Below are 55,488 nucleotides of genomic sequence, written 5' to 3' on the forward strand. Positions count from 1 at the left end.
GATTCTGTGGAAAACAATGCTGGGAAGCATTTCAGAGCTAGAATGGAAGATGGACTCAAATCAAACTGAACTATTTAAAAAATAAGGTAATTTTTAACCTCAAGAGAAATAATTGTATAAAAAGACCCAGTATACTACTTGGCTCAGCAGTAAAAAAAAAGTCACATAGCAACAACAATGAATATGAACTGGCAAACTTTTGTGTGAAGTTAAACAGAATACAGCTATGCCCATCTCCTTACCCTGTTGATGGCTGCCTTTGCACTGTGACACCAGGGCTGAGTAGTCACCAGAATGCATGGCCCACAAAACTTAAAATATTTACTATCTGGCTACTTCACAGAAAGTTTGCCAATCCCTAGATTAAACTAAACTATTAACTATTTTTTGTCTTAAGCCTGTTTAAGAACCATTTGATTATTTAAACTACATACAGGTAATGCTTTAATAAAACAAAAAATGAATGTTAAAACAACTGAATGGCACTTACCTCGATTTAGAGCAGCAATCCCCAGGTTCTTCTGGAGGCCTGGGCTCATCTGCTGCTGTCCCAGAGCCACTTGGATAACTGCAGTCCATGGTATCAGGGGTCTAAGCTCATTGGCTTCCCTAGGGTTCCCATCCCCACTCCTCTTCCATCTTCACGCATCCTGGGATTCCCATCCTGGTGGCTTGGAGGGACAGTCCCCCAGTGAAACTGATCTATTGTCTCTGCCCTCAGACTGACTGTTCTCCCCTACATACCTGTCTCAATCCCTAGGCCACAGAGAAAGCAACAGAAAGAAGCAGTGGGCATGAGAGCTGCCTCTCTGCCCCAGCCCAACTCTGCTGCTCTAACAGGTGGTTCCAAGCACAAGCCCTATCTCCCTCATCCAGGTCACCAGGTCCACACCCCTATCTACATATCCCCTACTTCCTAAACTGCCTCAGCCAACTGAGACCAACACTGCCCAAGACAATGCCAACCCCCGAGTACTGGTTCCTGGACCCATGCCTCACCCCAGGATGCACACATCACAAAATAAGGTCCCACAGCCTGCCTCATCTGAAACTTGCCCTTAGGATGGTGGTGGGTACATGCCCGCCCCAGGTCCCACCCTCCTAGGTCTTGGAAGTGCTGGACAGAGAAAGGAAAGCAGTCTCTCATTTAGCAAAAAAGAACAGCCACAGAACAGAGACCCACAAAAAATAGTTTTCAATCAAGCTTTTAATGAAAAGATCATAAAATAACAGTTTCTCATCACTGTACATTAAGACTGCACGCTTTGAATGGAGAGATCAGTCGTCGGTGAATTGCTTTTCTATGACACTTGAGGGCTGCATACTTGCAGCTCTGACCTGAATTAATCCAAACTCTCAAGGAAAGTGAACTCAATGTGATGACTGACAGCGGCGGTGGCCAGTACAGGAGTGCGATCAGTGTCCCTCCCCCTTTCTGGGAAGGACATAAAGTAGGACATGATCCTCTTCCAGTTCCAATTAAACAAAACAGCTATAACCCCATCCCTCCCACTCCCCCTCGAGGTATTTACGAATGGGCCAGTGCCCAACCTGGGCTCCCCCAAGGGGATAGGGGGAAAGCAAGTGATGGGTAGGGTACAGAGAGGCTCCCCTCAGCACCTGGCCCCACAGGGCCCCACCAAGTGGAGGGGGGGAGACCTGGGGAACCTCCCTGCCCCAAGTGAGGTCTGTTATGCAGCATTTTTGAGGTCAATAAATTACAGCAATAAATAGCAAGGTGAGGTAGGGGGAGGGGTTCCCGGTAGAAAAACTAAAGTGGGGTGACTGAAGCTGGGGGGTACTGGGCAGCCTCAATTCCCACAGTGCACACCCACCCCCTGATTTGGAATGTCAGACTGAGGCTCTGGTTAGGTCCCTCTCCATCCCCTCACTCCGGGCATTGAATTCACAGGTTCAGTAACATCTGCCCCAACATGGCTCTGGGGAAGAGCAAGAGCCTTGGTCCCTTCAGGGGGCATGGCAGGGCTGAGATCCCTTATTTGTTCTCCTAAGGCCTGGTGCCTCTGCTTTTGTCCCCAAACTGGGGAGATAGGACGGATGCAGTGACCTCTTCCCTGAGCCCTGCCCTCCTGGCCGCCCAGGCCTCACCCCAACTCAGGACATCCACAAGAAGGGCAGCTGGGGTCTGCCTGCCCACCCAGCCAGCCCAGATCGCACTCCTGCACTCGGTCAAGTCCAGTGAATACTGATGGGGTGGGGGCAGGGGACAGCCCAGCACCCCAGAGTGGTGACTAACGGGGAACACACACATGGCTGTGTGAGGTTCTGAAAGTCAGTCTGGGTCCAGATAGTTTGTTTCCAGGCTGAGGTGTATGGCTATGCTGTGAGTCTCTGAGATTCTTATTTGCTTAAAGGTTCATCTTTTCTTTTTTGCAATCCTGGACGAGCCCTTGCATTGGCTCGTTCTGGTGGGAGCGTGCAGCGGCAGAGCCCGGCCTGCCCCTCGCTCGCCCCAAGTCTGAGAAATAAATACATTCATCACTGCACAAACATATTGATACAAAAACAACACTGTTCAGAGTGTTTGCACCGTCTGTGTTGGTAAGAACCAGCCCAGTAAGGCCCTCCTGTTGCTGGGGGGCAGGGGAGGTCCCCAGGGGTGGGGACCAGCCAGAATCAATGGACGTGCAAAGGTCCTGGCTTTTTGGCTTGAGAGGGACCCTCACATCAACCCACCCCAGGATCATGGGCAGAGCAGCAGGTGGGGGGGAGGGGCCTCACCTCTATCCCGGGCTTAAGCCCAGACTCAAGTCCTGTGGTCAGAGCCAACAGACACCCCCTGCTGTGCCAGCTGGCCAGGACAGCCAGGAGGCCTGGGGGCCAGTCAGCACTGGCCCAAGCTCTTTGGTGCTAACTGGGCTTCAAGAGGCCCGGGGCTGGGAAAAAAGGCTCAGGTGAATGTGGGGTCCCCACACCTGCCCCTCTACCTGGGAGTTCTAGCTGGGCCGACTTGAAGGGGCCTCCAGCAGAAGGTGGAGACTCACTGGGACTGGCCTTACAGCTGCTGAGGTCTGAAACTGTAAAAGTTTATGTAAACAATGAGATAAATATATTAGTATCTTTTTTCTGAGCCCGCTGAGGTTCCATACTCATTCAAAATGTGCTTTGGTTTAAAAAATAGGTTTTGTGAATTTGGGTATGAGCTTTTCTTTTTTCTTTTTGTTGTTATCCTCTTTCCTACATGACATCTGCTATTTTCTGTTTCCTGTTTCTCCGAAACATTCAGGAATTAAGTGACTAAAGCAGAGAACTATAAGCCGCCCTGGGCCTCCAACGGCCAAATTTCCTTGTGAGGCTCTTAACACATTTCACGCACACTCTCACAAGCATACTCCACATGAAATCAAAGGAAAAAGAAAACAAAACAAAGTGTGTCAATCCCACCCCACCCCAAAAACCCTTAAAATCTTAAATAGGAAACTAGTGTTTTGCTTTCTTGTTAAAATACAGAAAAGGCTCGATACAATACTCAGGTGGGTACAATACTATGTCGCACAAACGTCGTTGAGTGAGGGGCCTTTGCGCCCAGTCCCTGAAGCCCTGCAAATGAATCACCTACTTTCACAAGTCACCTCACGTTTGCGGCTGCCCACAGCCCGGGAGTGTGTACACCTCCCGTGCAGTACAGACTTTGTGTCGTGTGGCTTAAGTGCTGACGGAGTGGGGTGGGGGTAGGGAGAGCAAAGGGGCCTGTGTCAGGCCTTGCCTCCTCATTGACCGATGGTACAAGAAACCCTGGCTCAGTCCTGTTTCCCACCCAAAGGGAAGAGGAGCTGGCTCAGGGTTGGGGCACCATATGAGGACTCAACCAGGAGCCCTCACTCCCAAACATGCCATCACCACTCAGGTCCCTGAACTCAGGCTCTGTTTTCAGCTGGAGGGTCTCTGGAAAGGTGGAGGGGTAGGGGATGACTCCGGAATTTTTTTGGTCTGAACTTAAAGTAGAAAGAAAAAGAAGAAGAAGAAAAAAAGGCAAAAGCACGAAGCAAAATTAATCTAAAGCCGCTGGCCCCCTGTGGCTCCAGTCGGCCAAGGACAGTGGAACCGACTTCAGTCTGGCCTTGTGAGCTGGGCTCTGGGCCCATGGACATGTCTGAGGCTGGTGGAGAAAACCTAAGGTGAGGGGCAAGGGGTGGAACCCCAGATGGGGCTGAGCCAATGGGTGGCAGCCAGCCTCAAGACAGTGGGTCAGGACTGCCTAGAACAGTGCCCAAGCAGGGCAGGCCCCCTCCCTTTCCCCTGGGAGTACATATCACTTTGGTCAGCCCCTCTCCATGCCTCCATACTGGCTGGCACCTGCTAGCAATGGCTGGGTGGGGCTGCTGCTTTTCCAGGCTCAAGCTCTTGCAGGCCCAGGGGACAGAATGAGGGGGGGGCTCACTTCCACCTCATCCTGGTCCTGGCAGGGAGCTGCAAGGAGCTGGCTCCCAAGGGCTAGAGCATTTACACTTGCACCTGGGCCCAGAATGGGGTTGTGTGGGCTCCCTGGCTCTCAGCATACTCAGAACACCCTGAGGGTGGCCATGGCTAGCCCTGTGCTCAGGAGAAAACCCACACACGAGCACTGAGACTCTGAAGAGGCAAGAGCCTCACTAAGAGTGTGGTGTGTGTGGTGAGGCCTAGGGCTGGGCAGCCCAAGCCCAGATCACTTGAATGCCTGCGTGCACTAACGAGAGGAAAACAAAAGTGTCTCAGCCTCAACTGCCAGTCACCAACTTACTGTTCTTTGTGAATTTCAAGAGGTAGCAAAAGGTCAGAAGTCTCTCCACCTTGACAGGTAAGGAAGAAGGAAAGCGCAACATCTGTCCACACGCACTGTGCATATCACACACACAAAGAAAAGGAAAACAAGAGTACCGACGGCCCTGGCACCCAGTCCAGCCTCCCCCCTCCCCCCTCGACCCCAGACCTTCCAGTTCAAACATTCACATAAACGTTACACTGGTTCTTCTCTTAATAAAAAACAAGTACCTCTAAACAAAGAAGATTCCTCGGAAACTATAGGAAAAGCACTCTCTCTCCTGAGGCAGCCGAGGCGGGGCTCGGGCCCAGGGAAGCCTTTGGCCAAGAAGGGCTTCTGGGGCCTGGAGGGGTAGGCGCCCCGCAGCCTGCAGCCAGGCGGGAGGGGCGGCTGCCCCATACATTCAGTCTGCAGACCCAGGCTCAGCCCCGAGGGGCTGGGAGGAAAATAAAACTCTTGTTTGTTTTGGTTTAAAAAACAAAACTCAGTAAAGAAAAAAAGAACAGATCAGTAGGAATAACAGCAACACAGGCCCAGAGGGCTCTTTAGTTGTGGAGAGGTAGGCAGTGGGGGCCTCCCTGGGCGGGCTCAAGGAGGGAGGGTTCCATCCCCTCCCGTCCATCACTGCTCCCCTTAGAGCCAAAGTGGCCTGCACACAGACTAGCACTAGTGTGCTTAGGGGCACTGTCCCTGGCCACAGGCACCCCTGATCCTCCTAGCACAGAGGGAGGTCCCCACTACCCCTTGTTCAGACCTGACCTGTTATAAAAAGGCCGGGCCCCTGTAAAACTCATGACCCACTGCCCCAGGCCCTGGGGCGGCTCTTGGGGGTTTGGGGGGAGACGGGAGCTAGGCAGGATCCGGAGGTAGACTGAATACCCACAATACCTTCGGGGCTCGATACCTGGCTCTCCTCTGCTCTCTTCCCTTGGTACAGACTGGATTAAAGCTCTGGGTCAGGGGGAGCTGGCTGAAGGTGCCATCAGAAGCCACCCCCACTGGATTTGGGGTCTGGGTCTGCCTGCCCGGCCTCCTTGCTTTTTCCTTCCATTGTTCCTGAGGGCTAGACTGCAGAGGGCGCCCCGCAGGCCAGAGAAGGTCTTTGGCTTCTAGGAGGGGGAGGTGTGCATGCGCAGGTGGCTGATGAGGTTACGCTGCTGGGTGAACTTGCCCCCACAGAGCTGGCACTCATAGGGCTTCTCACCTGAGTGCACGCGCATGTGCTCTGTCAGGCGGTACTGGCGGGTGAAACGCATGCCACACTCATCACAGGCAAAGGGCTTTAGGCCCAGGTGGCTGCGCATGTGGCGTGTCATGGTGCCGCGCTGCGTGAACATCTTGCCACAGATGTTGCAGGGGAAGGGCCGTGTCAGCCAGTGCGTCTTCTCGTGCTGTCGCAGGGTAGCCGGGTCCTTGTAGGTCTTCTCACAGACCGAGCACTTGAAGGGCCGGGGCTCAGCTGCGTAGGATGCACTGGGCGCTGACAGGTCCTCAGCCTCCTCCTCCGCACCCCCACTGCCCGTCTCATAGGCACCCTCCTCCTTGATGAACAGCTCCTCCTCTGTGTGGGTCTCCACATGGGCATTGAGCTGCTCAGAGCTGGGGAAGCCTTTGGCGCACGGGATACACACATACAGATTGTCCCCATAGGACACTGTCTCGTAGCCCTCCTGCCGGTACATGTAATGGGCATTGGCGTGGCCACTGCCCCCCTCACTCCCGCTCTGCCCGCTGTCCTCACTCCCGTCCTTGCCATTCTCTTCCTCCTCCTTGCAGGGGTATGAGGGCTCCCCATAGGACCCACTGGGGCCGCCCCCTGCTACACTGCTGGCCAGGATGCCATTGGGAACCCTGTCCCCAAGCCCTTCGCTCTCTTCCCCTGGGCAGGAGCCCTTGGGCCCAGCTTCCCTCCGCTCAAAGGGGGAACTTGCAATAGGCTCCTTCTTGCTCCACTCCTTCTTGCGGGCTGAGTGGCGGAGGCTCTTCCGGGGCTGCCCGCCAGGCCCCTCCAGTAGGCTCAGATGGTTGTCCTCGGCTCCCTCCAGATCCATGGGCTCACTGGGGGTGCCCCCCAGCTCGGCATAAGAGGCACTGTTGGCAATGGGAGGGGCAGAGGCCGAGAGGGGTGAGCCGTGCTGACTGTCACTTAGCTGGGCCGGGTCATCAGGGGTGGGGGGGGGACCAGGGGTGGCGGGGGGCAAAGGGGGGCTCTTCTTGGACAGGTCCAGACCCAGCTCCTGCTCACAGCCCCCACTGCTCCCATTGGTGCTACAGCTGCCCAGGCCAGGCTCCCCACTAGCTGGACAGACAGCCCGGCCCAGGCTGTGTGTGCTGTCCTGGTTGGAGCTACCAAGGAAGAGCTCGTCATCTGAGCCTTTGGCCTGAGGAAGCTCCTGTGGAGTGGGAGCCCCCTTGCGCCCATCCATGAGCCCTGGATACCGAGCCTGGATGACAGAAGCTGTGGACAGTCGCTGGCTGCGGGGGGGCCGCCCCATGCCAGCAGCTCCCACCCGTCCAGAGCCGAAGGGTTTGCCAGCTCGCTTGAGCTTGCGGCGGCATAGGGCTGCCAACTCAGGCAGCTGGAGGTAGCTGGCGGCAGTGAGGAGAGTGCTGAAGTTGGGCTCAGCTGGCTGGTCGCTGGGCAGCAGCTTGCCCGTGTAGATAAAGTCCAGGATCTGCTGGAACACTGTGGAGCTGACCATGTCCGTGTCTAGGTTGATGAGGTTGTCGTGCAAAACCAGGGACTTGAAGTAGATGCTGCTGGCGGCCAGGACATTCTTGTGGGCCCGAAAGATGGAGTTCTCTACCATGATGATGACATCACACAGGAAGCCCTTTGTCCTCTGCTGGTTCAGCTGCAGCAGTAGCTGCTTTGAATGACTGGGCAGCTCCATGTCAGGCCCCATGTCCCCACGCCCTGCCCACGCGTACCACCTGAAAGCAAGAACAGGCATGCGAGTTAGCTGACCTGGCCCCTCATACAAGGAAGGGCTCCAGGTCCAGGAGGGCCACAGTGGCACTCAGAGAGACCTCTGAGCTGACCTGGCCACAGCCACCTCCTCAGGGACAGTACACAGGAAGGGAACTAATACTGGCCACCCAGGACCCAAACTGCAGAGAAGGGGCAGCAGCACTGGCCCCATTTGCACCAGTAAGAAAATGGAAACACGGCCTGACCGGGCAGTGACGCAGTGGATAGAGCATTGAACTGGGATGCAGAGGACCCAGGTTCGAGACCCTGAGGTCGCCAACTTGAGCCCAAGGTCGCTGGCTCCAGTAAGGGGTTACTCGGTCTGCTGAAGGCCCACAATCAAGGCATGTATGGGAGAACAATCAATGAACAATTAAGGTGTTGCAATACGCAACGAAAACTAATGATTGATGCCTCTCATCTCTCCGTTCCTGTCTGTCTGTCCCTGTCTATCCCTCTCTCTGACTCTCTCTCTCTCTGTCTCTGTAAAAAAAAGAAAAAGAAAAAGAAAATGGAAACAGGATAATAAAAGTCACTCAGTGCCAAGTAAAAAACCAGGACTGAATTTGACTTCACAGCTCAGGGACCATCTCCACACTAAAGGAAGTCAACCACATGCCCACAAGGGACCTAAAAATTACCAGCAGAGGACAATGAGGTGCTGAGAAGCAGAAGGGACAGAGGGGAGCAGGAGTCCTGTAGAGGGCTGACTTCCCATGCAAATATGTAGCTACACAGCTTTGAAGACAAGTTAGAAATCCAAGTTTTTACACAAAATATTTCAATGCTAAACCAAGGTTTTTTTTCTTAAATGTCACATGGGCCAAATCAAATATGCAGCCGCAGTCTGCAATCTCTGCTCTGTACTGGAGGCCTATTTGTTTGTTTTTTGTTTTTTTACAGGGACAGAGAGAGAGTCAGAGAGAGGGATAGATAGGGACAGACAGACAGGAGGAACAGAGAGAGATGAGAAGCATCAATCATCAAGTTTTTCGTTGCGACACTTTAGTTGTTCATTGATTGCTTTCTCATACGTGCCTTGACTGTGAGCCTTCAGCAGACCAAGTAACCCCTGCTGGAGCCAGCGACCTTGGGTCCAAGCTGGTGAGCTTTTTGCTCAAGCCAGATGAGCCCGCGCTCAAGCTGGTGACCTCGAGGTCTCGAACCTGGGTCCTCCGCATCCCAGTCCGACGCTCTATCCACTGCCTGGTCAGGCCTGGGGGCCTCTTTAAACAACCCCAGAGGCTTCCCAAGTTTTCAGATTTGCCAACATCACATTATTATCTCCCAGACACAGGCTATCTCTCACTTGCCCCCATCCCACAAGTGCTTTGCCCCTAGGAGGGCACAGAGAACTTCTTGGTTTGGGTTTCTGGGTGTTGAGCAGAAAATATGGCCTGGCCAACCCCCTGGCACCACATGAGCCCTGGGTCCTTTCTGGGCAGGGCAGCACTGTCTGGGCCTGGGAAAAACGACCAGCTGGCCTCAACAGACTGGCGCAGACACTAACTGATGTCACTAAGGGTGAAACATGGCTCTGGCCTCATCAGGAACCCTGCAGGCTGTGTGGCAGTGTGATCAGCATGTGCCCACCCACTGAGTGGCAGGGCCTGCAGCATAACACCATGGCTCCCAGCCCCTTCCAGCCTCTCAGGCAACTCTGTACCACACAGCTGACAAAGGCACCTTCACCTCCTTCTGTTTAGGGATCAGTTTCTGAAAGTAATTGAGTGCTCTGAGCCTCACCTCACCTGAGACTTCCGGATCCTACCAGCCTGCCGAGCCCTGCCTCCCTTGGGCAAAGCCTGGAGGGATCACGCCCACCATGCCTCCCTGTAACACAAATGTTTCCCCTTCACCACATGTGCCCTTGTTTGCAAAGGTTAAAAAAAAAACTAAACCTGTTGACTGGCCTGTTGTGGCACACTGGTGGATAAGGCTTCAGGCTTCAACCTAGAATGCTGAGGTCACTGGTTCAAAACCCTGGGCTTGCCTGACCAGGCGGTGGCGCAGTGGATAGAGCGTTGGACTGGGATGCGGAAGACCCAGGTTCGAGACCCCGAGGTCACCAGCTTGAACCCAAGGTCGCTGGCTCCAGCAAGGGGTTACTCGGTCTGCTGAAGGCCCGCGGTCAGGACACATATGGGAGGGCAATCAATGAACAACTAAGGTGTCGCAACGTGCAATGAAAAACTAATGATTGATGCTTCTCATCTCTCTTCGTTCCTGTCTGTCTGTCCCTGTCTATCCCTCTCTCTGACTCACTCTCTGTCTCTGTAAAAAAAAAAACCCCCCAAAAAAACCCTGGGCTTGCCCAGTCAAGGCACATAAAACAAGCAATCAATAAACAACTAAAGTGAAGCAACTCTGAGTTGATACTTCTTGCTCTCCACCTTTCTCTCTCTGTAAAAATCAATAAATTAAATCTTAAAAAAACAAACTATCAATTACTCACAACCCAAAGAAGGCTTTGGAGTTGAACCATGAACACACAAGGGGTGTCAGGCAGTACCCAGGGCTTGAGAGCAGGAGGCAGCAAACATTTGCTAGGCCAGCCTGGCCCTGCAAGGCTGTTCCACTGGAGCTCAAAGACTACAGAATCCAGACCCCGTAAGAACCAGCCCTTCCCTACCCCTGCCCCACAGCCAGCCAGGCAGGGACAAAGAGCCCAAGTCATGGCTTCTGCATTGGCCAGATACCTGGCCTCAGGGAAATGCAATGCCAAGCACCCAGGCACCTGGTGCTCTGGGCCTGTCAAAGGGACTGGTGAGGGCAGGAGGTCCTACTCCTTCCCAAATCAAGGACAATGGGCCCCAGCCTCCACTCCATGCTGCCAGTGCACACAAAGGACTGCAGGCCAAGATGTAGGCTGAGAGCGGTAGGGCTGTGGGGCCCCCAAAAAGGCCCCAGCAGAAGGAGCAGGTAAACAATGTCTTCCCTCCCCTACGCCTCCCTCCCCTTTCCCTGCCTACCGGAGTGCCAGGGGTCCAGAAACCATGTGAGCAGCAACCAGCAGGGGTGGCCTCCTTGAGCGGGTGGCCTCCTTGAGCACGTGGCCTCCCTTGGGGGTGCATCAATGCCTGGTCACCTGGGGAGGAAAAGATGGACATGGTTACCAAGACAGCCATCATCTAGGGAAGGAGGGAGGGAGGAAGGGAAGAACAGTGAAGTAGAAGGTGCCCAGCAGCCAAGAGCCCTTGTTTCCAGGAGTTTCTCTGGGATGCCAGGGGCAACTAGGTGGGGAGGAGACAGTGGCCATAGTGCCCTGCAGACGGGCCCAGTGGCAGGTAAGGTGACAGGTCTATGAAGCTCAAAGGCACTGCACCCAGGAGCTATAGGGTACTGCAAGGGCCACCTAGGCCTGGGGAGCTGGGGGCAGGAACACAATTCATGGAGGGCATGGTGGCAAGAGGCCTGGGCAAGGGCCTTCCCAGGTTGGCTACATTTGCATGACAAAAGGTCAAAATTGGAGGCATTGGTGCAATGAGCTATTTATAAGAACCAGTCTCAACCGCTTCTGGCTGTCCTGCCTCCTTCCTTTCCAGATCTGCTCTTGCCCCCTCCCTGCCCAGAGGGCTCAGCCTAACCACATGGCCTCCCCTTATAGGAGTTTTCGAAAGCATGGCCTTTCAATACTAGCCTGCCAAAGCAGCTGGCAGCTGCCACCAGATGCGGGTGGGCTCCCCCTGCCCCCAACCGCCCCCAAGTTCAGGTCCTGCAGGAAGGAGGGTTCTGAGGTTCTGGCTCCTTGTATATCACTTGGGCAGACCTAGGCTCCTTGGAATAGAGCCAGGGTGGGGGAGGAGGCCTGCAGCAGCCTGGAGCCCATCCCTGCCTGCCCTTTCCCCGCCCCCAGGGCCAGGGAGGCTCAGCAGGTCCCTCAGGAATGTGACCAGACCCGGGGGTGCGGATGGCTGGGAGGCCTCAACTCCAGCCTGCCAGCTGTCTTTCTGGCCCCTAGCACAACTCCCCTCTCACAGAGGTGGCCCAGCGGGTGGGGGACTAGGTTGGTTAGGGTGGTTGGTCTGAGATCCCACCAATGGCCCAGAGGGCAGCAGAACCAAGCTCTGTAGGTCCAGCTGTCTGAAGCATCCACGTTAGAGTGTAGTCCTTCTCTATGTGGGGCAGAGCCTGAGGCCAGAGACAACCAATGAGTCAGAGCTGAGCCCAGCCTTGGGAAGGAGAGCAGAGACCACTGCAACACTGGTGTCTATAAGAACAAACAGGAGCCTGACCAGGCGGTGGCGCAGTGAATAGAGCATCGGACTGGGATGTGAAGGACTCAGGTTCAAGACCCTAAGGTCGCCAGCTTGAGCGAACACTCATCTGGTTTGAACAAAGCTCACCAGCTTGGACCCAAGGTCGCTGGCTCGAGCAAGGGGTTACTCGGTCTGCTGAAGGCCTGTAGTCAAGGCACACATGAGAAAGCAATCAATGAACAACTAAGGTGTCGCAATGTGCAACAAAAAACTAATGACTGATGCTTCTCATCTCTCCATTCCTATCTGTCTATCCCTCTCTCTGTCTCTGTAAAAAAAAAAAAACACAAAAAAACAAAACCAAAAACGAACAGGAAGCCACAGCCGACCAAATGCCTGCCACACAAGCCTCTGTCACTCTGCCTGCTCCTCCCTGGACCTCTGCTCCTCTCTGGACCTCAAGACCTGCCTGGCAGGGCATCTACCCAGTGGCCTCTGCCTCAGTCTGTGCCAGACCCTGCAACTAGGGGGTACTCACCCTTGTCAGAATCATGCCAATAACTACTGGACAGGTCAGGGAATGCAGCAGAAGAGAACTCGGCTCTCTGTGGTTGCCCGTTGCCCAGCCCTGCCAGGGCGGCCAAGTGACTGATCCAGGTCTCCCGGGCTGGGTCTGATGTGACTCCTCTGGTGCCTGACCTCCCCACAGAGATGCTCAGCAGAAAATGGCAGAGCCAGCCTTGCTGTACCCTCCCCTAGGTGGGTCCCAAGCAGAGCTTCCTGCATGACACTGCCCTGCCAGCCATCCACCCCGGGTTGGGCCAGTGTGGGCCATGACTAGGTCTGTAAACAACAGAACAACACAATGCCCTCCTGCTGCAGGGCCAGGTCCCCTAGGAAGCACGGTTCTTCTCTTTCCAATGAAATAATGACAACCAGAGAATTCTGCCCTCCCACTTGCCACCAGGTGTGGGGACAGTAAGTAGCCATCCTGGAGAGGCCACAGTAGGGGTTTGAAGGTTGGGTTGCCAGGTTAGTAGAAACATCAATGTGGGGGCTGGACCAGCAAGCTGGCAGTGGAATGTCCCACTGGGCCAGGGGCTGGTGCCCAGCCCTGGCAGTAGCCCATTAGAGGCTAGAATGAGGATACTGTCTGGTACTGAGCAGCCGCCAGGCAGTGTGCCTATCAGCGCCAAGGACCCCATGCCCAGCTCTGGCCTGCTATCTATCCCGAGTATGGGTTCCAGAAAACCCAAGATCTGAGGCAGTGGGACAGTCAGGTTCTCCTCTAGGGCCAGCAGGTGGATGGGTAGGTGTCTCCAGGTGGGCTGACTCTGGCAGGGAAGGATAGGAACACAAATCCCTGGGGACCAGCTCTGCCCTCTCGTGAATACAAGGAGTGTCAGGGAATGAACAGAGACCTGGGGCCCTGGCCAGTTGGCTCAGTGGTAGAGCATCTATCTGGCCTGTGGAAGTCCCAGGTTCGATTCCCGGTCAGCACACACAAGAGAAGCGAACATCTGTTTCTCCTCCTTTACCCCTCCCCCTTCCCCCCCCCCCCAGCCAAGGTTCAACTGATTCGAGCACCAGACCCAGGCACTGAGGATAGTTTGGCTGATTTGAGCATCAGCCCCCAGCCAGGAGTTGCCGGTGGATGAAATACCTGGGTTTCACTCAGCGTATGGATGACACTGAATTATCCAGCTAAGAGTAGGGGGCCCACCCTCTGCCCTCCAAGAACTCCAATGCCAGGTGGAAGGCACAGGTATGCTAGGCAGAAGGGTGGTGCTTCGTGTGGCAGCTTCCACTTCCCCAGGGGTTTAAGCACATCAGACTGTGTCAGAGAGGACCCCAGATATGCTGGCTGCTACCTCCAAGCCTGAGTCCCAGGTCAGGATTGCCCCTCATTACAGCCAACCCCCACTGTGGTCAAATGGTGCTCCAGGTGTGGCCGTGACAGGTGTAGCAATGCCTCTGCCCTGAAGGCTGGCCCCTCCATATCCACAGGAAGGCAGCTGGAAGGCAGAGTGGACACTGCCTAGAAAGTATAAGCGGCCCAGGATCCAGAAGAGCCTACAGCCCAGCCTTCAACCCACCCACCAAGTCTACACACCCACAAACCCAGAATTCTGTTCATCCCATCCCTATGGTCTCTCCTCTAGGAAATCTTTCCCATCTACGAGTATTCCTCCTTTCCCATTCCAACAGGGCAGGGAACCCCTCTCCCCTTCACTACTGCGTAGGCTACACCTTGCCCTGCTCCAGCCTGCCCTATAAGAGGGCAGCCTTGCCTGACCTGTGGTGGTAGAGTGGATAAAGCGTCGACCTGGAAATGCTGAGGTCGCCAGTTCGAAACCCTGGGCTTGCCTGGTCAAGGCACATATGGGAATTGATGCTTCCTGCTCCTCCCCCCTTCTCTCTCTCTCTCTTCTTTCTAAAATGAATAAAAAATAAAATAAAAAAAAGAGGGCAGCCTACCTGCTGAGAAGACTCTGAGGCATTACCTAAAGCAGGGGTCTCAAACTCAACTCAGCATGTGGGCCGCAGAGCAAGATCACAGCCGTTCGGCGGGCCACACTAGGTCTACAAAAGGCAACTGTTATGCAACACTTTTCTCACTGCAGTTGAAAACAAAAAAAAATCAGTACAACAAGCACAATCGTACATGCAGTTTACTCAGTGTCACAAAACGACCAGAAACTGTAGTTCGCATCACAACTGCTGTTAACTAAGCTAATATCTAGCTAGGATGCTAGAGAAATGAAAAATACAAGTAGGCCCCTAGGCTTACTTAATTTTATCCAAAATATTTTGAACTTCGTGGATTAGTCTGCGGGCCACACAAAATTGTTCGGCGGGCCGCGAGTTTGAGACCCCTGACCTAAAGGTTCTGGGAGTAAGCAACTTGCCAAGGTCACAAGAACAAGTGAGAGGCAGAGTGAGGACTCAAAGTGTGACTCCAGAGGTATAGTCAGACTTCCCCTACCTCCAGGGACAGATTCAGCACTCCCTTTCCCAGGCAGGAGCAAGGGTGCCACTCACAGCAGCACTGCCCTCCACACAGAGCCACAGAGGGCAGCCTTGTTCCCTACCCCCACCCCTCACCTGTCACAGCAGGGGCTAACCTGGGCCATGTCTTTCTGACTCAGTGTGAGGGCCCAGGGGTGGCCCAGCTCCTCCACCAACCTGGGGCCATGAGGAGCTTCTGGCTAGCAGCCACAAGATGGGATCCATCATGCAGTCTGCTCTGGAGACCCAGGCTGCTCCTGCTGCTCCTCTGGATACATCACCAGCCTCCATGACCTCTCTGGCCCATCCCTCCAGGCCAGGAATGGGCTGGTAGTGGGTGGGACTCACCGCTCTGGGCAAGCCCAGCCGTGTAATCCAGCCCAGATCTGGATGCCCGCCAGCAGCTCCTGGCTCTTCTCCCAGACCATCCTCCTGGAAAGCAACAGGCTCCACAAATGCCAGGAGGCCAGCCCTCCCTCCGATGCAGCTTCTATGAAAGATATACTTGGGTTTCACTCAGAACATGAGTGATGTGGTGATGGGGCCTCCAGGCTGGCTTCCTTCTCTAGCCCTTGGGCCAGCCCTGTCGTCCACCCATTGGCTCTCCCTGATCAACGAGAGAAGCGGCATCCACCCCAAACTGACTACCCTGAGTCTGTCCTGAAATCCCCGCGGGCCCCCTGAAGACCTCATGCTGCACATGCTGGTCCAAGTCCTGCTTGGGTCTCAACCACTGACTTGTGCTACTCCATCTGAGAGGTGGGGATGCTCATGGGTACCTCAGCACAAGGAAAAAAATGAGAGAGTGCTGCTCTGAGGGAAGGCCTGGCAGGAGGCTGAACTGCACAGCACCAGGCCCTGTGACCTTCCCATCTCACTTTGCCACAGCAGATTTGGGTCCTCACCTCCTCCTACCAGGCCTACAACCTTCACCTGGCTTTGGTGCCAATAAAGAGACACGAGACCAAAACAACCTGGGGGAACTGCAGATGGATTTTCCCTGCTGGTACTGGCACAACAAACTAGCTGGCACCAGGAAAGGTGAAGGGCAGGTTCCTGCCAGGAGGAACCTAGGCTTGACACAGTCTGGTCAAGAGTTCTGAGCTGGGCCCAAAACCATGAGTACTACTGGGAAGAGGAAGGTGAACACTGCTCAAAGGGAAATAATTATTTAAGGCCTCAAAACCAGAACCCACAATTTAACCCCAAGGGACCCCCCCCATAACACACACACACACACACACACACACACACACACACACACACACACACTCAAACGTTCTAATGCCCAGAAGAGACAATGCTCCCGGTGAGTGTCAGGAGGAAGGAGAGATTCCTAAAAGGAAAGACACATTTCCCATGGAAACAATCCCAGAGAGTGACTAATAAAATTGGTGGTCCTGGCCTGACCAGGCGGTGGCACAGTGGATAGAACGTCGGACTGGGATGTGGAGGACCCAGGTTCGAGATCCTGAGGTCTCCAGCTTGAGCGCGGGCTCATCTGGTTTGAGCAAAAGCTCCCAGCTTGAGCCCAAGGTCACTGGCTCGAGCAAGGGGTTACTCGGTCTGCGAAGGCCCGTGGTCAAGGCACATATGAGAAAGCAATCAATGAACAACTAAGGTGTTGCAACGTGCATCAAAAAACTGATTGAGCCTGACCTGTGGTGGCGCAGTGGATAAAGCATCGACCTGGAAATGCTGAGGTCGCTGGTTCGAAACCCTGGGCTTGCCTGGTCAAGGCACATATGGGAGTTGATGCTTCCAGCTCCTCCCCATCTTCTCTCTCTCCCTCTGTCTCTCTCTCTTCCTTTCTCTCTCCTCTCTAAAATGAATAGATAAAATAAAACTAAAAAAACAAAACAAAACAAAAAAAAAAAAACAACTGATTGATGCCCTGGCCGGTTGGCTCAGCGGTAGAGCGTCGGCCTGGCGTGCAGAAGTCCCGGGTTCGATTCCTGGCCAGGGCACACAGGAGAAGCGCCCATCTGCTTCCCCCCCCCCTCCTTCCTCTCTGTCTCTCTCTTCCCCTCCCGCAGCCAAGGCTCCATTGGAGCAAAGATGGCCCAGGCGCTGCGGATGGCTCCTTGGCCTTTGCCCCAGGCACTAGAGTAGCTCTGGTCGCAACAGAGCAACGCCCTGGAGGGGCAGAGCGTCGCCCCCTGGTGGGCATGCCGGGTGGATCCCGGTCGGGCGCATGCGGGAGTCTGTCTGACTGTCTCTCCCCGTTTCCAGCTTCAGAAAAATACAAAAAAAAAACAAAAAACACACACAAAAAACTGATTGATGCTTCTCATCTTTCCGTTCCTGTCTGTCTATCCCTCTCTCTGACTCTGTAAAAATAAAAAATAAAAAAAATTGGTGGTCCTGGGTCCCAGGTAGCTCAGTTAGTTAGCGTGTCGTTCCAATACACCAAGGTTGCGGGTTCAATTCTCGGTCAGGGGGCATCCAAGAATCAACAACAAATGCATGAATAAGTGGAACAACAAATCGATGTTTCTCTCTCTCCTTCCTCTCTCTGACTCTTCCCTATCCTCTATTTAAAAAAACAAAATAAAAATGCAGTGGACCTGGAATGTGAGACAGAAAGGCTAAGCCTGGTTACCACAGCCAGGATGGTGCACAGGGGGGGTTCTGGGTGTGGGTAGCAGGCAGAGGAATCAAGGAAGTGATGAAGGACAAGCAGGGTCAGCAGAATGGTTAAGTAGGTGGAAATTCCTTAGGTAGGATAGGTGGAAATTCCTTAGGTAGGACACTGAGCTAAAAGGGCACTGGTGAAACGTGGTCTCCCCACTGGAAGAGACAGGACTATCCTGATTATCTCACCTGCCCCAGGACATCCTTGAGATAACTGATCCCCAGAGGGAGATACAGTCACTGCTGAGTCACAGAACTGCCCAGCCCAAGGATCTAGGAAGAGACTCTCCAACTTCATAATTTTAAAAACAATTCTAGTAGCTAAAAATTCCTTACACAAACTGCAGGGAGAACCACCTCTCAATGTGGATTAGTCCTTCCCGAGAAAGGTGGTTGACGACCCTCAGCCACATCACCGTCCTGGCAGGCTGAGGCAGTGAGGAATCTCTGCCCTGCCTCACAGCACGCACCAACTGTCCAGGATAAGACCAAGATGGTATATGCTAAAGCGGAATTAGAAAAGGTAAAACAAAACTGATGTCAGACAGTAATGACAGGTTTTACTTAGCTGAACAAAAACTAAAAGAATGATCTCCCAGAGAGGAAAGAGAAAGATTACATTTTAAAATAAGACTAAGACTGAAAACACATAAACTTAGTAGGACAGAAAGCACATTTCAAGGTGCTCACCACCAGAAACCCACTCAGGCAAGCACTTGCATGGCAGTCTGCTCCTAGAGGGGAAGCAGCTGAAGGTGTGAGGACTATTACCCACCCATCAGTGAGCAGGACTGAATGTGGAGGTTGAAACATGAAATTGGCCTGACCTGTGGTGGCGCAGTGGATAAAGCATCGACCTGGAAATGCTGAGGTCGCCGGTTCGAAACCCTGGGCTTGCCTGGTCAAGGCACATATGGGAGTTGATGCTTCCTGCTCCTCCCCCCCCTTCTCTCTCTCCTCTCTCTCTCTCCTTTCTAAAATGAATAAAAAAGAAAAAAGAAAAAAAAAAAAGAAACATGAAATTGCCTTTAATATGAATTTGCCATTTATAGGTCAAAATTAGTTGATTATTGGCAATGTCACAAAGTTGACTTGTATACACATACATGAGTCTCTCAAGCTCACTTTGACCAAAGAAGCTAGACCCAAGAGATTATGCAGTACAATTCCGTTCTTGTAAGTTCAAGTTGGAAAGCAAGGACCCAAGGGCAAGGGGTGAGGGAAGGCAGTGGGGTACAGGGAGAAGGGGGACTCAAAGGACACACAAGGGACTTCTGGGCTTGTTTACCTGTCTGGATGCTGGTTACACAAGCATGTCCATTTGTGAAGAATCCTTGTGGCTGTCACTTGTGACTCTGCACACTTCTTATGGGATTTTATACAGTGCATATTTAGGAGGGGAAGCAGGGTCTAGTCTCAGAGCTGATTAGCAAGTAGATTAGAGCCAAGCAGTAACCTCCCTGAACCCATGACTAATAACAATCACAAGACCAAAAAAAGGAGAGGTGGCCAAATCCAGGATGGAGTACCCATCTTGGAAGAAGGAACTCTACAGACAGGCTAGGAACCCACAGGAAACCTAGAGATCACCTTAAAATCTCTTTTTTTTTTTTTTTCCAATTTTATTTATTCATTTTTAGAGAGGAGAGAGACAAGGGGGGAGGAGCTGGAAGCATCAACTCCCACATGTGCCCTGACCAGGCAAGCCCAGGGTTTTGAACCGGCGGCCTCAGCATTTCCAGGTCGACGCTTTATCCACTGCGCCACCACAGGTCAGGCCCTTAAAATCTCTTAGTAGGGGAAGACCAATGTCTGCAATTCAAAGGAAAACAACAACCCAATGATGTTTTTTTAATCATCCTAGTGGCTGATACTTCTCAAGAAAGAAAAGCTTTTCAGATCCTGGCATGCAAGCCCAGGAGAGAAGAGGAAACTTGGAGAACAATAAGCTAGGTACAAATACCACCAAAGAGCTCCCAGCTGTGCACATCAAAGGGAGAAAGCCAGGGAGAAAATGGATGAGGCTAGGCCTGACCAGTGCTGGTGCAGTGGATAAAACGTCAACCAGGAACACTGAGGTCGCCGGTTTGAAACCCTGGGCTTGCCTGATCAAGACACATATAGGAGTTGATGCTTCCTGCTCCTCCCCCCTTCTCTCTCTCTCTCCTCTGTAAAAGGAATAAGTTAAAATTAAAATTAAAAAAAAAAAAAGAAAAAGAAAGGAAATGGATAAGGCTCTCAAAGACTGGGGTCAAAGGACACCACTGCTGGGCAAGACAAAGGAAAGCCCCCTTGCTACCATGTGGAGGACCAACTCCCCAAGCCCCCAGAGCCTCAAACAAAGGGTTTAAGGAGCTAAAGCCAATGGCAAGAATCAGGTTGTTTTAATCCAAAAAAATGGGACATCCACTAGTTTTTATTTATTGACTTTTTAGAGAAAGAGGAAGGGGAATGGGGGAGAGAGAAACATCAATTTGTTGTTCCACTTATTTATGCACTCATTGGTTCATTTTTTTAAAGTGAGAGAAGGGGAGATAGACAGACTCCTATATGCACCCCAACCAGGATCCACCCAGCAACCCCCGTCTGGGGCCGATGCTCAAATCAACTGAGCTACCCCCAGTCCTTGAAGCCAAAGCTCAAACCAACCAGGGCTGATGCTCAAACCAATCGAGCCACTGGCCACAAGAAGGAAAGACAGAGAGAAGGAGGAGAGGGAGGGAAAGAGAAGCAGATGGTCATTTCTCCTGTGTGCCCTGACTGGGGGTCAAACCTGGGACGTCCTGACACTGAGCTGACACTCTACCCACTGAGCAAACCAGCCAAGGCCCTTTGGTTGATTCTTACATGTGCCCTGAGCGGGTATTGAACCCACAACCTTGGTATATTGGGGGGACGCTCCACCTGAGCTGGCCAGCCAGGGTTCCACTGGAGTTTTTTTTTTTTCTATTTTTTTTTAAACTTTATTCAATTTTCAGAGAGGAGAGAGAGGGGGAGGGAGAGAGAGAGAGAGAGAGAGAGAGAGAGAGAGAGATAGAGAGAGAGAGAGAGAAAGGGGGGAGGAGCAGGAAGCATCAACTCCCATATGTGCCTTGACCAGGTAAGCCCAGGGTTTCAAACCAGCGACCTGTGTTCCAGGTTGACACTTTATTTCACTGTGCCACCACGGGTCAGGCTCCACTGGAGTTTTTTTTTTTTTTTTTTAATTTTTTTACAGAGACAGAGAGAGTCAGAGAGAAGGATAGACAGGGATGAAGAGATGAGAAGCACCAATCATTAGTTTTTCGTTGCGCATTGCAACCCGAGTTGTTCATTGATTGCTTTCTCATATGTGCATTGACCGCGGGCCTTCAGCAGACCGAGTAACCCCAGCGACCTTGGGCACAAGCTGGCAACCTCAGGGTCTTGAACCTGGTTCTTCCGCATCCCAGTTCGATGCTCTATCCACTGCGCCACCGCCTGGTCAGGCACCACTGGAGTTTTTAAAAAGCTATTTTTAAGGATAAAATTAAGGAACTGCTATGGAAAATATTATGATCTGTGGCACTGTGCCTGCAAAGCCTCTGGTGCAAGAGTTGACAGAAGAGAAGAGGTCTCACCTGTCCAGCAGGTAAATTAAAGGTTTAAACAGAGGAGAGGCCAAGAGCTCAGAAAGGGAATCCCACAGAGGGCTCCACTCAGACTTGGGGGGGAAAAATTACTCATAGGTTTCACTCTGCTTTTTACATGGAGTCTTGGAGATGCGGGAAGAATTGTTTAGCATTAAGGAACTGGGTTTAGAGACAAAATAAAATAAACAGAGAACTGCCTGAAGTAGTAGAGTTAGGGGGTATGAAAACTGAGCTACAGAGGAGGCAAAAAACAAACAAACAAAAATAAAAACCCAGACAGACACTCCTCTCCTGCCACCCACTCCTCTTCTGCCAGTCATCTGATGAAAGTGTGGGGACAGTGCAACCTCAGAACACTCCAAGTGGGAAACAGGAACACAGGAACAGCAGCAATAGCACTTCAGTGAATCAAAAATAGAGACTAGCGCCCAGTTCTGTGCAAGCAAAGAGGGAAACCCAGCCAAAAGCAGTCACCCAAGTGCAGGGAATCACAAAGTAAAGCTAAAGAACGCTCAATCCAAAATTCAGAAGTGGTGACTTCGGAGGGAGGCCAGGATGTGCCCAGGTGGGTGTCCAGGGATGGGAGGCTGTTTCCTACATGAGGTAGGAGAGCCAAGGGGTGTGTTATGCCTATGTATGTTTGCATATAATTTATACCCTCTGGTTAACACTGCTGTACATAACCTGGAGCACAATCTCCAAATCTACTGAGGAAGCCAGAATGTCTGTGCACAAGTCCCACCAGAAAGGGGAGAGGGACACAAACCCCTCCAGATCCAGGGAGGAGCTGAGGGGCTAAAGCTGGGTGACACTTGCTGAGCATCCTCTCACATCACCTGATTCAGGCACCCCATAAAACCAGCAGAGTCCCAGATCTGGGCAAAAATGCAACAATGTATAAAGAGCTTCAGAAAGCCAGTACCACAGGAGATACCCAGAAAATATCACTGTCCTAATGAATAGAAAACAACAGAAGTTAGGGCAAGGCCTCTGTACCTGGAAGGGAGGGCATGCCTCATCCATCAAGACAGAAAGCCCAGGGCTCTTCCCAAGGCTTGGAGGTGGGTAAAGGGCAGTTAAAGCCATTACAAGTGAAAATATCAAAGTCTAACACAAATCTCCCCTCTGCTGCCCCTACCCCCTTCAATTCAGAGTCCAATCAACCCTGAGTTATCTTTCTCAAACACCAGTCTCATCAAGTAATTCCCCTGCTTAAAGCTTTCAATGGATTCCTAATACCTGAATAAAGTCCACTCTGGCCTGCCTGCATAGTGCTTCCCAGAGGGGTCCCAAGCCCACCTCTCAGCTGGGCCCCTTCCAGTCACGCCTCAGTGCCCCCTCCTCCATGAAGACTGCTCTGCATTTCCCCCTCCCCAAACGATGTCAGCACTAGCTACCCAGCTGCTTCCCTATGCACCTCCCCCCTCACCCCAAACCAGGTTCCCAAGGTTAGAGACCCTGAGTCCCACTAGCCCAGGAGCCACAGCTGCACCTGGCATGCAGCAGGCCCTCATAAACGTTTATTAGGTGAGCAAATGCTGGTCAGGAAGAAGCAATGCTGAGAAGAGATAGGGTGAATAATACAGGAGAGAAGATAAGGTGGAGGTGGTGAGGGGGAAATGATCAAGAGAAGGTTGCCCAGAGTCCTCCCTTGTCCCAAAACTGGTGTTCACAGTCTTAAAAATTAGTAAGGAGCCCCAAAGAACTTTTATGGGACTTATACATTACTACAGTAGGTGTTACTGTGTGAGTCTATTTATTATTTTATTTACTGATTTAAAAAAACCAGTCATATAAAAAATTTTAAGTGACCTAAAATACCAACAATAAACTCACTTTATGTTAACATAAATAGCATTAAAAATATTCCAAAGAAAAAAATATTAGTGAGAAGAGTAGCATTGTTTTACTTTTTTTTTCTTTCTTTCTTTTTTTTTTTTTTTTTTTTTGTATTTTTCTGAAGTTGGAAACAGGGAAGACAGTCAGACTCCCGCATGCGCCCGACCGGGATCCACCCGGCATGCCCACCAGGGGGTGATGCTCTGCCGCAATCAGAGCCATTCTAGCGCCTGAGGCAGAGGCCACAGAGCCATCTTCAGCACGGGGCCAACTTTGCTCCAATGGAGCCTTGGCTTCGGGAGGGGAAGAGAGAGACAGAGAGGAAGGAGAGGGGGAGGGGTGGAGAAGCAGATGGGCGCCTCTCCTGTGTGCCCTGGCCAGAAATCGAACCCGGGACTCCTGCACGCCAGGCCGACGCTCTACCACTGAGCCAACCGGCCAGGGTTTGTTTTACATTTTTACAAATCTCTTTAATGTATGGCTTAATAGAACTAACTGGATTCCCATATCGGCTTTTGAATTCAGTCTTTTGGACTATGCAGTTCCTATTAAAGTCTATGAAGAAATTTGATCTTATAAAGATACTATATAGAAGGGAGGAATATATGTATGTGTGTGTGTGTACTTTCTTTCTAAAAAAAAAAAAAAAAAAAAAAAGTACAAGGCAGGCAGAGAGAGAAACAGGAACATTGCGCTATTCTTGTATGTGCCCTGACCAGGGATTGAACCAGCAACCTCTGCACTTTGGGACAATGCTCCAACCAACCAAGCAATCCAGCCAGGGCTTAGAAGGGAGGAATATTTTAATAACCTTTTCATATATGTGGCTATTCTTCACCAATATACATGGAAACTTGACAAAGGGTACTTTCTCAGAAGTTGCAATGTAGAACCCGAAATTGTGTGACTTAATTCATATCTGGTTATAACATAAAAATCCATTGGTCCAGCCTGTCCAGGCGGTGGCGCAGTGGATAGAGCGTCAGACTGGAATGCCGAGAACCCAGGTTCGAGACCCTGAGGTCGCCAGCTTGAGCGTGGGCTCATCTGGTTTCAGCAAAAGCTCACCAGCTTGGACCCAAGGTCACTGGCTCTAGCAAGGTGTTCTTCGGTCTGCTGAAGGCCCGGCCCACGGTCAAGGCACATATGAGAAAGCAATCAATGAACAACTAAGGTGTCCCAACGAAAAGCTGATGATTGATGCTTCTCATCTCTCTTCGTTCCTATCTGTCTATCCCTATGTATCCCTCTCTCTGACTCACTCTCTGTTAAAAATAAATAAATAAATAAATAAATAAATATCCATTGGTCTACCCTGCACTTATATCCATCCACCCAGGATTTTGTAACATCAAGCACTGGCCGCCTGACCAGGCGGTGGTGCAGTGAATATAGTGTCGGACTGAGATGCAGAGGACCCAGGTTTGAGATCCCGAGGTCACCAGCTTGAGTGCAGGCTCATCTAGTTTGAGCAAAAGCTCACCAGCTTGGACCCAAGGTCTCTGGCTCGAGCAAGGGGTTACTCCATCTGCTGAAGGCCCACGGTCAAGGCACATATGAGAAAGCAATCAATGAACAACTAAGGTGTCGCAACGAAAAACTGATGATTGATGTTTCTCATCTCTCCATTCCTGTCTGTCTGTCCCTATCTGTCCCTCTCTCTGACTCCCTCTCTGTCCCTGTAAAAATAAATAAATAAATAAATAAATAAGCAAGCACTGGCCATTTGGAAAATATTGGTTCACTGAATTAACCACATCTTCTAAATATTGTCACATTTCATTACATAACACTTAAAAATATCCATGTTAAGATCACCACTGGCTCTAGCTGGTTAGCTCAGTTTGTTAGAGCATTGTCCCGATTCACCACGGTTATCTCAGGCTAAAATTGAATTATCCAGTCACGGCACATATAAGAATCAATAAATGAATGCATAACAAAAAAAATAAATAAATGAATGCATAAATGAGTGGAATAACAAATTGATATTTCTCTCTCTCTCTCAAATCAATACTTTTTTTTAATCATCACTAATTTTAGAGAAGTCTTTAAGTGAGGCTCCTGTTACAGATACGTTTCCCCAAATTCTCATTTCTCCCAGACAGCTCTTTCACTAGCAACAAATGCTGTCAGTTTTTTTCCTAAAAGTGACAAGGCTCACTTTGTTCATTTGAGAACATGTCTGATAAATTCTCAAAGTCTAAATAACCACACCTTGTCTGCCAGTCATTCATTCAAGTAAAAATAATGTTCCAGAAGGAAAAGCAGATAGTTTGGCACACAGTCCAAACAAATGTGAAATGCTTTTCATGGAGACATCATATTCAGTCTAAGGCAGGAAAGCCTCGTGTGCACTCCCATTTTACTACACAGAATACTAAAAGAGATGTATTCTCCAGGGTCTAGATTTACTACTCAATCATCTGTGGTGCATCCCCACAACACACAGGAGTAAGACTGGCAGTCTTGGTCAAGAACACTGGGGGACAGGGACGCACACAGATACACACACAACTCCAGGTGGTGTATACCATCAGCAAGAACACTCACCATGACTTTATACCACTGGTGCAAGTATCAACATGAAACAAAGACCAATAACTTCTAAATATTATTTAAAGGATCTTGGAGACTCCCAAGGGTCAGCAAAACACTCTGAAAACAGCTGACAACCATTATTGGAAATATTTCTATCAACCCATTTTACAGGGAAGGAAAATGAGGCACAGCAGTCTGTCATGTGCAGGAAGAAAGGTTTTATACCAGAGTCTTCTTTCCACAAAACCATAGTTGTTCATCAAAAGTGTAATCCTGGGTAAGGGGTCTCCTAACAAACCTAAGAGCAACAAATTTCAAACAAATAAAAGGAAGTGCCATTTTAAATGACATCCACAAATACTCTTAGGGGCAGGACTGACACAGACTATTAAGGGACTCCCAAAGACCTGTTAATTAACAGAGCAGGTAATACTTCAAGAGGAAAGCCGGGCCTCTGTAAGCTGTGGGACCTGGGCTGGGCGCTGCAGAGGCAGAGGCAGAGGTGGTCAGAGGGGAGGTTTGGGAGGGGTGCTACAGGAAGCAGGATGTGCATGCTGCCTGCTGGGGGCATGAAGTCAAAGTCCCCTCCTGCCCAAAGCGGCCAGCCCTGCTGCCCTTATCAGCGTCAACACATGCATGGAATGTAGGACTTTGGAAACAATTCTCTCCACTAGGCCTGTACCCTTCTGGGGCTCAGGATGACCTACCACCACTAAAGGACGACCCAAGCCCAAGCACTCAAGCCACCCACTCCTGGAGAAAGGCACCTGCTGGCAGTGGCACAGGGCACCTATGGACACTGATCCTTGGCCCCTGCCCTTGTTGCCTAGATCACGAACCCCCTGGACCCATCTACCAAGAGACAGCCTAACAAGGCCGAGAGGCCACCTTGCATGCGACCCCAACATCACCACCAGCAATGCCTGAGCACCTCTCACTTGCCCACACTGAGAATCCCAAGAGAAGAAAAGGAGCCAGCTCTGAGTTTCCAGGGACATTGCCCCCCAAATGGCTCTCCTGGAGTGAGTTTCCAGAGGTAGAGGATCTAAGATGCCATAAGGAAAGGAGTTGTTTAACTAAAAGGATAAGAAGGCCCAGACAGTGGTAAAGCGTTGGCCTGGCGTGCAGGAGTCCCGGGTTCGATTCCCGGCCAGGGCACACAGGAGAGGCGCCCATCTGCTTCTCCACCCCTCCCCCTCTCCTTCCTCTCTGTCTCTCTCTTCCCCTCCTGCAGCCAAGGCTCCATTGGAGCAAAGTTGGCCTGGGTGCTGAGGATGGCTCTGTGGCCTCTGCCTCAGGCACTAGAATGGCTCTGTGGCCTCTGCCTCAGGCACTAGAATGGCTCTGGTTGCAACAGAGCAATGCCCCAGATGGGCAGAGCATTGCCCCCTGGTGGGCATGCCGGGTGGATCCCGGTCGGGTGCATGCGAGAGTCTGTCTGACTGCCTTCCCCGTTTCCAACTTCAGAAAAATACAAAAACAAAAACAAACAAACAAAAAAACACCCCAAAAAAATAATGGCCCAGAGAGTCCTCTCTGTCCCCCAGGACCTGGGAGAAGGGGGAGGATACTGCTCAAAAGGCTAGGAATGATCGTTCCCCAGCTTACAAGGGACTACCCTCCAGCTCCAGCTCCAGGAACGAGACTCCCTGGATTTGTCCAAAGCAGCCATCTCACCACCCCACGCAGAATGAAAACCTTGGCTGTCCTCTGGCCCAATCACTGCCCAGAGGAAGGAGCCCACATATACGTGTTCAAGGCTTCCACTGAGTGGTGTTTCTCACACTCTTAGAACTTCTCTAGCCAATTCCTAGCTGTGAGACTTGAGATTAATTACTTAACCTCTCTGAGCCACTTGTACAGCAGGGATTGAGAAAATGATTGGGGCCATAAGATATATTCTGAAAATTAAATTCAGCATTCTACACCTCCCATAAGGCCTAGCATGGGGTAAGAGGCCAAAAGTGAGCGCCAAGCCCTCTTTTGCCACTATGCTCCTAGTATTCTGTCAAGGACTCCGCAAAAACCATCCTCCCCCCAATATTCTTTTCTTTTCTTAATTTTTTTGTATTGATTTTAGCCAGAGAGGACGGGGAGGGGAGAGAGAGAGAGGAACATCAATCTGTTCCTGCATGTGCCCTGACCAGGGATGGAACCAGCAACCTCTGCACTTCAGGCTAATGCTCTAACAAATGGAGATATCCGGCCAGAGCTTCCCCTAGTTTTCAAGCAGAGTTGTCTTTGGTACCTGCAAACAGAAATCATCAGCTGCCTCCTACCAAAGGGGAGGGCAATGAGGTCCTGGGGAGGGGCGAAGTAAGGAGGCAAAAACACTGAGGCAAGAATCCATATCCAGGACCACTTGTTCTCAACAGAGCCCCCTAGCTCCACCTACCAAGATGCATGCAGGCAGAAAAGGAACTGAAAGAGGACATTCTGACTAGACCCCACATCACCCCCTTCCTCCTGACCACCAGCCAAGATCACTCTCAAACCTGTGTCCTTCATGCCCCAGCCCAGGCTGCTCTTTCTTTCTTTTTTTTTTTTTTTTCTGAAGCTGGAAACAGGGAGAGACAGTCAGACAGACTCCCGCATGCGCCCGACCGGGATCCACCCGGCACGCCCACCATGGGGCGACACTCTGCCCACCAGGGGGCGATGCTCTGCCCATCCTGGGCGTCGCCATATTGCGACCAGAGCCACTCTAGCGCCTGAGGCAGAGGCCACAGAGCCATGCCCAGCGCCCGGGCCATCTTTGCTCCAATGGAGCCTTGGCTGCGGGAGGGGAAGAGAGAGACAGAGAGGAAAGCGTGGCGGAGGGGTGGAGAAGCAAATGGGCGCTTCTCCTGTGTGCCCTGGCCGGGAATCGAACCCGGGTCCTCCGCACGCTAGGCCGACGCTCTACCGTTGAGCCAACCGGCCAGGGCCGGCTGCTCTTTCTTCTCTACAGGACACTTCCTTCCCAGGACACCAACCAGGGCCACAGCAGACCACACCACATCCAGGGGCCTTGCCACTCACCTCACCATGGTAAGCTGCTGGGAACAGGCAGGAGCTGTCCTGTATCCTGTCAGCCCACAGATAGGAACTAAATCCCAGGATAGCCCATAGTTTGTCCCAACAAAGGGGGCTGGGCTGGGCAAGCAGGCCTTACCTGGAGCTCTGCCTTCTATGCCCCTCCCACTCTGCTTCCTGGCTCCTCGTTAGTGCCCATTCATACACCTTACCCAGATAACAAGACCAGGAAACCAACCCCAAGGACCAATCTCTCTCTCTCCCAGGGAACTTAAGGTCAAAGAGAAAAAGGGGTACAGGTCCCAGGGGTCCCCAGCTGTGGCCACAGTGGGCTTGTTAGGAAGCCACAAGGAACCCAAATGTCACCATGTCAAGCCCTGCCAGAGCACATAGAGGACAATCAGGGCCCAAGAATGCAACCAGGAAACCAGGACAGGCAGACTCTGAAGGCCTAGCAAGACCAGGAGTCCTGGAGTCCCTCACACTGCTGCTCAGGTAAGAGGGACCATGAAGAGTGCGCCTGCTCCCTCATACCTGGTGCTTCTCCAAGATCCTGGAAACAGAATCAGCCTGTCTTGTTATGTGAATCCGATCCCACTAGGCCATCAGAATAAATCAGTTTGTGACCACCCCAGGTCACATGCACTGGTCTATTTGGACTCACCACTTGCTTGATTCTATTATTGACAAAGACTTATCACCTGCTAAAGCAGTGGTTCTCAAATTTGGCTGCACACCAGATTCATTTCAAAAGCTTTAAGATATGAGCATGCCTGGGCCCACCCCAGAGATGGGCTGGGCTGGGCTGGGCTGTTCCAGCTCCCAGGTGATCCTGATATGTACTGCTGAGAACCAGGGCATCAGCAGGCAGGCCTTACCAAGGTAGCACAGGTGATGGCTCAATGTGTAGCCCATATTCATCACCAAGAAAAGTTCCACTGTGTCCACACAGGGGCAGGCCACAGAGGCCCCAGCCCCTCTTTTCCCAGCCATCAGCCCTATGCTCCCTTCTCATTCATTTTGTGAACAAGAATTCACCAAGAGTTTAGTATCTTGCAAAGTAGCAAAGGTGGGGGACTACAAAGGTCATGGGACAGTCCTGTCCCTTAAAGCAGTGGCCCCCAACCTTTTTTGGGCCACAGACCGGTTTAATGTCAGAAAATATTTTCACAGACAGGCCTTTAGAGTGGGACGGATAAATGTATCATGTGACCGAGACAAGTGTCAAGAGTGAGTCTTAAGACAGATGTAACAGAGGGAATCTGGTCATTTTTAAAAAAATAAAACATCGTTCAGACTTAAATATAAATAAAACGGAAATAACGTAAGTTATTTATTCTTTCTCTGTGGACCGGTACCAAATGGCCCACGGACCAGTACCGGTTTGTGGCCTGGGGGTTGGAGACCACTGCCTTAAAGGGCCTGCAACCAAGCTGATTAAGAGGCCAAGGGGCTCAGACTCCAGTGTGGTAGTGGGAGCAGCACCTCCACCCATGTGTGTGAGGGATGGTGGTGCTACTCTCAAGGCACCGAGTGGCCCCACGCTCGGCTGAGAGAACCCACCCACCCACACCCACCCAGAGGTGCTGCCACAGAAAGCAACCCGAGGTCTTGGGAGCAGCTTGGAAGGCATGGGAGGAGTCTACACAGCAGTCACACCATGCCGGAGCCAGCAACCCTTCCATCTCCACAATAGGCCAACTCCCCAAACTAGAAACACCTCCTAAGCCAAGCCCAAGCTCTGCCTTTCCTTAGACGCCTGTGGAACTGCTATGGAATGGATGAAAAGACTGGGCCACCTGCCTTTCCAAAGCCCATTCTCCCTTCTCACCCATACCCCAAGCACTCCAGTAGATGGATTACCCTCAACCAGGAATGCACTACAAATCAGCAGCAAGGCCCTTTGGCCAAGAAGCAGGTGGCTGTACCTTCTAGCAGAAGGACCTGCTCTAATCCCAGGGCAACACTCCCCCTCTCCCCTTCACCCACAAGGACATTACCATGAAAAACATGAAAACTGAACAATCAGAAGGGGGCTCTGAACTCCTTTCCAACTGTCCCAAGAATTTCTTGGGGCGACTCTCTCCACTAAGTCCATGTGGCCCAGCCCTGGCCCTTTCCTCCTGGACTGTGGTAAAGCCTGGAGTGTTAGCTCCTGGCTTTCCCTCCCTTATCAAATTCACAAGGGGCCCACACACAACCCCCACCTGCTTTTCTTGCTTTGCCACTCCTGGCTTAAACTGGGCTCCAGGCTGAGCCTGCAGTCCCTCTCAAGAGCCCTCCCCCAGCCCAGGTCCCTAACCCTTAGGGCAAGGCCCCTCCCAGCAGGAAGCACAGCCTGGTGGTGCCAGGCAGAGTCAAACTGGCTGGGCTTGTTTACAAGCCCCTAACCAAGCCCCTAACTGGGAGACAGGATCATCATCTTGGGGAGGGGCTCTCTGCCCTGCCCCTCCCTGCTGGGATCTCAGATCTCTCCAGATTCCACACATGTATACATGGCCCTCACAGGCTCTGGAGTCAAAGGCATTTACCCTCCAGCCCCAGCTTGACCAGTTGCTAACTTGCAACTCCAGCAAGTTATTTAACCCCTGAGTCCCATTTCCCCCTCTATAAGAGGAGCCTATCTGGCAATTCAGGTGGGAGCCGACCACTTGTTGGCGAGTCTGAGCACCAGAGGGCAGAGACAATCATGATCGGTTTAGCCACAGGGGCTGGGCACTTCATTTGTTCTCAGAAATTTTTCTTGCATGAATAAAAAGCTTGTAAAAAAAAAAAAGCCTCAAGGTGCCTGGCACACAGTGAGTGTTCCTGTGCTAGCTTCTCTAAACAGCACCTGCAGGGTCATGCTCTTGTCACTGCTCTCCTGTCTCTCCAGCCACACTCCACACTGCCACTGCCTTACTAAAACTGAATGCATTCCCATTAAAACCCCGCTCTGACAGCCAACATAAACTCAGCATGGCATCCACAGCTCTCCTGAAGCCTAGGCTGGCCCCTCCTTCCATGCCTCAGTCACTATACCTGTGGTGCCCTCTGAGCTCCATTTGACATTGTGCCAGTCCTAATCCCATCTTACAAATCATTTGTTTGCTTGTCTGTGTTCCCAGGCTGAGCTCTGGAGGGCAGCAATATGTAAATGTAAACTCAAGTTCTGTTTCCATTTTAGAAACAGGGACACCAAGGCCCACAGAGTTAATCACTATCCAAGGTCACAGGGAGAATAAACGGCAGAGCCAGCATCGCCCTCCAGACTTTCTGACTAAATCCAGTTTCCCTCTCTCTCCACAGCCAGGCTCCAAGAGCCAGGATGGGAGGAACCTGACTGTCAGATGAAAGCTGCCTATCAGGGTGCAGGAGCAGCCAGGAAGAAGAGCCCCAACCTTCCTAGTGATCACCTCCCAGGGGCAGTAGCCCTCAAACCCAGTGGGCAAGACAAGCAAGCTACGGGGTGGGGCTGACTGCTAGAGGCCAACAGGCCAAGCAAAAGGGCAGAGCCACAGGTCCCCTGGGTAAACTGAACTTTATTCCTTCCTCACTCCTCTCACTCTCCAGAACTGCCCCTTCTCTAGGGGGCTAGCTGCTGATTAAAAGGCATTGAACCCACCCCCTGATCTGACCCTGGCAGACAATAAGGACTCCAGGAAGGCAGCAGGCCTGTCAGCTCAATAATGCAAAACCCTGTTGCTTCTAGTCCACAACAGCTGACTTCAAGTGGATCGGAGACTGTGCTTATTAACAAAATGAGAAATCTGATCTATGGAAAGAAAACACTTCGTGAGGATTAATCCAGGACTGCAGCTTATGGAGAAGGCTGAGCTGCTGGCCAAGACGAAGGAGCAAGGATGGAATTATGCCTATCCGTCCCCAGAGCAGGTACCAAGCAGCAGGAGAAAATGCATCACCTCTGCCCCACCTGCACCTCCTTCTACTGTCAGCAATAGCAGCAATCATTTTGGTTTTGCTTTAATTAAAGGCCTGGCTCCCTCAGGCAGCTTCTTTCTCTACACAGAGACAGCAACCAGAGGGAGATTTTTCTTTTCAGGAATAGCTTGTAAAAGCTGAGTGACTAATCTACAAGTCCCAACAACTGGCAGGAAAACACTGCAGGGAGAAATTCTGGGCACACACCAGCACTCAAGTCAAACAGCCAGAGAAGCTGGGCAACAGGCACTCAGCAACACCCAAAAACAGGCTCGCAGGAAGCCAGAAGCCAAAGGAAAGCAAACCAACCTGGGAGCTCTGAGACCCATGGCAGGCAGGCTGGTGGGAAGCCTCCTCCCAGCCTTTCAAATCCATGGTCTCTCCACAATACATACACATTTTCATAATAAGCCCAACTGCAAAGGATCAAAGGTTCACAGGAAGGCATAGTGACCTACTCCAGGGCCAAAGCAGCACTCAAGTATCAGCCTCCCATTCACCCCCACCCCACCGCCAAGCTAAGAGCCCACTAAACCAGCAATCTCACCACACAGCTTTGTCTCTAGAGGCCAGCCTGAGGCTGCCCATCTGCTTTTTTTCAGACCACTCCAACAACCCTGCTCTGCTGAGAGTACACTCTCTCCTTGAGCCAGAGCTACAGACTGGCCACATGGCCTGTGCTCCTGAAAAATGCCTGCTGAAAGGCCCAGGGAGTCCAGACACGGGCAGATGGGAATGGAGAGGAAGAAGTAGAGCCAGAAGCCAGGAAGCAATAAATGCTGGCTCCAGAAAAGTGCTGGTTTTGGGTGACCCAACTCCATCCTTCCATTCAGGGGGCCCTGGAGAACAGCCCCCAAAATCAGCCTAGTATCTCTGGAGTCCCCTCCACTACCTGCCAGCTCCTCCCTCCCCCCTCAGTATAAGAGGCACAGCAATCCCCCACATCAGTCAACAACCCCTGCCACAGGATTCCTATGGGCAAGGCGCTGCCCCTCCCCCACCACATATGTCAGAGGGGTGGCCTCTCTGGGTTACACCCCTACTGCTGTTGGGGGGGGGGGGGCGGGAACCTAGCTTTCCAGATGTGCTTGGCAACTCATACCAAAAAAAACACTGGAGGTAGAGAGGATAGGAAACGGCATGGATAAATAACTTCAAAACCTTTCCAGCCCCTCCGGATCCACACTGGGCCCCGTTCCCCAGGCAGTCCCACGCTGTTCTGGGTGGGGCCGCTGGGAGCATTATCAGGCCTGGTTCCCTCCTCTCCATAAGTCGCTGCCCCCCACACACACCCAAGGAGAGGCATCGCCGCCTCCACCCCCCACCAGCGAGGCCCGTGTGAATATGAACAATCTTGGTAGATAAACAGAGAGTGACAAGCTGGGGCCCTTCAGCCCCCTCCCTCTGCCAGCCGACCCCCTCCCCCAAGCCCATCTCTCTTCCTGCCAAGCGGCTGCCTACAGGAGAGATCTGGGGGCAGGGCAGCGAACCTACCAGCCGCAGGACCTAGCGTTCTGGGAACGGCCCCTCCAGGCCTGCCCCTGCCCTTGCCAGTCTTTCTGTGGGAGGGGGCAAAGGAAGAGATCCTAGCTATGCAAGGCCACAGTTCTGGAAATAGCAAAATCCCCCAGTGAGGGGCGGCCGCGGGCGCAGGGCCCTTTGCATAATGGAAGCCCGCCCGCCTGTCAGGCAGCGCAGCTCGCCCGACGCTGTTCGGATTAGATTGCTAATGAAAAGGCACAAAGAGCCGGCGCCCGCCGACCCCCGCTCCGCAGACCCGCGTCCCGGCCTGGCGCGGCACCGGGAGCTTTGTGCCGGAGTCCCCTGCCGCCCGCGCCCCGCGGGCACCGGGGCCACAAAGCCCCGGCAGGCCGAGGATAGCCGAGGGGTCCCACTCGCGCCGTACCTAGGCTCCGCGGACACTCGCGCGCCTCCCACGCGCGCAGCCCCACGTCGGCTGGGCGCGCGCCCGCCCACGCCCCTGTCCCCGGGGGCGCGCCCGCCGGTGGTCCCCGCCTGCGCCCCCAGCCACTTTTGATCGCCCCTCACCTCATGTGCGTCGGCGGCGGCGTTCTGCCCGCCGGCCGGCCGGCCCTGCCCACAGTTCCTCGTCGTCGGCGCCCGGCCCGCGCCGCCCCGTCCTCCCGCCGCCGGCCCGGCTCGGCTCCCCGCCCAGAGCGCCCGAAGCGCCGCTCACAGACACCCGCCCGGCGCCATCTTGGAAGCTTGTGACGTCGGCGCCGCCTGCTCACCCCTGACCCACAACTGAATGGGCGACCGGCGGGGCGGGGCCGGGGAGGGGCCTGGTCGTGGGCGGGCCCTGAGGGGGCGGGGCCGACAGGCGAGCGGTCCGAGCACTGGGCGGGGCGGGCGGCCGCAAGACCGCGCCATGGGGGAAGGGTGCCGGAGAGGGGCGCCCAGGAGGAGCCCGGGATCCCGGACTTTGGGCGCCGCACCGGACCCGGACCCCAGCTGCGGAGTCAGCCGCTAACTCGACCTCGAGACAGCCGTACCGCACAACCCCGAGAAGGGGTCTATGGCCCCCCACAGGCCCAGCCTCACACTCAGAGCTGATCCCGTTTGAGCCTGACCGTGACCCCTCAGAGCCCCCATCAGGGACTCGAATGCCATGCGCCCCACCTCCAGGACACTTCATCCCCGCTGTGTGCCTCATGCAGGGACTCCACCATCAAAGTCGCAGCCCCCGGGACTGCAGGCTGCGTTGACCTGGGCTCCTGGAGAGACCAGGAGTGTTTGGGTCTCGAGAAGAGCGTAGCCCCCTACCCCAGACCCCCAGTGCTCCCTCGGAACCCGGTGCCCGCAGGTTGGCCCTACCTGCTCAAAGGGCGTGGAGGTCGCGATCACACCGCGCTCAGCCAGCCCCTTCCGGTGATCACAGCCCCTAGAAGGCCCCTGGGGTCAAGCGAACGGCCTAAGCTGTCCCGCCCGGACCCAGGCTCGTGGCGGTCATTCAAATGGCCTGCAAAGGAGCTGGAGCTGGCCTTGAGCCGCGGCCACTTCTCTAGGGAGTTACTTAATTGACCCTTCTTTACTTTGAGCACCAAACAAAGGAATACACCACTGTCAAAGTCTGAAAGGAACCCAGATTTGCCAAGTAGCAAAATATGCCCTAGCACACTAGTCAAGATGGAAAACCAATTCAGTAACTCCTCAGGAAGGCTGACTGATCTTTCCAAATTAATGTGCACGTTTGATGTAATCCTAACAGGACATGTCTTAGATTTAACAAAATTAAAAATTCACCTGGAAGAATAAATAGCCAAAAACAGAGTGGACTTGTAACAGATACTAAAACTAATTATAAACCTACTGCAGACTAAGAAACAGAATAGAAAGCCTAGGAACAAATCTTAGAAATAATAAATGAAAAAGGAAATATCCAACATCCACGAAAAAGGAGATATCAAATAACTGTGAAGAAAAAAAGGAATATTTCACAAATAGAACCAGGTTGAAGACTCACTATTTGGGCCCTGGCTGGTTGGCTCAGTGGTAGAGCTTCAGCCTGGCGTGCAGGAGTCCCGGGTTCGATTCCCAGCCAGGGCACACAGGAGAAGCGCCCATCTTCTCCACCCCTCCCCCTCTCCTTCCTCCCTGTCTCTCCCTTCCCCTCCCGCAGCCAAGGCTCCATTGGAGCAAGGATGGCCCGGGCGCTGGGGATGGCTCCTTGGCCTCTGCCCCAGGTGCTAGAGTGGCTCTGGTCGTGACAGAGCGACACCCCACCCCACCCCCGGAGGGGCAGAGCATCGCCCCCTGGTTGGTGGGCGTGCTGGGTGGATCCCGGTCGGGCGCATGCGGGAGTCTGTCTGACTGTCTCTCCCCGTTTCCAGCCTCAGAAAAATACAAAAAAAAAAAAAAAAAGACTCACTATTTGAAGAAACTACTGAAAAAATGTCAAAGCTCTACTGACGAAATACATCCAAATTAAAAATACAAGGTACTAAAAGAACACAAAAAACTACAAGATACCAGCCTTTTACCAAATTAGAAATAAGTTTTAAATGATAACCTTTAAACATAGGCAGGGTCTGATGGGTAATCATTGTCACATACTGCTAGAAGCATATAAATTTCTTCAAAATTCCTGAACGTGAATTTAGTAGTATAAGCCAAAAATAAAATATTTTTGGCCCTGGCCGGGTGGCTCAGTGATACAGCATCGGCCTGGCGTGCAGGAGTCCCGAGTTCGATCCCCGGTCAGGGCACACAGGAGAAGCGGCCATCTGCTTCTCCACCCCTCCCCCTCTCCTTCCTCTCTGTCTCTCTCTTCCCCTCCCGCAGCCAAGGCTCGATTGGAGCAAAGTTGGCACTGAGGATGGCTCTGTGGCCTCTGCCTCAGGTGCTAGAATGGCTCTGGTTGCAACAGAGCGATGCTCCAAATGGGCAGAGCATCACTCCCTGGTGGGTGTGCCGGGTGGATCCTTGTCGGGTGCATGTGGGAGTCTGTCTGACTGCCTCCCCCGTTTCCAACTTCAGAAAAATACAAATAAATAAATAAATAAATAAATAAAATATTTTTAAATGCTCATACTCCTTTGGGGTAGTAATTCATCTTTCAGAGTTCTAGTCTAAGGAAGGATTTTTTTTAATAAATAAATTTTTATTAATGTTAATGGGGTGACATCAATAAATAAGGGTACATATATTCAAAGAAAACATGTCCAGGTTATCTTGTCATTCAATTATGTTGCATACCCATTACCCAAAGTCAGATTGTCCTCTGTCACCTTCTATCTAGTTTTCTTTGTGCCCCTCCCCCACCCCCATCCCCTGTAACCACCACACTCTTGTCCATGTCTCTTAGTCTCGTTTTTATGTCCCACCAATGTATGGAATCCTGCAGTTCTTGTTTTTTTCTGATTTACTTATTTCACTCTGTATAATGTTATCAGGATCCCACCATTTTGTTGTAAGTGATCCAATTTCATCATTTCTTTTTTTTATTTATTTTTTATTTTTTATTTTTTCTGTATTTTTCTGAAGCCGGAAACGGGGAGAGACAGTCAGACAGACTCCCGCATGCACCCGACCGGGATCCACCCAGCATGCCCACCAGGGGGCGACACTCTGCCCAACAGGGGGCGATGCTCTGCCCCTCCAGGGCTTCGCTCTGTTGCGACCAGAGCCACTCTAGCACCTGGGGCAGAGGCCGAGGAGCCATCTCCAGCGCCCGGGCCATCTTTGCTCCAGTGGAGCCTTGGCTGCGGGAGGGGAAGAGAGAGACAGAGAGGAAGGAGAGGGGGAGGAGTGGAGAAGCAGATGGGCGCTTCTCCTGTGTGCCCTGGCCGGGAATCGAACCCGGGACTTCTGCACACCAGGCCGATGCTCTACCACTGAGCCAACTGGCCAGGGCCCGATGTCATCATTTCTTATGGCTGAATAGTATACCATGGTGTATATGTGCCACATCTTCTTTATTCAGTCTTCTATTTTTTTTTTTACAGTGATTAAATCCTTTAAGCAAACTCTTGGCCAATACAGCAAGAATCCATAAAAGAGTAGTGTCCTTAACATGTTCACCAAGTCCAAGTTGGCCCCAACACCATGCCAAATCCCTGAAAAATGCAACCGAACCCCAGTTCAGTCTGTTAGGAACTGTCACAAGGACCAGGAGTCCAGGAAAAGTCCACATCCAGGAAAAGTCCGCATGGCACTGGAATTGTTGTCACAATTCTATACTTTGCAGCTCACGTCCAAGTCCCAATGACAGCTGCTTCTAGCTGGTAATGATTCAGGTAAAAGGAAGGATATTAACTACATTTGCAGACCATGTGCTTGATTGTCTCTCTCCAGATCATAAGCTTGGAACTCCAGTGCCAAGGGCACATCTGAGACTTAAATGCCATTCAATAGTCACTTGTTTCATTTACATTTGGATATAAATGTATAATCATTTTTTCAAGTGTTCATAATAAGGAAAATAATCATACACAAAGTAAAAGTGTTTCTTCTTTTTTTCCTGTATTTTTCTGAAGCTGGAAACGGGGAGAGACAGTCAGACAGACTCTCGCATGCGCCCGACCGGGATCCACCCGGCATGCCCACCAGGGGGCGATGCTCTGCCCCTCCAGGGCGTCGCTCTGTTGCGACCAGAGCCACTCTAGCGCCTGGGGCAGAGGCCGAGGAGCCATCCCCAGAGCCGAGGCCATCTTTGCTCCAAAGGAGCCTCGGCTGCGGCTGCGGGAGGGGAAAAGAGAGACAGAGAGGAAGGAGAGGGAGAGGGGTGGAGAAGCAGATGGGCGCTTCTCCTGTGTGCCCTGGCTGGGAATCGAACCCGGGACTTCTGCACACCAGGCCGACGCTCTACCACTGAGCCTACCGGCCAGGGCTAGTAAAAGTGTTTCTTGAAAAAAAAAAAGTAAAAGTGTGACAATAGCCTGACTAGGCGGTGGCGCAGTGGATAGAGCGTCAGACTGGGATGTGGAAGGACCCAGGTTCGAGATCCTTAGGTCGCCAACTTGAGCGTGGGCTCTTCTGGCTTGAGCAAAAAGCTCACCAGCGTGGACCCAAGGTCCCTGGCTCAAGCAAGGGGTTACTCGGTCTGCTGAAGGTCCGCAGTCAAGGCACATATGAGAGAGCAATCAATGAACAACTAAGGTGTTGCAACGTGCAATGAAAAACTGATGACTGATGCTTCTCATCTCTCTCTGTTCCTGTCTGTCTGTCCCTATCTATCCCTCTCTCTGACTCTCTCTCTTTGTCCCTGTTTAAAAAAAAAAAAAGTGTGACAATAGGGAATTAGTTAAATAGTCCACATAATGAATTGTTAAGCAGCCACTACAAATGGTGTTTTTTTGTTTTTTGTTTTTAAAGATTTATTTATTCATTATAGAGAGGGGAGAGAGAGAGAGAGAGAGAAGGGGGTAGGAGCAGAAAACATCAACTCCCATATGTGCCTTGACCAGTCAAGCCCAGGGTTGTTTTTTTTTTAAACCGGCAACCTCAGTGTTTCCAGGTTGACACTTTATCCACTGCGCCACCACAGGTCAGGCTACAAATGGTGTTTATAAGGATGTTTTATGATCTGGAAATGTGGAATGATATTAAGATAAATAAAGCAGCCCTGGCTGGATAGCCCGGTTGTTTAGCGCCTCCTCCCTATACACCAAGGGTACAGGGTTTTTCCCTAGTCAGAGCACATACAAAAATCAACTGATGGATGCATAAATTAGTGAAACAACAAATTGATTTTCTGTCTGTCTCTCCCCTCTAAAATCAATCATTCTAAACTTTTTTAAAGAAAAATAAACTAAAAATTGTATGTAACAGGCCTGACCTGTGGTGGCGCAGTGGATAAAGCGTCGACCTGGAAATGATGAGGTTGCCGGTTCGAAACCCTGGGCTTGCCTGGTCAAGGCACATATGGGAGTTGATGCTTCCAGCTCCTACCCCTTTCTCTATCTCTTTCTCTCTCTCTGTCTCTCCCTCTCCTCTCTAAAATGAATAAATTAAAAAAAGTTAAACTTACACAATGTTTAAAAAAAATTGTATGTAACAAATGCATGCAAAATATCGATCTATGAGGAAGCAAATGAAAATACATCAAAATATTTACAGAGGTTCTTTCTAGGGCAGGGGTCCCCAAACTTTTTACACAGGGGGCCAGTTCACTGCCCCTCAGACCGTTGGAGGGCCGGACTATAAAAAAATTATGAACAAATCCCTATGCACACTGCACATATCTTATTTTAAAGTAAAAAAAAACAAAACGGGAACAAATACAATATTTAAAATGAAGAACAAGTAAATTTAAATCAACAAACTGACCAGTATTTCAATGGGAACTATGGGCCTGCTTTTGGCTAATGAGATGGTCAATGTGCTCCTCTCACTGACCATCAATGAAAGAGGTGCCCCTTCCGGAACTGCGGTGGGGGCCAGATAAATGGCCTCAGGGGGCCGCATGTGGCCCGCGGGCCGTAGTTTGGGGACCCCTGCTCTAGGGGTTGGGATATTTTTTTTACACGTGTATATTTTAGTGTGTTTTACTGCAAAAGTAATATTTCTTTTTTAAATTAAATTTTTTGGGGTAACTGGTAATAACATTGTATGATTTCAGGTGTACATTGTAATTTGACATCTGTATACTCTACTGCAGGGGTCCCCAAACTATGGCCCACGGGCCGCATGAGGCCCCCTGAGGCCATTTATCCGGCCCCCACCGCACTTCTGGAAGGGGCACCTCTTTTATTGGTGGTCAGTGAGAGGAGCACATTGACCATCTCATTAGCCAAAAGCAGGCCCATAGTTCCCATTGAAATACTGGTCAGTTTGTTGATTTAAATTTACTTGTTCTTCATTTTAAATATTGTATTTGTTCCCGTTTTGTTTTTTTTTTACTTTAAAATAAGATATGTGCAGTGTGCATAGGGATTTGTTCATAGTTTTTTTTATAGTCCGGCCCTCCAACGGTCTGAGGGACAGTGAACTGGCCCCCTGTGTAAAAAGTTTGGGGACCCCTGCCATGCTCACCACCTGAAATCTACTATAGCTTCTTTCCATTGCCATATATTTGATCCCCTAGACCTACTTTCTATTCCCCCAAGAAGTAACATTTCTCATTAAAATAATTTTGCCAATATGAAATACATTAAAAAAAATTTTTTTTAATTTATTTATTTTTTACAGAGACAGAGAGTGAGTCAGAGAAAGGGATAGACAGGGACAGACAGACAGGAATGGAGAGAGACGAGAAGCATCAATCATTAGTTTTTCATTGCGCGTTGCAACACCTAGTTGTTCATTGATTGCTTTCTCATATGCACCTTGACCGCGAGCCTTCAGCAGACTGAGTAACCCCTTGCTGGAGCCAGCGACCTTGGGTTCAAGCTGGTGGGCTTTTGCTCAAACCAGATGAGCCCACACTCAAGCCAGAGACCTCGGGGTCTCGAACCTGGTTCCTCTGCATCCCAGTCCGACGCTCTATCCACTGCGCTACCGCCTGGTCAGGCCATTTTTAAAATTTTTATTTATTGATTGATTTTAGAGAGAGAGAAAGGAAGAGAGAGAGATACATCTATTTGTTGTTTCACTTATTTATGCATTCATTGGTTGATTCTTGTAAGTGCCCTGACTGGGGAACAAACCTGTACCCTTAACATATTAGGATGATGCTCTAACCAATTGAACTACCCGGCCAGGACTGAAATACATTATTTTCTTTTAATGTTTGTTTTATTGATTTTAGAGAAAGGGAGAGACAGACAGACAGACAGATGGAAATATCTATGTGTTCTTGTATGTTCCCTGACTGGAGATTGAACCAGCAACCTCTGTGCCTCGGAATGAGCCTCTACCCAACTGAGCTACCCTGCCGGGGCTGAAATATAGTTTTATAAGTTACTGATTCTCCTTCCTACCAGATTCCCATCTGTCCTCTGAGTAGCATGAATAATTTGACCTTTATCTTAACTTTGTTCTCTGACATCAACATGTGTCTGTTCACATGTTACAAAAAAAAATCTTACTATTTTGAAACTATAAAATAGAATACTATTAAACTGTAAGGCACTATAAACTTACACTAGATTTGCTTTTTGTCACCTAAGAACCTATCACAGACATCTTTTTAGTTCGAGTTCATAATTCATTATTTTTAATAGCTGACAGATTTCAGAGTATGAGAGTTCTATACTCTTCTTAATTATGGATATCCAGGTTATTTATAGTTTGACGCTATAAAAATTTTTTTTATTCATTTTGAGAGAGAGAGGAGAGAGAAAGAGAGAAAAAGAGGGAGAAGGGGGGAGGAGCAGGAAGCATCAACTCCCATATGTGCCTTGACCAGGCAAGCCCAGGGTTTTGAACTGGTGACCTCAGTGTTCTAAGGTCGACGCTTTATCCACTGTGCCACCACAGGTCAGGCTAAAAAATATTTTTAAGTCCCTGAATATGTATCCTTACATATTCCTGCATTTACATGCACAGAATAGTTTACTAGAAGTAAAATCTATGGGTTAGATCGGTGGTCCCCAACCTTTTTTGGGCCATGGACCGGTTTAATGTCAAAATATTTTCACGGACGGGCTTTTAGGGTGGGACGGATAAATGCACAAAATAAAATTATGCGACCGGCATAAAAACTGTAGTATTTTTAAATATAATTGTCGAACTTACGAGACAAGCATCAAGAGTGAGTCTTAGACGGATGTAACAGAGGAAATCTGGTCATTTTTAAAAAATAAAACATCGTTCAGACTTAAATATAAATAAAACGGAAATAATGTAAGTTATTTATTCTTTCTCTGTGGACCAGTACCAAATGGCCCACGGACCGCTACTGGTCTGCGGCCCGGGGGTTGGGGACCACTGGGTTAGATGATATGTGGGCATTTTCAATTTTAATAGGTCTTGCCAGGTATGCTTCCTTACGAATGTGTAGCAATTCATATGCGTTAGGTGAGTTTTTATTTTTCCTGCTTCTTTAGCCTTCCAAAATCTTTCAAGTTTTACATATGTAGTACATATTCCTTTATAAAATTGGGGGAAATCCAAGAGAAAAGATTTTTAAATCTCAGGGAGTGAGACTCTCAACATCTTCCCTGGTTCCTGAGCAGACTGGCATGATCTCCTCACCTCCAGTGCCCGCCCTCAAGCCCATTTCCTGAAAAGCACTTGATAAACTCCAAGCATGTTTACTCCCCTGCTTCTAGTGCAATTTTACATAAGCACTTAAACTTCAAAAGTTGGGGAAAAGTTCTTGATATAATATTGAGTGGCAATGGCAAATATCAAAATTTTGTTCTCACTGACAGTAACTCCATAAAATTTCTTTGGGTGGAAGGTAATATAGAAATATAAAACCCACACCATGGCAGGGATAAAAGAATCAAGAATTGGGTTTATTTTCTGTCCCAACTCCTTCTAGGTTCTTTATATGTCCAGTATGAGACCTAACCTCTCTGATCATCTTTCCTCATCAGCCATTTAGAATAATAACGGTACCTGCTCTTGGGGCTCTTTGGAGGATTGAATGAGATGAGGCTAAGCAGGTGAAGTTTGAATGAGATCAGGCTTTGTCAAGCTGTGGGTCAAGTAACTGAGTAACCGTGATTGTTATGTCCAATAGCATGGATCCAGTAGGGACAACAGAGCTGATTTGTTACTTGTATCATCATCTTTTATTTAAAAAAAAAAAAAGGCCTAACCTGTGGTGGCGCAGTGGATAAAGCGTCGACCTGGAAATGCTGAGGTTGCCGGTTCAGAACCCTGGGCTTACCTGGTCAAGGCACATATGGGAGTTGATGCTTCCAGCTCCTCCCCCCTTTTCTCTCTCCCTCTCTCTCTCTCCTCTCTAAAAATGAATAAATTAAAAAAAATGTTTTTTTTTTAAGAATTTCTAAAAAAAAAGAAAAGAGCCTGACCTGTGGTGGCGCAGAGGATAAAGCGTCAAAAGAAAGGGAAGGAAGGAAGGAAGGAAGAAAAGAAGGAAGGAAAATAGGAAAGGAAGGAAAATAGGAAAGGAAGGAAGAATATATAAAAATATCCAGCCTGACCAGGCAGCGGTGCAGTGGATAGAGCATTGGACTGGGATGTGGAGGACCCAGGTTCGAGACCCCGAGGTTGCCAACTTGAACGCAGGCTCATCTGGTTGGAGCAATAGCTCACCAGCTTGGACCCAGGGTCGCTGGCTCCAGCAAGGGGTTACTCGATCTGCTGAAGGCCCGCGGTCAAGGCACACGTGAGAGAGCGGTCAATGAACAACTCAAATGTCGCAATGCTCAACGAAAAACTAATGATTGCCCTGGCCAGTTGGCTCAGTGGTAGAGCGTCGGCCTGGCGTGCAGGAGTCCCAGGTTAGATTCCAGGCCAGGGCACACAGGAGAAGCGCCCATCTGCTTCTCCACCCCTCCCTCTCTCCTTCTTTTCTGTCTCTCTCTTCCCCTCCCGCAGCCAAGGCTCCATTGGAGCAAAGTTGGCCCAGGCGCTGAGGATGGTTCTGTGGCCTCTGCCTCAGGTGCTAGAATGGCTCTGGTCGCAACAGAACGACGCCCCAGATGGGCAGAGGATCGCTCCCTGGTGGGCGTGCCGGGTTGATCCTGGTCGGGCGCATGCGGAAGTCTGACTGCCTCCCCGTTTCCAACTTCAGAAAAATACAAAAAAAAAAAAAAAAACCCACAAAAAACTAATGATTGATGCTTCTTCTCATCTCTCCATTCCTGTCTGTCTGTCCCTCTCTCTGTCTCTGTAAAATAAATAAATAAATAAATATAATAAAATTAATAAATAAAATAAAAATATCCAAATGGCCTGACCCAGGCGTGGCCACCAGTTTTTTGCCCCGGGGCCAGATTAGAAAGAAAACTTTTTCACGGGCTGGACAAAATATTAAAATTTAAAAATGTTAAAAAAATTAAATTTAATTTAAAAATGTTAAATACAAAAATGATTCATTTAAGTAAACAAAATTTTATTATGTAATTTGTTTATGAATAAATGTGAATGAAAAATATTTTAATATACAATATTATTTTAATAAAAATATATTTTAATAAAAATATAATTACATACTATATAAATATCCAAACTGTATCGCAATCAATCGAAACAGTGTTTAATTAATAGAATGAGCTTGAAGGGGTTATATCTCAAATAAAACAGTTATTTTGTTTTACAAACAGCCTGAACACGTATTCAGTTATCAACTGCAACTATTGTCTATGCCACAGTGCCATTTGATTTAGCACACTTAACCACAAAAATAACAAATTGTTTGACCTTGGGTGCACACTGGCAAACTCCACCTAAAAGAATGTGGGTTTCACATCGCTGCTAAACGTCAAACAGTTCATATCGAATACAGACGAGTACAAAAGTTGTAAATCTTTATAATGGAATTTTTTATAAAATGAATTATCGTGCCTGACCAAGTGGATGGAGCATCAAACTGGGATGCGGAGGGGCCCAGGTTCGAGACCCTGAGGTTGCCAGCTTGAGCGCGGGTTCATCTCATTTGAGCAAAAGCTCACCAGCTTGGACCCAAAGTCACTGGCTCGAGCAAGGGGTTACTCGGTCTGCTGGAGGCCCGTGGTCAAGGCACATATGAGAAAGCAATCAATGAACAACTAAGGTGTCGCAACGAAAAACTGATGATTTATGCTTCTCATCTCTCTCCATTTCTGTCTGTCTGTCCCTATCTATCCCTCTCTCTGACTCTCCCTCTGTCTCTGTAAAAAAAAAAAGAAAGAAAGAAAAAAGAAAAAAATGTAATTAAAAAAAAAAGAAGTATCGCAAATCCATTAGACCAATTATTGGAAGTTAACTCTAGATTAGTCACACATGGAATTCTTTTCTGCATATCACTATCTTCTTAAATATCTCGATTTCCAATAACCAAAGATGATTCCACTTCTGAGTAGCTGAGATTTTAAAGTGGCGGAGAATATTAAAAATTTAATCATAGGACGCATAAACTCATTACGCGGGCTGGATTCGGCCCATGGTTCATATATTGGCCATGCCTGGCCTGACCTGTGGTGGCGCAGTGGATAAAGCGTAGATCTGGAACACTGAGGTCACCGGTTTGAAACCCTGCACTTGTCTGGTCAAGGCACATATGGGAGTTGATGCTTCCTGCTCCTCCTCCCTTTCTCTCTCTCTCTCTCTAAAATGAATAAATAAGTAAGTAATTTAAAAATATATCCAAAAAGGATAAATCGTAGCTTTTTTTTTTTCATTTTTTTTTATTTATTCATTTTTAGAAAGGAGAGAGAGAGGGTGAGAGACAGAGAGAGGAGAGAGAGACAGAGAGAGAGAAGGGGGGAGGAGCTGAAAACATCAACTCCCATATGTGCCTTGACCAGGCAAGCCCAGGGTTTCGAACTGGCAACCATTTCCAGGTCGATGCTTTCTTTATCCACTGCGCCACCACAGGTCAGGCAGCTTTTTTTTTTTTAATATATTTATGCTCAAGAAAGTTTTAAAAACTTTTCTTTTCAGATTTTTATTCATTTTAGAGAGGGGAAAGAGAGAGATAGAAGGGTGGAGGAGCAGGAAGCATCAACTCCCATATATATGCCTTGACCAGGCAAGCCAGGGTTTTAAACCGGCAACCTCAGTGTTTCCAGGTTGACGCTTTATCCACTGCGCCACCACAGGTCAGGCTTTTTTTTTTTTTTTTTTTTTTGTATTTTTCCGAAGCTGGAAACAGGGAGGCAGTCAGACAGACTCCCGCATGCGCCCGACCGGGATCCACCCGGCACGCCCACCAGGGGGCGATGCTCTGCCCATCCGGGGCGTTGCTCTGTCACGACCAGAGCCACTCTAGCGCCTGGGGCAGAGGCCAAGGAGCCATCACCAGCACCGGGGCCATCTTTTGCTCCAATGGAGCCTTGGCTGCGGGAGGGGAAGAGAGAGACAGAGAGGAAAGAGAGGGGGAGGGGTGGAGAAGCAGATGGGCGCCTCTCCAACCCGGGACTTCCGCACACCAGGCCGATGCTCTACCACTGAGCCAACCGGTCAGAGCCACTTTTTTTAAAAATTTATTGATTTGAGGGGGGGGGGAGAAACATCTATTTGTTGTTCCATTTATTTATGCATTCATTGGTTGAATCTTGTATGTGCCCTGACTGGGGATCAAACCTACAACCTTGGGATATCAATACAATGCTCTAACCAACTGAGCTACCAAGCCAGGGCAACCATATCTTCTTAATATAACAGATAGATTTAACAAATAAACAATACAGGGTGCCCAGTTCAATTTGAATTTCAGATGAACAACCAGTAATATTTTAGCTTAAGTATATCATATATAATACCACATCTCACCTCCCCCCCATCCTAAACTCAAAGCACCTTGGGGAACTCTGTTCTTTTTTTTTTTTTTTAAAGACTTTATTCAATTTCTCAGAAAGGAGAGAGAACGAGAGAGAGAGAGAGAGAGAGAGGAGAAGGGAGGGAGGGAGAGAGAGAAGGAGGGAGAGAGAAGGGGGAGGAGCAGGAAGCATCAACTCCCATATGGGCCTTGACCAGGTAAGCCCAGGGTTTCGAACTGGCGACCTCAGTGTTCCAGGTTGACGCTTTATTCCACTGCGCCACCACTGGTCAGGCCCAAGCTCTGTTCTTGTACATGCCACAATTTCTCCCTCCACCTTTAGACATTAGCACCCAGGGTTCCTCCTGCTTCTGCATGGTGAACTTCTACTCAGCTCAGACATCACTTACTTCAGGAAGTCTCCCCTGATCCCAAGCTACTTGCCCTGATACAGTCCTGATGCTGTTTCTGGACGGTTGCCATGAGAGCAGAAAGACTTTGTCTTGTTCTTTCTTGCAAACCCAGTAATCTAGCTCGTGCCTGACACTAAATGGGTGCTCAATTAAAAGTTAAACATGCCCTGGCTGGATAACTCAGTTGGTTAGAGCATTGTCCTGGTACGCAAAGGTTGCCAGTTTGATTCCTAGTCAGGGCACGTATAGAATCAGTGTTGCTGTCTGTCTCTCTCCCCCCACTTCCTCTCTCTCTCTAAAATCAATGAAAAAAAATAAAAAATAAATTTAAAAAATTAAACAGTTAAATGAATACATTTCCTCCTGACCCCTGCTTGCCTCTTGAGAATACATTTGTTAAAGCCAGGAACAATGAAACAAAAAAGGGTTCAGGATAGAAGAAACAACAGGAGAGAACCCAGGTGGGGCTGCTTTGTCTCACAAGAATGTCAGAGAAAAAAGGGTCTTGGAAAGAGGATCAGGGGTTATTGCAGGATGAGCTGCTGCTGCTCATTGCTCCCCTGGTTTCAAGTCTCATGAAGACCCGTAGAGTTTAGGAGATGTATGCCTGAGAGGGAAGAAAGGCATGAGCGTGCTCCCAGGAGCGACACTGCCCTGTTTGTTCCTTGTCATGGAGACTATAATATGAGTGGTTCACACAGGAAACAGAGTGGCACTACAGGAATGTGGTCTTCAGGTCGCTCACTGGGAGAATCTCTCTCACAAGAGCAACAGTCACACCCAAATTCTGGTTGCTAATGTTGTCAGCCAACATTGAGTCTTTTCTCTATATATGGGCAAAACACTTTACACACATGGGCCTGCTGTTCCTCATTACCACCTACGAGAAGGGTGCTGTTACCACCCCATTTTATAGATGAGAAAACTGAGACTCAAAGAAATTAAGGTCACCTGCCCAAGATCATACAGCTAAGCTCAAACACAGGCCCCTCTGACAGATAAGAACTTGAAGCAGCCCCTTAAAACAGCATATCATCTGAAGAAGAAACTCCCAACATGCATGTTCCATGGAGTGAAGGTTGTGCCTTGTGATGGGGCCCCCTCCCTTAGTGCCCACCTCCCCTTTCTTTGCCATCCCATAGCCCCAGGCTGGGCCAAGTACCCTGAGCCCAAGAGAGATACACACTCTATTGTCATTCAGTCAAGAGTTGCTGACACCAAAGATGAAGAGGTGGGCATCAGGGAAGAGTACAACAGTGGTCCCTGGTCCCTGGAAGACCAGAGAAGGGACTCACAGAAGGGACTGGAGCTGGACAGGCTATTTTCTGGTGTCATTACGGGGGAACTGACTACTATAGTTTGTGAGCCGAGGATGGGGCTTTGCCCATGCGGTGCTCACTGCTTGGCATATCATCCTTCAGTACTAGCTCGTGTCACTCCTGGCGTGGTTTTCTTTTCTTTTTTTTTTTCCTCAGAGACAAGGAGTCAGACAGAGGGATAGATAGGGACAGACAGACAGACAGGAACAGAGAGAGATGAGAAGCATCAATTATCAGTTTTTTGCTTTTGTTTTTATTTATAGAGAGAGGGATAGATAGGGACAGACAGACAGGAATAGAGAGAGATGAGAAGCATCAATCATCAGTTTTTTGTTGCGATACTTTAGTTGTTCATTGATTGCTTTCTCATATGTGCCTTGACCGTGGGCCTTCAGCAGACCGAGTAACCCCTTGCTCAAGCCAGCAACCTTGGGTCCAAGCTGGTGAGCTTTGCTCAAACCAGATGAGCCCGCGCTCAAGCTGACGACCTTGGGGTCTCGAACCTGGGCCCTCCACATCCCAGTCTGATGCTCTATCCACTGCGCCACTACCTAGTCAGGCTGGTGCGGTTTTCTCTGACTGCTCTTTCTGAAACAGTCAGCCTTCACTGACTGTCCTCTTGTTCCCTATTCCCTTCCCAGTCCTTGCACCATGTTTATTGATGTCCATGCTTCCTTGCTTACCCATTTCACCCTCATTAGAATGTGAGCTCTGTGAGATCCAGGATCATCCACTGTTCAACATTGCAGCCGGTGTCTGGGACCAGGCTGGGCACCTACATGGTCAGTAGCAGTTTGGTGCATTCATATTGAATAGGTGAGACCAGAAGCCCAAACTCAAGTGCAAGGCAGGGTGAGGCCAGGCAGGGGAGCAGCATGTGCAAGTTCCTGAAGGGAATGAGGGCTTTTTGAGACACCCAGACAAGACTGGCAGGGCAGGTACCATGCACATGGGGACAGGGGATGTGATAAGAGCTGAGAAGAATGTGGGAGTGGAGAGCACTGTCAGCCCAGGCCAGCACTGGGGCCATGTGGAGGAGCCCAGTCCACTAGTAGCCCAGGGAAGGCCTTAGGAAACCCCACTAAAGGTGGCAGCACTGTCACTAGGCAGACTGGTGCAGAAGGGTGAATAGTTTACTATTAAGTCAGCTAAGACATTCTGTTAGCCTGACCTGTGGTGGTGCAGTGAATAGTGTCGACCTGCAATGCTGAGGTTGCTGATTCGAAACCCTGAGCTTGCCTGGTCAAGGCACATGAGAAGCAACTACTACAAGTTGATGCTTCTCACTTCACTCCCCTCTTTCTCTCTCACTTTCAAAAACAACAAAAAAAAGAAAACATTCTGATAAGTGGAATAAGCAAAATGCAAAACATTATGCATGATGTAATTCATTTATGGTGTTTAGAAATTAAATGTTTCCATTCCTATATCTGCTTATATATTTCTATAAAAAGTTGAGACAGGGCCCTGGCCGGTTGGCTCAGCGGTAGAGCGTCGGCCTGGCGTGCGGGGGACCCGGGTTCGATTCCCGGCCAGGGCACATAGGAGAAGTGCCCATTTGCTTCTCCACCCCCCCCTTCCTCTCTGTCTCTCTCTTCCCCTCCCGCAGCCAAGGCTCCATTGGAGCAAAGATGGCCCAGGCGCTGGGGATGGCTCCTTGGCCTCTGCCCCAGGTGCTAGAGTGGCTCTGGTTGTGGCAAAGCGACGCCCCGGAGGGGCAGAGCATCGACCCCTGGTGGGCGTGCCGGGTGGTTCCCGGTCGGGCGCATGCGGGAGTCTGTCTGACTGTCTCTCCCCGTTTCCAGCTTCAGAAAAAATACAAAAAAAAAAAAAAAGTTGAGATAGGAAGAGGGGTCATGGAGTAGAGGTGAGGAAGAACTCTTCACACTTAACTACTTCTATATTGTTGGAGTTGTTATGTCTATATATTACTTTTTTTTTTTAAGTGAGAGGATGGGAGATAGAGAGAAAGATTACTGTATGCACCCTGACTGGGATCCATCTGGCAACCCCCGTCTGGGGCTGATGCTCGGACCAACCGATCTATATTCAGCACCTGGGCTGACGCTCTAACCAGTGGAACCACTGGCTGCAAGTGGGGAAGAGAGAAAGAAAGGGAGGAGGGGAAGAGAAACAGATGGTCACTTCTCATGGGTGCCCTGATGCGGGGATTGAACCAGGAACATCCGCACACCAGGCCAATGCTCTATCCACTGGGGCAACTGGCCAGGACTACTACTATTGTTTTTTTTTTTTTTTTAAGAACTATGAAATTAAAGCCCTGGCTGCTTGGCTCAGTGGTAGAGCCTCGGCCTGGCGTGCAGAAGTCCCGGGTTCGATTCCCGGCCAGGGCACACAGGAGAAGCGCCCATCTGCTTCTCCACCTCTCTCCCTCTCCTTCCTCTCTGTCTCTTTCTTCCCCTCCCGCAGCCAAGGCTCCATTGGAGCAAAGATGGCCCGTGCGCTGGGGATGGCTCTGTGGCCTCTGCCTCAGGTGCTAGAGTGGCTCTGGTCGCGACATAGCGACTCCCCAGATGGGCAGAGCATCGCCCCCTGGTGGGCAGAGCGTCGCCCCCTGGTGGGCGTGCAGGGTGGATCCCAGTCGGGCGCATGCGGAAGTCTGTCTGACTGTCTCTCCCTGTTTCTGGCTTCAGAAAAATGCAAAAAAAAAAAAAAAAAAGAACTATGAAATTAAAAAAACAAACAAACTATGAAATAAAAAAAATAGAGAAAAATTTTAATGAGGCTTCCCTTTCTTGGGAAGTTTTGCCTGCCCCCTACATAGTCAAAAACTCCACCAGGCCCTGGGCCTTCTGCTTCTGATCAACCCCCGACTCACCCTTTGGTTTCCTGGCTGCCTCCACCATTAGACTGGCAGAGTCTTTCTGGGGTCTGTTTGAGCCTGAACAGCACCTGGCCCAGTTGAACGAATAGATGAAGGAGGGGGCCCAGCAGTGGCTCTGAGATGGGCAGAGTGGAGACAATGGTTGGAGAGCCTGTTTTTCTGGGGGAAGCCATGAAGAGGCTCTGTATGGCCAGTTGCCATGGCCACTATCACAGCCGCCTGGCCCATACAGGTTTGCATTGGATTCGGACAGTCGGTAAAGAAACAATGGAGCCAAAAACTGATGGGCCATCATTTTTAATCCTAGCTTGCACCCGGTGGGCAAGTAAAAACACACACTGAGCTCCAAAATCCACTCATTCAGTGCTCACAAAGCTACTGACTTATCTGAGTTTCCTAGAATCAAAGGTTTCTAGCTCACCAGACTTATTCACCTCTGTTCCCTATCACCTTCCTTCTTCCTGCACAAACTCTGCACAAAGTGTCTTCTCACTCAGCACTCCACCATCTTGGCTGCTTCTCCTGGTCTCCTCCACATAGCCTTTCTCTGCTCTCTGCTCTAATGCTAATCTCAGGAACCCAGAGAACAAGCTCCTGGTCTGCCCCACTTTATAGTGCAGAAATCAAAACCTTTAATCCAATATAAAAAATAGGAAAGTCTCTAATACAAAGTCATTTATCTGAGGCATGATGGGATTGCACCACCCCACATCAAAAAGGGTGGGAAAGGCTTAGTCCTAAAACCAAGCCCCCGGCTACAAGGATCCTGCCTGCCCACAGCCTGCCCCCAACACACATTAATATAATCACACCCATCCCAAGCAATCACCTGGGTGACGGGCTTCTACGTGGGCAGCGCCATCCTTAACAAAGTGAGCATAATATATTTTATCTGCCCAACAGGCTCCTAGATCTAAATCTAGGAGCCCAACCAGCTGCCCCAAAACTGACCTCTGTCAGCCTCAGTTTTCCCATCCGCAAAATGGAGCTGATAGCCGTATCTGCAGACCCCTCCTCATTTTGGTTGAGGGCAGGGTCCTGGGGCACAGAGAACCTCTTAAGGGCTCTGCTTCTGTAGTTAAAGGGTGGGAGTGGCCCTTGTGCAGCCTGTATTTTCCCAGCCAAATAATAACCAGGCCCGACCCTGCTTAGCTTCTGAGATCAGGCGAGATCGGGCGTGTTCAGGGTGGTATGGCTGTAGACAACATCGTATTTTCCAAATTCCAACTTTCCTGTTTTCTTCCCGGAGCCTTCCCAGATCACCAGAGCCCAGTGGGGATTCCTGTGGCAGTGGGGGAGGGGGCCAGCTCCCTCATGACCAGGATACCAGGAAGCCCTTGGGCTGGAACAGAAGCCTCTGGCCATAGTCACAAGGGAGGCTGGACCCAGAGGCCCTTATCTTGCCTGACCTTGTGGAGGCTGACCACTCCCTCCTTCTGGAAAATGTCCTTTCTGAGGCCTCTTTCTAATTAAATACCCTCATGGTCCTGGGGTGGGGCCTCAGCACCCAATTCAATCCCTTAGTCCACCGCCTCCTCGGGGTGTTTTCACATGCCTCAGCCCTGGGCCACCTTTCAGATGCCTCCCCTGGAGATCCTGAGGCATCTCTGACTCAGCAGGTCTCTGCCTGCCCCATTGCCCCCTCCAACCGCCCCAGTGAAGCTCTCCACAGAGCACCCTGTTGCCCAAGCTCTAACTACTGGCCACTCCCAAGCTTTCCCCCTCCCCCTCCCAGCTCTCCCAATTTGAATTCCTGACTCTTCCTCCCTCTGGCCTCCTCCCTAGACCCAGGCCCTGCCCCCAGGCTGGGGCAGGAATCCTTCAGATAAAGACAAGGGGCAAAGGGACACACCTGGGTTCCAACCCAGCAGCTCTGCCACCAACTTGGCTAAACGACCTTGAGTGACCTCCCCTCTCTGAGCCTGAGTTTCTCTATCTGTACAAGGGGGAAATAATTACACCATCTGGGTTGGGTTGCCGTGGGCAGTATGTGAGCTAAGGCACATGCTGAGGGCTTGCAAAGGTCAGTTCTCAGTGGGAAATACAGCCATCTATGGCCCCAGACCAACCCTTTCTTGAGTCACAAGCCAGTTGGTGCCTTTTCTAAGTTAGGAACAAATGTGCAGGGGCACAAACGCCAATGCTTGCTCCACACACGGTCCACAGCAGGTCTGGATGCCTGCACTGAGGGTGCCACGTGGAATAAGATCTAGTTGGCTGGGAGGCAAAGGAATGAGTGAGTAATTCCAGGGCACAGGGATTATGCCTGGGGGCTGTCCATGCACAGGGGAGGAGCAGCTATATCCAGCGAGGGTGGATCGGGAAGGGGGAAAGCAGCCCAACACAGGAGGAGGGCACTTTTAAAAATTTTTTTATTTATTGACTTTAGAGAGACAGAGAGAGAGAAATATTGATTTGTTGTTCTAAACAATTGTGCATTCATTGGTTGCTTCTGGTATGTACCAACTGAAGATCAAACCAGCAACCTTGACGTTTTGGGACAACACTTCAACAAATTGAGCTACCTGGCCAGAGCCAGAACGCGGGCACTTTTTTTTTTTTTCCAAGATTTTTTTTTAAATTTTATTTATTCATTTTAGAGAGGAGAGAGAGAGGGAGAGAGAGAGAGAGAGAGAGAGAGAGAGAGAGAGAGAAGAGAGAGACAGTGGGGAGGAGCTGGAAGCATCAACTCCCATATGTGCCTTGACCAGGCAAGCCCAGGGTTTCGAACCGGCGACCTCAGCATTTCCATGTTGATGCTTTATCTACTGCGCCACCACAGGTCAAGCCGAGGGCACTTTTGAAGGACTCCTTGGAGCAGGGGTCCCCAAACTACGGCCCGCGGGCCGCATGCGGCCCCCTGAGGCCATTTATCCGGCCCCCACCGCACTTCCAGAAGGAGCACCTCTTTCATTGGTGGTCAGTGAGAGGAGCACATTGACCATCCCATTAGCCAAAAGCAGGCCCATAGTTCCCACTGAAATACTGGTCAGTTTGTTGATTTAAATTTACTTGTTCTTTATTTTAAATATTGTATTTGTTCCCGTTTTGTTTTTTTACTTTAAAATAAGATATGTGCAGTGTGCATAGGGATTTGTTCATAGTTTTTTTTATAGTCCAGCCCTCCAATGGTCTGAGGGACAGTGAACTGGCCTGTAAAGCCAGAAGCCAGGGCTATCAGGGCTGCCATCACAGCCGCCCAGCCCGTGCAGGTTCGCATTGGATTCGGACAGTCGGTAAAGAAACAGCGGAGCCAAAAACTGATGGGCCATAGCCTTTAATCCTACCTTGCACCCGGCGGGCAAGTAAAAATACTCTCTGGGCTCCAAAACCCAGTCACACTCAGTGCTCACAAAGCCACTGACTTATCCGAGTTTCCTAGAATCAAAGGTTTCTAGCTCACCAGCCTTCTTCTCCTCAGTTCCCCATCTCCTTCCTTATCCCAGATACAAACTCTACACAAACTGGCATCTCACTCAGCACTCCGCCATCTTGGCTGCTTCTCCTGGCCTCCTCCACGTGGCCTCCTTTAGCTGCTGGCTCTACTCTCTCCGCTCTCTCATGCTAACCTCAGGAACCAAGAGCCCAAGCTCCCACTTCGTCCCCATTTTATAGTGTAGCAATCCAAACTCT

The 55,488-nt window shown here is 50.3% G+C and overlaps 1 protein-coding gene across 1 annotated transcript; it reads right to left on the reverse strand.

The window, feature by feature from the left end:
- Positions 1 to 1,189: 1,189 nt before the first annotated feature.
- Positions 1,190 to 34,711, reverse strand: HIC2 (HIC ZBTB transcriptional repressor 2). The gene is made up of 3 exons (XM_066365442.1): positions 34,552 to 34,711; positions 10,706 to 10,821; positions 1,190 to 7,696 (listed from the first exon to the last, which is right to left on the reverse strand). Exons 2-3 carry the CDS (start codon positions 10,729 to 10,731, stop codon positions 5,872 to 5,874), a joined length of 1,851 nt encoding a protein of 616 aa, XP_066221539.1. The 5' UTR covers positions 10,732 to 10,821; positions 34,552 to 34,711; the 3' UTR covers positions 1,190 to 5,871.
- Positions 34,712 to 55,488: the final 20,777 nt, after the last annotated feature.

Source organism: Saccopteryx leptura, chromosome 2 (assembly GCF_036850995.1).
Source record: "Saccopteryx leptura isolate mSacLep1 chromosome 2, mSacLep1_pri_phased_curated, whole genome shotgun sequence".
Classification (NCBI taxonomy): Eukaryota; Metazoa; Chordata; class Mammalia; order Chiroptera; family Emballonuridae; genus Saccopteryx; species Saccopteryx leptura.

Bases quoted from the DNA above. Each gene is read 5' to 3' on its own strand.
- HIC2 (XM_066365442.1), bottom strand. From the start codon at position 10,731: ATGGTTTCTGGACCCCTGGCACTCCG. The intron at 7,697-10,705 runs GTAGGCAGGGAA...TCTTGCTTTCAG, and splicing joins TCTGGACCCCTGGCACTCCG to GTGGTACGCGTGGGCAGGGC.